The following is a 72,089-nucleotide window of genomic DNA, read 5'->3' on the forward strand; positions in this document are numbered from 1 at the left end:
GCTCCATATTAATTCATAGTAGTGATCAACTGGTAGTACCTCTAGGGTATCAACTGTACTACAAAAGTAGATGATAAATCAGTCCCAGTTGACACTGAGAATAAACCAAACCCTAGTAGTTATTCACAATCTTATTTCTTTAATATGCTTATCAAAACAGACAAAAACAATCTTTTAACCTGGTGACTCATCTGGCCATTAGTCACACAAGAAAACATATCTACATAGAGAGCAGATTTGGAGTTTTAAATATCAAGACTCACAAACAGTATATTAACTTGTTTGGATAGTGTCTAGCCTTTTGAAAAGTTTTAGCTGAGTCCCAAATGAATAAAGTATTGTATTAATAAGCAGTATGTGGTAATCTAATTTATGAGTTCCAAAAGTACAATCTCTCCAAGGCAGTGCAAGTCTGTTAACAAAAAAGTGGATACAATACTTGGTGCCTCCTAATGGAACGTGTGGCTGCAGCAATCATTCATTTTAATTTCTGTTGTGAAACATTATCTTTTAGACTGACAACATCATAACAACATTGACCTTTCAAACTCACATTCATCCAAAATAAACTTGAGTAGAAATAGCTTTACTTCATGCACATGAGAACTACCTGTTTATTTTCAACAGTCTGGAGATGGTTCTGAAGCACCTGGCAGCTAAAAGACTGAGGACTGTATGTCACAAATACCCAGAGATTTCCCAAAGAACTGCAAAGCTTGACCACTGGGGAAACAGCTTTCATTTCATAAGTTATAAAACCTAAAAATTGAGGGGGGGGGAAATTCAAATTGTCTGCTAGCTTCAGCTGGAGAATGAGATGGCTCATTCCCAGCAGTTTTAGACCATCACTAATAATTTTCAAAATGCTTGTAAATAATTTCCTATCATATAAATAAGTGGCATTTAAGAGTAGCTATTGTGTTTCAAAGCTTGAAAAAATAACCACCCTTTTTTCTAGTCTAGGCCAGGGCTAGAAGCTCTTACACAAGTAATACTATCACAGATAACAAATGTAAAGAATTTCCCAAAACGAAGAAATCAGTAATTGGAATGCAACACTGTAGACTGCTGTACATATTTTTAAAAATAATAGTTGTATATGATTGTGGAAAAACTAAGCAGACTCAGCTTAAACATCCTAATTGTGCCTAGCTGTGTTCAACTCCTGTTTCTGTAGTATATAGTTGAAAATTTTGGCAGCTGCAAAAAATTCCCCCTCCCCAAGTAGCCCTCTGTAATTTAAAATAATACACTGCAGTTCATTCTGAGTCAGTGCTAGGATATGAAGTTAGAGAATCAATTAGAAACGATAGATCTACAAACAGAATACTGGTTTTCTTGCTACTGTATGTAAATCTTTACATGACAATTTATTACTGCCTCTGTACAGTACATTACTGTACAACGTTAGTACAAATCATAAGATGAACTACAACTAACGAGCATTGTCTCTCTGCAGTTTTCTGGCACAAAAATCCTGGATGTGCCTTTTACTAGTAAGATAATCTGGTAGGCATCAAAGCAATTTCAGGCACCGCTAGTAATTCCTACAACATACTACGGAGTGCAGACAGCACTACTGGCATTATCAAACAGTAAAACGCAGAGTATAAAGTGTCAGTTTTTTCTGCATTCCTAATGGCCTTGATTTTGTGTCTAGTCAGCTTGTTTCCAAGGCCATAACACGGGTCTGTCTGTCCATGTCTTAAATATCTAAGGAGATAACTCTGTCTGTATAATAAAATATCGAGTCCATGCAATAAAAGCCAATCAACCAAAAAAAAAAAAAAAACCCACCCAAAAAAACAACCAAAAAGCACAGCACAACAACTAATCCTCAAAACCCTTTCTGTAAAAGGCAGTGAAGTGGCAGGGGGAAGCCGCGGCCCCGGCAGCTCCCTGGGGGGCGGAGGGGCCGCAGCCCGGGCAGAGCCATCGGTTCCCGGGCAGAGCCAGCGGTTCCCGGGCAGAGCCATGGGTTCCCGGGCAGCTCCCGCCCAGGTGTCTCCTCGCTGGGGGGGTTCCCGTCTCCCACCCGCCCCCTCAGCGTTGCATCAGCCGCGGCCGCTCCGTTACGTGGTGACCGCGGCGGCCCCGCTCCTCGGCCCCGCTCCTCGGCCCCGCACGGCCCCGCCCGGGGCGCCGCCGGACCCCCTGCCCTGCCGCCGGACCCCCTTCCCGGGGGCTCACCTGGAGCGCCCGCACCGCCCCGAGTCCTCCTCGCTGCAGCTGGGGCACAGCGCTCCGCCGCCCCTCTCCTCCTCCTCGTCCTCGTCCTCTTCCTCCTCCGCGGCTGCCTGGACGGCCACTCGGATCTGCACGGGGCCGCTCCCCGCCGCCAGCTCCGGGCCGGCGGCCGCAGCCCCGAGCTCAGCCGGCTCCTGCTGGGCCATGGCCGGGCTCAGCCCGCCGGGGCTGCGACAGCCGCCCTCCGTCCCCTGCTGTCCCCTCCCGTCCCCTCCCGCTGGGGCGGCGCTCCCGGCTCCACTCCCCCGGCGGAGTCGGACCCTCCTCCAGCGGTGCTGTCCCCAGGCCAGCCGGGCGGCTGGAGTGGCCTTCTCGTTGACGACTCCAACGGGATTGCTTTTATTTCATCAGAAGACAACTCGTTCCTCGCCGGAGAGCAACGTCTCAGCTTCTCGTCGCCTGGTACAGCCCTGGGGCTGAGTCGCTGCGCCCCGACCGGAGCGTTGCGTTTTAAGAGATTCAGAAAGGTTTCGCTGGGGTAAGTGTGGTTTTAAATGCCGAGGATGAGATTTGGAAATAAGAAACACGAGTGAACAAGGACATGATTGGATACGTGTTGTTTTTGTAGAGCAGTCTGCTCTATAATTCTGTATGGTACTTACACAGAATAAAAACATTCCCCCTTAAGAACTAATTAAAATAGAGGCCCTTTTTCTGAAACACTTATATACAGTGGTTATTTTGAACTTAAGAATATCGCACTTTCTTTCAGTGGACTGTTTCAGCTACTAAAGTAAAGTTAACATTCATGTTCTGAAGATTAGAATCAAAAACTTTTCAATTTTCCATGTAAATATTCATTCTTCAGTCAGGGAAGATTTTTTTTCAGTAGTGTCTAGACCTAAACTGTCAAATATAGCTTGGATCTTGAAGTCACGACTTCATTTGTGGTATCTTTGTCTGTATTACTTCAGTGTTTTCTTAAAAATTTGGATGGACGAAAAGTGAGGCTGCACTTGGGGCCAGTTTCTCTCACCCTGTTACAAACAGTCCTCATGAGTCAGGTTTGTTGGCACGGACACGTCCTGAGACTGCTCTGCCTCAGTGGGTTTGGATTATTTTTCAACGTGCCTTAAGCAATGAAATATTTTGTTTATGAAATATACTGACGTGCATCACTAAGCAAATCTCTAGTTCTCTGCTAATGGGACATTCTGTAATGTGTCTTGGGTAGGGCATCGCTTTGCTATTGATGTCAGTGGGAGCAGAAATACAAACACAAAGGGCACATTTTAAGACAGTACAGACAGGGACTGTGGGTCTGATTTTGTATGAGTTCGTGGGAGTTGTTTGCCTCCCTGGGCAGGCACAAGGTCAGGACCAGTATGAGCAAAGAACTGTTCTGTGCTGCAGCTGACCTCAGGGATTTACATATTTTGTGACCAGTCTGTGCTCACAAGGCAATTCCCTGAGGCAGAACCTCAGGGAATGTACATCCAGCTTCTCGTCCTGTCAGAGGTTTTCACAAACAGCCACTCGGATGTAGAATTCAGAAAAAATACAATTGTAATTCAGTAAAAGAGAGACATGGGACTCCTGGAGTGTATCTGGTGGAGGGCAATGAGGATGATTGGGGAACTAGAGCATATCTCTTATGAGGAAAGGCTGCGGGAGCTGGGCCTGTTCAGCCCTGAGGAAAGACCTCATCGAGGGTTATAAATATCTAAAGGGAGGCATCAGAGGATGGACCAGACTCTGATCGGTGGTGCTGAGCAATAGGACAAGAGGCAACAGGCAGAAACTGAAGTTCCACTTGAACATGAGCAAGAACTTTACTGTGCAGGTGACCGAACACTGGCACAGATTGCCCAGAGAGGCTGTGGAGTCTCCCTCACTGGAGATACTCCAGACCCATCTGGACACAATCCTGTGCCACGTGCTCTGGGATGACCCAGCCTCTGAGCAGGGAGGTTGGACCAGGTGACCCACTGCGGTCCCTTCCGACCTGACCCGCTCTGTCAATCTGTGGCTCTGTAATAGTGTCTTTTCACCACGCGGGGGGAACGCGGTCCGGCACCGGGCACAGCGGGGCGGCCGCACGGCGCCACGTCCCTCCCTCCATCCCTCCGTCCCCTCACGGTTTCCCGCCCCTCGGCGCCGCCCCGGCCGGCGGGCGGGACGGAAGCGGCGGTCGCCGCGGCAACGGCGGGGCCATTTCCGACAGGGCGGCGGCGGCGGCGCGGGGCTGTGCGGGGGCTGTGCGAGGTGTGGGGGCCGTGCGGGGCTGAGGGACAGCGGCACATGGTGCCCAGCAAGGGCCGCACCGGCCGGGGCCCGCGGGCCGCGCCCGCACCGGTAGGTGCTGCGGGGGGTGCGGGCGGGCGGGCGGCGGCTCCCCCGGTGCCGTTTGTGTGTGTGCCCCCTGTGATGCGCTGGGAGGGGGTGTATGAGCCAGTCGGTGAAGGGGTTCTGTTAATCGTTCTGGTTGCTTCGCACGTAGGTGCCACGTTTTGTCATACAAACCCAAAGACCAGCATGTTTTGCCTTTTGAAAAGAGGCGTGTTTAAATGCAAGCGCTTGTTTTCTTCGTGATGAGAATTGCATCCCCATGGAAGTCGTGCTTCCAGTGTATTTTTAAAACTAAACGCAGCGTGATTTTTTTTTTAAAGCTAAAAATTATTTAGTGTTGCTTAGCGCTGTGCTGTGTTCTTCATGATATTTTTGCAAAATAGTTCCTTTCTTGACGCATTTTGCTGTTGAAAATGCCTGTATTGTTACATTTAACTCTTGGTGTTGATATCTGGTTTTGACAAACGTAGCATTTAATTTGTTTTTCTTTCAACTTGCAGGTTAATAATTGTGGTCTTCAGCTGGTTATCCAGACCTCATCAATACCAGATAAGAGCAAACCAGTAATTATTACCTTTTCTTGGATAACTATATGAATGAAAGCAGTTGTATGATACATACAAATTTGTATGCTTTCAGATAGGAATTACCTTTTCAGTAGTCATTTGTTGACTTATAATATCTAATGTATCTGATAATATTTTAGTAATTTATTTCATCCTCTCAGGGACATATAAAGTAAAAACAGGGGAATGTACTCTACCCTGCCACAAACTTTATATATATATGTACATATATATATAAAGGGGTTCTGCCTGAACCCCTCTTTCTCCTGTACTCCTTACAGGGTGGGATTATTTTTCTTTATTTAGTCAACTACATATGCATGTGCTGGTAACTTCCATATTTTCATTTTGGTTTCCAACACTGAAGCTTTTTTCCTAAAAGAATGAGTAAACCTTTTACTGGAGAAGTTATTATTTTTTAAAATAATTAGTAGAATTTCCTGAGAATCGTAGTTACTACTGAGGTTGTGTTTGTCTGTGTAGGTGTTATTTGCATTTGAAAACTTTAACATTTGTCTTAAATGTTGTGTTACAGTTTGAATTCAGGATAAATAAAGAACCATCATCTTTCCACAACAGACTTCTGCAGCATGATCTGGAAAAAAACTATTCAGGAAGACAAGGTGATATTCAGTAGGGTTTGCTTTGTTTGTCTTTTGTGTCTGTGTTTTATTAACCGAACAGTAAAGAGAGATTGTGTCATGATTAGAATATGTAAGAGTGACAGCTTTTCCTTCTTGCCTACAGTAATTCAATGTCATTACTGTTGCATTACATCCTTAACTTGCTGTCCTGGTGCAGTTGTCTTTTCTCATCACATGTTTTCCCCTCATGGAAGAACATTATTTCTTCTACCTGCAAAGCCACAACCTATCAAGTGCCCTGCTGTTCGTTCCCTCAAAAAGCCACACAGTTCTCTCTTGTAACATTTTATGGGACATTTAACATCATAATATATATTTAGACAAAATTAGTTTCTAATTCAGAACCCCAATATGAAAAGATAATTTTCCTGTTGTGCTTGTGTGCTTTTGGCTTTGAAAAGCAAGATATTGGTGATATCACTGCTAACTGTGGTGAGGACTGGAAGAGCTCTGAAACAGCATTTCTTGACGTGCTACTGCTGCTTGCCTGTCATGTAAAAACAGTGATTGGCTAGGATAGAAGATCAATTTAAATGTTATGGCTATTCTTTATTCATTCTGGTAAAAAACAGAGACCAGCAGCCACTCAGAATGGGTTGATTTTTAGGGATATTATGCAACTTATGGAGTGAATGTAAGTCTGCAGCTTGGTTTTGTTCCCTGCGCAGGAGACCAAAGAGTATTAAGTCCTTTGGTGCGTAATAAGCAGCTCTGTCTCCCAGTCCCATCCAGTCTGACAGAACTGTCTGGTTTGGAGTTGAAGCAGAGTACAGGTTCTTTATCAGGATTTGGTGAGACTTCCATTCACACACCTACAAAATCCAGGTCCTGACTAAACAGCCACAGTGTTGGTTCACGTGCTTCAGGTAACACTGAGAAACATCAGTCTCTCTCTCTTTTGCTGGGTGCCTTACCAGAAGTGTTCCTAGTGCTCTCTTTGGATATTAAGAGAGGTTAGTAGGTCATTGTCAGGAAACCACTGGAAATATTTTTCAGAAATGTAAGACAGGCATTTAAACAGAGGCTTTTTATAGATCTTTCTGTAATGAAAGGGACCTTTCACATGTGTCTTTAGGAGGATGACAGTAGAAGGAAAAAGGTCACTTTACTGCCATCCTGTCATGTTTCAGACTGATTTTTAAATCCCTGGTCTTATGTTTATTGGTTTAAACACGTGACACAACTGATTTAAGACTTTTGCAACAATCTTGATTTTTTTTTTTTTTTAGTGTCTCCGATTTTTTTTTTCTTCACAGTTGTTTTGATTTTGAAGGATACATAATGTTGCTAGAGTAGCTAGTGATAAAATGTTAAGAGTAGCACTGAAAAGATTCTAAGTTGAACAACAAATTTTTTTACTCAAATAGTGATATATTTTAGACAATAATGAACTAACTCACTATAGCAGTTGTCTTTGTTGAAGAATTAATGTTTTTTCTGTTAACATTTGATTTATTTGAAGGAAGAGAATAAAAAAGAAAAAAAACAAGCAAAAAAAGGGGCAAACACATAGAAGTTGAGCCTGTATTTTTGTGGTAGTGTACGTGCCCAGTGATTTATTTTTGACCAGTATTTTTCAGTAGATCATGTTCCAAAGAAGCCAAAGCTCACAGAACACATTTGTTGATTAATTTTGCGGGTATTTTTAGACATCTTACCTCTTTGCTTTTATATTAATGAAATGGGTAAAGATGGACACCTTTATAAATATATTTTAAAGGGCTGCCTGTTTCTTTCTTGATAATGGAGTGAAATATAATACCAATCATTATGAGGTATTGCACGTACCTTTAAAAGACTTGGCATTTGTTTGTGGCTCAGTGGGACTTTTTCAATGTGTTAGTGGTTTAGTTTCTAGTTCTATCAATATCCACCTGATCCGTGTCTTTAAATTTATCTTAAGTTAGGAAATACCTTCTTTAAGTTGAGATTCTGAAATTATGAAACAATTACACAGCTTTATGTTAAAGCATCACTGGGTAATTCTAATCAAAATAAAAGCGTCTACAAAATATCTGCTTACAACAAATTGTTGACCAAAAATCTCTCAGAAATAAAACAAATGGATGTACTTTGGAAAGAGGATTTAGGGGGATATAGTCGAAAACAAAAAATAGCAGGAAAGAAAACTGATAAATCATAGCACTGAATGGAGGCAAAAAGCATGTTGTATACTATGTAATGCTTTATTCTTAATAAGCAAGAAAATTTTGCATTTAACACCTGTAGTTAATGACATGCACTTGCAAAAAAGTAATTCATATGTTCTCTGTATGATTTTTCTAATAGATAATACAAATTTTGGGAGCAGTTCATCAATAACATTTCCTGTATTGCAACGCACTGCTGAGGAAAAAATCCTGAACTCTGATAGACTTACCCTGGAAAGGTGAGAAGGTGACAGTGCACATGCCACAGCACACTAATGTATTTATATTTCAAATGTCAAGTTCTATAAACCAAAGAGAAATTTCATAGACATGGAACACTGAATTCTGGTATCAGCTGTCTGTTTATACAGTATCTGATGAAAAACTTAAAAAATTGTGAGGCCGCATCTGGTGAAATTTGAGTGTAGTCACAACATAAAACTTCCATATAGTTTCCATGTAACAAGCAAATCTCTGACTAAGAGGAGAGGAATTCAGAAAATTTTGGAAACACTTCTGCTATGTTTTCATGCTGATTTTTTAATAGGTAGGAGGAGTTACTTTATTTACAGACTTTAGTTAGCAAACCTAATTACCTTCACGTTACCTTAACTAAGATAATGTACTTCCCTCTGGTCAGTCAGAGTGGGTGAGTTGAAGGTGGGTTACCAATTTGTTACTTACATGGGTGGTTTGGTGTTTTTGTTTCTTTTATTCTTCCAGGCAAAAACTGACAGTGTGCCCAGTTATCGATGGGGAAGATCATCTTCGTCTGTTGAATTTCCAACATAACTTTATAACTCGGATCCAAAATATTTCTAATCTTCACCACCTTGTTTTCTTAGATTTATATGATAATCAGATCGAGGAAATAAGTGGGGTTTCAACTTTGAGATCCCTGAGAGTCCTTTTGTTGGGAAAGAACAGGTAAAAATAATAAAACTAACTTAAAACACCCTGCTTCTTTATGGTGTAACAACTGTGATCTGTCATTGTTTCTGTTACTTACAGTTCTCAGTTTGTGATGTTGCTTTGAGACCATCCCTAACACTTGCTAAGGGATCCTGCTGAGGAAGGACACAGCTTTTGTGCATCATGTTCTTCAGAAACTTTCTTTTTTACATATATTTTAGCAATAATTCTGAAGTACTTTACATGTATCCATCTAATCTTCTATTCTGATCAGCTGTTAAATATGTGTTCTTAGATTGGTATGACAGGTGGAATCTCTTTTCACATCAATTGGAGCATTCATTGATTATTTATAACCTACAGGAAGTATTTCTGTCTGATGTATTTAGCTGGGAAAAACACCAGACAGAGGAGTCATGAATTTGATGCTTACTTATTGATTCTAATCTTTAAGCCTCCAATACTGATAATTTAATAGAAGTATCTGTGGAATTGCTCACACACCTAAGGGCTGTGCTCTCATCTTGTTAACTTTCCTTATTTTCTTTATATTCAGCATAGTGAGAAGTGGTGAACAAATTTCAATTATGTGTAGATTATAAAGAATGTACCTCCCAATTCATCCTGTATTCAAACCTGACAACTTTCAGTAGTGCAGTGTATTACTGGAGCTAATAGCTTTGGTATTAAAAATCTCACTTGTAGATATCAGTTTTGTTTAGAGTAAAATCCTGGGGCATGGGAACTGTAAATTTAAGGTGAGGAATTACTTTTCATATCATAACCAGTGCAGTTTAGCCTGTTTGCCTAGAAGTATGTTTTGGGGATAGTTAGGACCAGACATACTCAGGAGTGATTGATTGCAGGTCAGACACAGTTGAAAGCAACTTGTTTTCAGCTTGATCTCTGTGTGATCTTTGGTTACTCTTGAAGCAAATGCTTAACACACATGTGTGTAATATCATCAGCCAGTAGATGATGCTGTTGAGAATATAATAGCCTAGGTTTGGAATCTGAGAAAATAGGACAGGACAGAGAAGTTTTCAGAAAATGAATTTGTTCAGGTAAGAAGACGTACTGCCAAACTTAGAGATCTCTGTTGTCTAGAAAGGGCTTTCAGGGTTTTTTTTAGTTCTGTGTTCTTTTAACAAACTCTCAAAAGCCTGTGTCACTATAGTTTTTCATTAAAATGGTTTGAAATTAGCTGTTTGCCAGTAAGATTCTTTTTTTAATTACTATTATTTAGGTATCTGGATAGGTTGGTTGTCGACTTTGTTTTCTAGGGGAGCAAGGATTCCTTCCTTTTTCTCTCTCTAGAAGAGCCACATACATACTGCTGCTATTGCATTATTGACAGTCAGGAAGGTAATAGTCTAAGGCATACTCATTTATTAATTTTTTTTTCGTGGTTCAGAACTTTGTTATTTTTCTGTTACTCCTGGCAGTCAGGAAAAAATGGCTAATGAAAAATACTTTTAATCTAATATTAAAAATAATCTATGTCATAATTGAAATCTTTCAGAATAAAGATGATCTCAAATCTGGAGAACCTAAAAAACCTTGATGTTTTAGATCTCCATGGAAATCAGGTATAGTACAATAACTTGATTACTTATTTTTCTTGTGTAGACATCATGTGTGTGCTGTGTCTTTTACTAAAACTGTTGTTTCTTGAAAGGGAACTGGTGGCAAATTTTTCAACTTTTGAGGTCACAGAAATAAGTAAATTAATAAAAGGGGACATGGTGTTTATTTTGAATCTTTGTATTAAGTCTCTTGTAATTCCAGCCTTGTACTTCAGGAGAGTTTCAGCAGTTAAAATTGAGTCCACTGGGTGTAGTAACACTCACACCTACACAGTAGTCACCTACCACAAGTATTTGTGGTGCAGTTAAAGTAACACAGTCTTGGAAGTCATATAAAATTTTAAGATCCCATTGATTGTTGTGTTGTTTCTACTGTTGGTGGTCTTACAAAACCAGATCCCTTACATATATGTGGAAGACTTAAATTTGTGCAGGAAAAAGCAGAGTGGGTCTGAGCTCTTCGTTGATTCGTGCTTGTGAAGGGACTTAGGTCACTTAACATCTGTTCAGGTTCTTCAGTTTGATACTAAACAATCATTTGTGCTTCAAGGGGTGCATGGAGTTTTAGCTGTAGTACATGTAAGAAGATTTTTTGTTTAATGGGTATGTCAGAAGCAGCATGGAGTGTCAGGGGCAAGCTGGATATAGTATTCTTTGTCAAATAAATTCAAACCACATGTAATACAAAATGTCCCATAATTCAGATGTTTAAAACAACATGTGGTTATTGTGACTGTATAGGACCAACGTGTGAATTCTCTGCATTCCTCTTTTGAGGGTTTTAATGTCTTACTGATTTCTCTGTGTGTGTTTATTCTACAATTGCTTGACAGTGAAGAGTGGAAATGCTTTAAAAAAAAAAAAAAAGACAAAGACAAGCCAGCACTATAGGGAGTTATTGTTAAAAGTGCTGCAGTAAGTTTGGGGCTGCATTGAGTAACACCAGGCAAACAGTGTGTGTGTTATGCAGTGCCAGAGGCAGTCTAGGACCAGATGATGGCAATGCCCTTGGAGTCTTGGCCATCTCCAAACGTGTTCATTCTAAGGTTTTGTGTGGTTATCATCCTTTTCTTACTGCTGTTGGAAATCGAAGGGGAGTTATGTTTTTGATAAAAATACTTGCAGATAAAGCTGTGCCAGTCAGCACACTTTCACAGCACAAAAGAAGGAGTCACTGATGGAAATGAAACACATCATGCACAGCTCTTACAAGTGATTGTGATTTAGACTGGACTTGATTTTCCCCCCTTCTTTTTTTTTTTTCCCTTCAAGTATCTGTACAACTCTCTTTATATTAATTTACTACTTTACTAGGAGTTGTGGGCATAGTGCCCAGCTGGCTGTTGCTAGATCAGCTTCATAATGATAGTCCTACTTTGATCCAGAGAACATCACAAATTACCCTATGTAAGGAACTAATACCGTGGAATATAGTAAGTTATTTTGGTTTTCAGAATGTTTGAATCATAAACGTATATGTGAAGGGCACAAATGTTAAAAAATGGAATTGGGGTTTTTTGCATTTTTTTTTATAGGTTTATTGTATTTTTTTCATGGAAAGACCTAATAAAGACTACGAACTTCGTTTCTATTAATAAATTACCTTTTCGTTCCTTTCCAGTTTAAAGATATGCAAGTTATCCCTTTTAGATTCTTTTTCCCTGTCTTTGAGAAATTCAAAATTTGAAACACCAATCTGCTGTACACAGTATTAGTTCTTTTTGAAGGCATAATGAAGGGAAGAAATGCTGATGTATCTGCTTAGTGTATTAGTGCCCTGTTTGAAGGCTGTTCTTTGTTGTTGTTGTTTGCTTATGTAACAGTGAATAAGGGGCTCTTTTAACTCTATTTAAATTTGTGGTATTTTTATTTAGGGCAGCCTTCTAGTCTATCTTAAGAGATATTTCTTCTACACTGTAAATTTTTGAAGAACAGATTTAAACAGCAGAATTGGCTTTGAGAACTTCAAAAAATACGGTTTCCAGTGTTCCAGAATGTAACAATTTAAAAAACAGATCAGTAAAATTAGAGCCAGCCTTATGTCAGCGGTGTTCTGCAGAAGGACAACAATCATTGAGCATTGTTAATTATGCTCAGAATCATTTCTATGTTCCCAGTGATCCCAGATGATCATTGAACAATGACCTTGTGTCCAAGTTATAGTAAAGTATTGGAAATACATTAGGCTATCAAAAAATGTTAGCTGTTTTCATTATACACAGTAGTTCTATGTAAGATGAGAGATCTCAGTGGCATCTGAGTAGATTGTTGTGGTTTAACCCCATCCAGCACCTAAATACCACCAACCCCTGGCTCACCAACACCACCCTTCCCTGCAGTTGGACAGGGAGGAGAATCAGAAAAACAGGTGAAACCTGTGTGTTGAGGTAAGAACAGTTTAACTGAATCAAATTAAAATCCAATTCTAAAGATAATAACAGTAATCGTAATGAAAAGGAGAAAGAGAGATGAGTGAAACCCGGGAGAAAGAAGAGGTGAGCAGTGCAACTGCTCTCCACATCCTGACCAACGCCCAGCCTGTCCACAACAGGCAGCTGGCAGTTCCTGGCCAGCTCCCCTCAGTTTATACACCAAGTGTTTCATGGCATGGAACGTCCCTTCGGCCAGTTCAGCTCAGCTCTCCTGGCTGTGCCCTCACGACTCGTGCCCCTGCTCATTGGCAGAGCATGAGGCACTGGAAGTCCTTAACTTAGGGAAAGCACTGCTTAGAATAACTGAAACATCAGCATGTTGCCAGCATAATTCTTGCACTAAATTTAAACCAGCTCTGTAACAGCTATTAAGAAGAAAACTAACTCTATTCCAGCTGATGCAGAATATCAATACTCAAATAGGATGCGTCCAGAATATGAATATTACTAATTTTATTTATCAAAAATAGTTCCAGAGCCTAGCTAGAACTTATTTATTCTTGTTAGTGTTCATGAAGTAGTAGCAGTTCAGAGGAAAGCTGGATTCATGTTTTAGTCTTAGTCCCTCCCTTCCTCTCTCTGGGAGTGTAAATCAGTCCTGCAGATGGAATGCAGATTGGGAAACTTCTGAAGAGGTAATGTTTCCAAAAGGTTGGAGGTGAGGAAAAAGAGAAGGAGAAAAATTTCATTTTTGTTGACTTTTGGGAAAGTATTCTGGTTTATTTGCATGCTGGGTTCTTTGGATGATATGATTTGCTCAGAACTTTGAGACTTCTCCTGCCAAGTGAGAAATATACTGGGAACCAGATGTACTTTAAAACATTGAGGTATAGTATTCCACGATGCTAAATGATAAACCTTGTATGATTTTTTTTTTCTCTTTTCTTTTTCAAATCAAGTTTTTAAATGCATTATACTTGAAAAAATCTCTTCATGTAATAAGTGGTCAAAAGAAAGTTAAAACCCCTCCAGTGTTACGTCTAATAAAATACTACACTTAATGCATATGCCTTACAAAAATGACAAAATATGAATTCTTTTGTCATACAACTACTCTTTACCTGTGTTTCTACTCTTTACCTGTGTTTCTACATGATTTATTAAGGCTCTTGATACTAATACTGCCCAGTAAAAGTTTGTAAGAATACAGCATTTTAGTACCACTGATTGAATTTTCACATAGAGACTCTCTTTCTATGATTAACACACTAATATGGACACAGGATACTGCATCATTCAGGGACCCTACACAGGAATTTTATTCTAGAATGCTTGAAGTATAAAAAGTCATTGGAGTAATTTCTTGTGTTCTGTTTAGTTCTGTGAGTTACTTTTCTTGCCAAAAGTTCAAGATATAAGTAAAAGGACAAATAATGAAACCTGATTTTTTTTACAGACGTGAACTTCTTTTCAGTAATCTCAGAAATGTTTTTTAAAAGATGCAACTTTTGTGCATTTAATTATTTGTGCAATTTAATTATTAATGAGTGATTATTAGGGGCAAAAAAAACCTTCTTCTGAGCTCTGTTTCATAGCGAAGTATTCAAAGGTACAAGCAAACAAGAAAATAGAATAGTGGTTTTGTTCAGTGTTTACAAGTAGTCTTTGACTTGTGTACTTCAAAAGGCAAATAGAAATGGTTAACAATCTTATTTATAATTAATAGAAAATAGTCATAGATAAAATTTCTTTACGGTATTATCAAAGTGTTACTTGAATCACCCAAAAAAAGGTGATAATAACTTGTCTTATTCCATATCTAATAGTGTATATGAGAAGCTGGTGTCCCTTCATGTGGGCATGAATAATTGAAACAGGAAATCCAGTAGAGTTAATCTGGAAATTTAGCAAAGTGTGAGAGTATCTCTATACATTGCTGATGAAATCATTATCTTTGCAGTAGCAGTAAAATGCCAGGATTAATATTCCACCCTGTGGCATGCAGAAATTCTGGCTAAGCAGATATCTGCAGAGGTCTGTGCTCTTCGTGCCAGCCATCTGCTCTCAGTGTTGCTTTTACAAGTTTTTTTTTGTCTGAATATATTCTTCTAAATAGTGGCATTTTCTGTTCCTCTTGCTGTAATATTTTTGTATCCTGATAATTTTTTTCTCTGCATAAAAAAAAAAGTAAGTGGATAGTTTAATTAGCACTTGAATCAAAAGCAGGCTTAGGATGTTATTTAATTTTGGTCTTGGTATCTACTTTGGTGTGTTTTTTAATAGAAAAATTGCTGAAGTGCTGTTTATAGCAGCATATTCCAGTCATATGCCACAGACTCATATATGGGTACATACATGAAAATTACCAACTCAAACTGTTAAATAATAGCTGCCTTGCCTCTTCTATTCCAGGAAGTGTCAGGGACTTGCTGTAAACTGGCACAGCCAGGGTTGTGCTGGTCTAAAGGCCCAGGAAGTTCTCTGTCCCTGGGAAGGTGACACCAGGGAAGGTGTCCCCGAGGACTGGGCGTTGGAGGGGGCTTGCAGTGGCCCAGCAGATGATCATTCTCATTGAAAGGGACAATGTTAGGACATTGTCAGTAGCTCTGTGCCCTGTATCCTTGGATGCACTGCCCCACAGGGTGGCTGGCTGGAGTCTTTGCCACAGGAAGACCTGCTGCCTTTTTGCCACACAGCACAGGTTTCACCAAGAGTATGACAGGCACATTCCCCATGCAGTGGCTGTGCTTCTCCTCCATGTATGCAAGTCATGCATAAGTGTCTGCAGGGGTGCTGGGGGACAGACCACTGTGAGAAATAAATATCTGCATAGACAACCTTGTGTGGATCACTGAGGAATGCTAACAGCAGGAAGGGAACCCATGTTGTGTCACCACAGCAGTAATCAATGCCTTTGTAAAACACAATTGTTTTTCCAGAAGTTAAACATAAAATTAAGGGTCATTAGCTATTTTTACTCTTTTTATTACTTTTTTTTTTTCATTGTCACCTGAATCTTTAAAATAGGGTATAAAGTATAAAAACAAACCTCTGGCAGCTGCCTGTTTACTGTAGCTCAGACTCTTTGTTTGATCCCTGCATTTTCTAATCACGGGAAGCCATGAGTTGCTGAAGTGCTGAGGACTGTCAAGCAGATGTGCTGTGTATCCCAACTAAGGATGCTGCTGCTTCTTTCCTAACCTTTGAATATGTCTTTCTGATCCCAGCAATTACCTGCTCATAAAACTTCCTTTCAAGCTGCAATTTCAAATAGTTTTCTTCTTCAGAGGCTGTGGGTGCTACTGGCCCCTGCCTCACAGCAGGTTCCTGTCCTCATGACCAGCTGCAAAATCTGTCTGTGGAGCCCCTGTAGATAGAGCTGTGAGTGCTGCTGCTGACTTAAAGAGTCATGAAGGGAAATTGGTGCAGAGTTCTGTGATGGTAGGAAGGTAAGATGCTGCTTATTCTTGCAGCATAGGCACCAGGAGATTTGTTTGAGTGTGTTTGCAGACAAATTAAGGATGAACCATGCACAGAATTTCCTCATTTTGGCATACCTTGGTATCATCAGCGTTGTCTTGGTTTTATGGTGTCTTTGAGGTTGCTGCTGCAGAGCAGCACAGCTGAAGTAACCTGATTTCTGATGGCAGGAAGGAAATGTTGACTGAGGTTTACTGCAGCGTGGCCAGAAGGGTATTAGTGAATATTCATTCTGAGTTTCTGGCAGACTGTAACTTTTTTTCAACTGTTGGATATGAGTGTCATGGTTTATAAAAATCCACAAGCACACTATTGCATTAACTCAATTGTTCATGTTTACTTTTTTTGCAAAAAGTATGTGCAATGTGTATCTATTTTATATCCATTTAAACCACAGTGAGCATCTTTATCATACTCTTTCACAGATTACTAAAATAGAGAACATCAGTCATTTGAGTGAGCTGAGGGTGTTAAACCTTGCCAGAAACCTACTGACCATTGTAGAAAATCTGAATGGACTGGATTCCCTCACAGAGCTCAACCTTCGTCATAATCAAGTCTCTGCTATAGTAAGGAGCAAAACTCTTTCATTTTTCCTTTTTTCCCCTTTTCTTTGATTTTGACAAAATGCACTATAACTTCTTTAAACCATATCAGCATTTCAGAAATCTTGTGTTTTCCTTGTGTTGTTTCATGTTTTTCTCCTGCAATACTTCAGTTCACAACATAAAGGTGAAAAAAAGAGAAATTAATTTTTGGTGTTATTGTCTTCAAATGTGATCGGGGAGGCTGGACTTAGGTGGCCTTTAAAGATCCCTTCCAACCCAAACATTGCTATGATTCTATGATGACTTGTAGTGCTTCAGATTTTGAAAGCTCATGATGTTCCTCTATCAGGGGGGTAAAAAGAGTTTCTGGAGCAGATTTGTGGTCTGCATACAAATTTAGATACTTTTCTTCCACACAATTTTGTTTTCTAGAAATATTCCCAATTTCTGTAGTTTAGGTAAGCAGTCAAATCATCTTAAATTTCATGATCTTAAGAATTTTCTCTGCATTTGTGCCAGAAACAGAGGTATGGATCATAAAAGCAGAATTTCCCAGTTCAAGTTTCAGCCTAGCACTGTAAGTCTTCATGTTCTAAAAATAAAGTTTTTCACTCCGCAATTTGAGTTGTAGTTCAGATATGGCAAGTATATTCTCTGAACAAGAACCTTTTAAAATAAAACAGTATTTATTTATAAACTTGTATGGCATTAAAAGCATGAATCTATACATACCAGGAACTATGAAATAACTGTTTATTTTCCTGTTGTGAATTAGGGGCACTGTTTCTTTGAAAGACTGATCTGCTTGTTTGCTTTGAGGTATTAAAAGTTTAGAATTTTGGATTTTTTCACCTGCAGCTTGATCTTAGACTTGAAGGAGAACTGCTCAAGGTGTTCACCATCTTTTCACAAAAGAGCTCCTGCCCTCTATGTCCACTGCCCTATAAGACTTTGTATAAAAACTGAAGGAGCTGGAGGCTTTTTTATTTAATAATCCTACCTAGTGTTTGCTGTCACACCTGTGAGACTTCCAACATATTTTAAAGGGCAGTAACATATCACTTTAGTTATGGGAATTTGTCTTCTCCAGTGATTAGTTGAAATCATTGCTGCTAAAGAATTATTATGTGTGACCCTGTAATGCCTGTCTTCATGTGTGTGTCCACTGATTTCATGTGTGCCCACCCCTTTAGGCATCAGCACTTAGGGGCAGAGGGGATGTCCAGATGTAATTCTCTTGTGAACTCCAGCTTTCCATGGTCTGACCTGGGAGGATTCAGAGCAGCTCTAACCAGGAGTTTTGCAGCTGCAGACTTGACCACGTAAGCCCTGCTCACTGTACCCAGCAGGGACTCTCAGCAGCCCCTGGTAGCTCACATTTGGGGTTTCAGTAATAGCAGCTCCGTGGTTGGTTTAGAGCTGCCTTTGTTCACCTGTTTGGTTGGAATGAACTGGTTCTGGAATGCTCTGTAAACGTGTTACAAATCTTATGGAGAGAGGAAGAGCTCTAGATTTGATTGTGTGGCCAAAATCAAGGCAGGGAGCTCTGATGCTCCTTTCCATTTCTGAGCTTTGTGTCCACTGGCTTCAAGCAGGGTAAGGAGATGCAGGCTTGGAACAGAGGAGTTAGGTGTGCAGGCTGAATGGTTTGTGAGTCACTGCACGCTGTGATACCTGTCTGTTATGGGTTTATATTTCACAAATGAAGTTATTTGATATGTTAAATAATCTTGATACGTTTCATCTTACTAATAGTTGAGCTATTTGCTGTTTAGAGGTTTTCTGCAAAGGTCTTTAGTGACATATATTAAATTTACAGTTGCTTATTCTGGAAGCTCGTTCCTTTTTGAAAATGTTAATTGTAGAGGTTGTAAAGGTGACAGAGTCCTTCAGATCATTCTCTGACAGAAGAGTCACTGCTGTTTGGTGGTGCTACTTGCACTGCTGTATTGCACTTCAAAAACCTTATTTCAGCAAACCTTTTTCTTTTTTTTTCTTCCCCCCTTTTTTTTTTTTTTAGCGTGTTTATCCTGCAGCTTAAGTGCTGAGACAGCACCTTGGCTTGTTTCCCAAAAGCCTGTTCAAAAAGCAGCAGCAGCCCTATCTTCTTTTTCTTTAACATCATTTGCTTTGCAAGTGATGCAGCGTGTTCTGCAGAGTAGGGATCTGCACTGAAACACTCCCTTGCAGTCTGCACTGGGGAGAGATGGAGCTGCACCTTCAACAGAAATCAGTGTTGCAGCAAGGTTATGGCATCCAGAAATGAAAGTGTCTCATCAGGCCAGGTAGAGAGGTTCAAAAGCTACTTCAGCTACTGAATTTGTGCCTCTATCTCTTCCTTCTAGAAAGATGTGGATACTTTGCCCTGTCTCCAGCGTCTCTTCCTCAGCTTCAACAATATATCTAGGTAAGGGAAATAGTAGTTTGCTTCCTATCAGTAATTTGAAATATCCTATTGGAGCTGTATTTCATTACAGTTAAAATTCAAACACTGTGAGTAAAGATACTTTTCTTCTCCCCCCTAATATATCAGATAACATAACCAAGCCATTGTGTATTTTCTAATTTAAACATGAAAATTCTTTAAACCCTTTGCATTTAAATGTTAGTTGTACTATGAGTATTCTACCAAGAAACATGTATTTTTAATTTAAAAATGATCATACTGTTTATAGGGGTCAAAATTAGACGTGGTTTTGTGAATCTGTTGGTTTACTGTTAACCTAGATGTCTGTTAGAGCAACATTATGCAAGGTACAAATTATGCCTAAAATACCATCCCTGTATTTATGGAGTTACACAAACTGCTGAGTCAGATTCTGCTTACAATGGGGAGATTATTTCATGCTTGTATTTTACTTGTCCATATATTAATAAAGTCTGAAAGGTATATTCATGGTTCCCTTTCAGACCAGATGCAGAAGCAGAATAGCTCAGCTCACAAAGCAGGTCTTCTATAGTTTCAAGTAACTAAGAGCATTTTGTTATAAATAGAACTGTTTGTCTTCTGTGCCTTTTCATATTAATGCATTTTTCGAGTCTGCCTTCATACTCGTGCCAGTATTTAAACAAAAAAAAGTGCCTGCATTATCTTCACTTTGGTATGTCCTTTTTTTTTAATCCCTTGATCACCAGCAGCTTTCTTTGTTTAGAATCAAATAATTGAATGTGGGGTAGGGGAGAGAGGCTTCATGTTCTAATTACTGGAAATGCCGTGCTGTTCTTGTGCTATCTGCTTTCCCTGTAAAATGTACTTAGTGTGGGCTTTTATTGTAACAGCTACTCAAACATTTTATGCTGACCTGCATTGTGTTTTTTGCAGACAGCTCCAACCTACTTGTCTGTGTTCCTTAGGCTCTTAAAGTACAAATGCAGTACATCATCTTAAATACTCATGGCTATTAAGCATTTTAAAAAAAAATTCAAAGATGAACTGCAGGGATCTTTAATATGCTCTTCCCTTCGTTAATTAGCTAGCCTTTTTATCTTATGTTTTCAGCTGGCATAATGAAGAGGAGTTTAGCGTTTTGCTGCTCTTGAATAATTTCCAGAATTGAGACTTGCCTTTTGTTTCTGGTTTTCTAAAAAAAGGTCTCAGGTTGGCAGGAACAAGGAGGGGACTGCAGTAACTGCCTCCCTTGCTGTCGGGGAGCATCACTGCAGTCAGTGCAATTTCCATCTCTTTTTATATACTTGGTATATTTTGTGTCTCTTTCTGACGCCTTTCTCAAATTGTTTTATGCAAATTCCTGGTATTTTCACAGTGTTCAAAGAAGGGAAAATGTTCTGTTTTTTCTGTGAGGTTTTGAAATAAATTTCTCAAAGTTCATGTGATCAGTAGCTTGCTTCTTGGTCTTATATCATAATTTTTGTTATTTATTTATTGGGGCTTCAGTTGAACTATTAATAAATCAACTCAGTTTTCATGTAAGCTAGAAATATTTATTTAGAACATGTGTGCAAATACATAATTTAGTTTTAATTTTCAGTTGGAATAGGTATAAAAACCCCTTAAGGTTAAACAAAAGACTTTGCTCTTCTATAAATTTTGTGCACATATGTGGGTAGATAGGTGGATGGATAAGTTTAACTCTTGATTTACTAGTCATTATTTTAAAACAAATTAAAAATTCCTTTTGAACACATTTAGCTTGGATTTTTTAAATAGCAAACTTTTATTACATATTGCAGTTCTGAAGGCTAAAACCCCCATTAATTCCTGATTTTGAGTTACGTAGTAGATCTGTCTTCAAGCAGGAAAATGATTAAATATACAAGATCTTCTTGACTGTCTGTTTTTGATGCTTGGCTTGATACTGTTTGAACTGACTGAAGAAGTTCTATGTAGCCATAATACTTGTGAATTGCTGTGCTCCATCTGAACGTTCTTACACCCCTTTTAAATGATTTTGTGTGCTTTTGAGTTTAATGTGTGCCATGTGGTAAAATGAAGAATTATTTTCCCTGGAAACAGCCACATCTATATAACTGAATTTTCTCTGACAAGCAAATTGGTGCACAAATACCCTCATTCATTTATCTGTAGGTGCATAGAAAAAACCTGCAAATGGAAACAAACAAAAAAATTGCCAAAACTTGAGTATGTTTGTTACAGTTTCATGAAAATATTTTATTAATGCTCCTTTTTAAAAAATAGCATTTTTCAGGCAATTCTTCCGTGGAAAGTTTTTCTCGTTCCTGTTTTTCTGTGTCAGCAAAAATCCCTGAGTCTTACATTGACACACACTGACATATTGAATTAATATTTCAGCAGAAGACTCGGGAATGCCATTTAAAATTGTCACTATTTAAAGCATGAGAATCTATCATGGGTTGAATCACTATTTTTGTTTTTTTACCTCACGCCTCAGAGGAGGGCTCAGAATCCTGCTGCTTCTCTGCAGAGCAGTCAAGTAAAAAAGGATGCATTGGCAAGATAATGGAAGTGAAAACCAAATGCTGTAGGAGTTGATGCTGCTCTGAAACAAAGAAGTCCTGGGTTTGGCTTCAGCCCAAAAATACTTAGCAGTTACAAACTGAAAGTGTTCATAGCTGATGGCTGAAGGTAATACATATATATACCCAGAACTATGTCCCCCTTATAAAGAAGGGGGAGACATCCCATTTTGAATTTGTCTTGTGGTACAGGGAAAAGGTTGCAGAAACTTCTTCAGGAAAGATATGCCACTGGGATTCAGAAAGAGGGTTAGTGCTCATATTTTCAGATGTGACACTGGGAAAGACCATTCTTTAGTCTTGAAAACAAAATACAGATTGTCACTGTTACGTTGCTGTCCGGGTCAGCACTATGTTGGCTTTTTCATTTAGCAAGCATCTTGTCTGGCCATAGGGGAAGAGATGAATACAAGCTCATGTAATAGGTTTTCTTCGTTTGGTTGCTGACTTGGAAACCCGAGAGAAGGAATGTTCTTAGCCTGATAAGAACAGGACCATACCTTTTTTTCTCAGCAGAATATAAATTTATAAATAGGTTGTTAAATGCTTGAACAAAAGCAGTGCAAGGGGAATGAAAGGTTGGCTGTGGTAACACCTGTTTTCATCGGTAGTTTGGTGGTTAGAAATATGAAAAAAATCCAAGTTTTCCTCTTTGACTGAATGTTTTTTGAACATACAGTTCCCTCTCAGGTGTTTTATGAGACTGTAGTGAGTATGCTGCCTTCCTTCTCTATTTCAGAACTTTTCTCCTTTATGGAACATGCTTTTAGAAAGCAGAGGATAAGTGTTCCTGTGTCTTGTGTGTAAATGTGTATCACTGGTGGAGGTTGAGCTTACAACACTCCAGGATGCTCTGCTGTTTTGTAATTGCCACGTTCTCATATGAGGCAGGAGAAGTGGGTTTGCATCCCCTCTGGCAGGGGGAGAATTGGATGCAGGACTCTGAGCATGAACACAAGATGTAAAACTGGTCTATTCTGAAAAGATTTCCAGGAAACACTTTTTTTAGAATTTAGCCCAAATTCACACTTTGTTTCTGTGTTGCTGAAACTACCGTTGTAGCAAAAACATTTTATCTAAGAGGAAAGAAGGACAGGAAGGAGAGATGGTTGCCATAGTTTGGTGGGACTCCTGCAGGAGAAGGTCTTTTGGAAAGGGAAATCAGACATTTCACTCGAGAAGACTGAGTCAGTCTGAAGCAGCATCATCCACAGCTGCTTTGTATTTCAGCAGCAGGTTAAAGACTCCTTTGTGGTGAACAGAGGCTGCAGAGAGCACTGAGATGTGGCCTCTGATTCCCTCGGGGTGGTCACCACGTGGCCATGTCACAGCAGTCTGTGTGCTGGGAACAGACAGCAGCTTGGGTGTAAAGTGTGGAATCTGTTTGGTGAGTGCATCACACAAAGGCTTTACTTGGTTTAGGGTTGGGATACCACTGTGACAAGTACAGCATATTAAGTTTTCTACATGGAGTTTCTAAAGCTCTGGTTTTTTATATGTGTACACAAAGATGTGAAAACGGTTATTTTGCACTACTGCTTCTTTCTAAAACTGAGCTGCCTATAGGGCAGCTGAAAGTAGGATAAAACAAACACATCTGTTTTAGCTCCAGAATGAATGTTCTGGTGTGTTGAAGCAGTGAGAATTTCAAAGCACAGCAGTATGTGTGAGTGGAAGGTCTTGAAAACGCTAGCAAGCTTTCAACTTTCCTGTCACTTCCTGAAGAAATTGTTTTTATTTAAAATCTGTAAGTCATATGTAATGGCAGAAGTACAGTTTGGTTAAATGTTTAGTGGGAAGTACTTGGAATAAATATATTTAATGCTTTTAAATATATTTAAATTTTTAAATAGTTTTGAAGACCAGAAATTTTCACGTTTGTCAGGCAAAATCTCTCCTTGTTCAATGGAAATTCGTTTGTTTTATTCTAACATGTTTAGAAGTTTGCTAAATTCTGTGTTATTTGGGAAGAATATCTTTCATCTTCAGGACGTGTTGAGTATGTATTTTAAGTAATATGTCAGCCTAATCTTCCAAAAATGTGGTTCCAGGAGTTGTTTTCTGGAGAGGAAACAGGGTCCCAAAAAGAAGCAGAAAATGATAATCAAACTTGTCACTTTAACCACATGTACAGAACACCCAATTCTTCAGATGTTCTCAGCACCCTCACTGCCTTCAGCACAGTCTGGACATAGTTAATTTTCTGTTGGTTTTTAGGTTATTCTCATACCCTGAGCACAAAGGCAGAGTATCTTCCTCTTTATTCTGTCATTTTTTTTGCTGTGTTCATTGGGGGCATCATGCAGAAACTCCTTGCCTGCTGATAACTGCATGATAAAAGCAATTGCCCCTTTATTCAGTGACAGTCTGCAGTGTGAACCTCTTCACTGTGGATGATTTCGGATCCCCGAGTTCAGGGCATCCCTAAGGTTTGACTTGGCTTAAGGCAGACTTGACTTTTGAAGGCCAAAGTGCACAAGGCTGGGTGCACAGTTGTACATTCATACATTGAAATCAACTTCTTAAAAGGTGTTGGAGAGTCTTATTTATTGCCACAACTGTGCAGCCTTTTTTAAATCCAGTTAAACAGTTCTCTGTCGTTTGAAAATACTGTTTCTCTGAGCTGCTTTCTTTTCACATTCCATCATCAGTGAAAGGACCATGACACAGGCTATACATTTCTAAATGTAAAATTTCTAAATTTTACACAGGCCAGATTTGTACTGGCAGGTAATAAAGCCCATTGTTGTCTAAGAAGCCAAGTTGGTGTTGTTTGTAGACTGAACTCAGAACAATGTCCTGATCTGTTTTGAAGATAATATACTTTTGTAGTTGTTTTGCTTCCAGTATTAATCATGTTGCAAACACCAAGGATCATTCTGTGATGTTTGTGGTTGGCTTTTCTCCTTGTATTTTCCATATTTTTCATGCTGCCTTGGATGGCAAATACACCTTGTATTATTTTTTTTGGAATATGAGTTGATATGTATCGTATTTTAGAGGGGGGTTTGATGAAACTGTGCTTCCATAGTTAACAAGTTCTCCTTATTCTGCATCTCTTTATTTATATATGAAGAGATAAACAAGTTTAACAGCAGCAGCTGTTGGTATTTCAGAATACTTATAATTGGATCTATCATACACAGTATTGATGGGTGGGGGTTTTTCAGTACCAGTAAATATTTGTTCTATCCTTAAGAAATAAAATCTTCCATCTCAAAATTCTTCTTACTCTATGTCATTAAAACTTTAAACTTTTTTGGTTACAGTTTTGAGGATATTCTGTGCCTTGCTGATTCCTCATCTTTGTCAGATATCACCCTTGATGGCAATCCAATAGCTCAGGAGACATGGTACAAACACACTGTTCTCCATCATATGATGCAGCTCCGACAGCTAGATATGAAGAGAATCACAGTAAGAAATTTCTGTTTTCATCAAACTTAATAGATCCTTAAATTCGGAAGTAAAATTTAGGGTTTTCTGTGAATATATGTATATTGAGAATACTTTTTTTTTTTCTTAATTTAGCATGGAATTGAATGGTGCATAGGCATTACAGTATTTAAAACTTTAACCTTTTTTCTTTAGTTCAGTATAACATAAGGGTGTGGGTTTTTTACTTCAACTTAACGTGTATTTTGAAGTGCTAAAACTTCTCAGCAGTAAATACTGTGTGTTCAGTTGCCATGTGACACCAGGGAGTCTGCAAAGTTTTTGGTTAGAACTTTCCTAACAGTCTTTACTGGTTTATTGTATAGGTGAGAAGGAGCAGCATATTCCTTCCCAAGGAATGGTCTGTTTGCCCTAAAATTGGTGTAACTGGTTTCTTCTTTCATTTAAGAGTTTCATTGGCTTTTTAAATCTGCCCCCCTGAGGAAACCTGGTGAATCACACACTTTGTGTGTCTGTATTTCTCCTTTTCTTACCTGTCTTGCTCTCCCAGCTCATTTGTGTTTCTGCTGCTAAAGTCCAAATAACCTTGATAAGGGAGAGAGGACTTGCAGACAACTAAGTCTCCTACACTCTGAAGGGCAATCACCTAGGGTCTTAAAATCACCTATTTTCCCTTTTAATAAAGGAATAGCCTTGCTAATTCTTCTGTATCTACTCAAAAGTGGTGTGTAAGCATGGCCTTACAAGAGAAATCTATCCAGCAGTAACCAAGTGTTGCAGTATTATCTTTTTTGACCACATACTTTATTTTAAATGCTCATTTGCTTTGTACAAAGGCTGTACTGCATTACAGCAGCTCTTGCTTTGCCATGTATCCTGTTGACCTGCAGCCAATCCACCACTAGTATAAAACAGAGCCAGTTAGAATGTAAAATAGAACATGTATGTGGAAAACATTAATTTTAAAAATTAAGTGCTTGGGACATGAGAGGTTTTGCTCCCAGCATTGAAAATACTTGTTTGCTCACAGATATTCTGTGTGTTGGGATTTTTTATATTTTGTGAATTTATACTGACTTAATGGAATACTTGGTAATTAGTTTGCTTTTAAAGACATTATTTTATCAGTATTATTTGAGGAACTTGATCACATAATGAAAATCTCTCTCCATCTTGCCCCCCTGCTCCGCCCTTCTCAAGAGGGGATGATCGTGGTAGAAATCTCAGTGATGGGAAAAACTGTAGAAAGTGCTCAAACTCCTTTTTAGACTCTATGGGATCTGAATTGGGAAAAAGTTTTTAGAAAGGCACAGCCATGGGAAGAACTTAATCTGGGTTTGCACCTTGTTAAACATCAGAGAATGAACCACAAAGACAAAAAGCCATAGAAAAACCAGGCTTCACCACTTCTGCTGCTCATAAACTTAGTTGTAAAAATAATGTGCTTTGCATTCTTTATTTGCCTTCTGGTTTTGAGCCTTTTAACATTTTCCTCATATAGAGGGTGCTGTATATTTTCTCCAGTAAAAACTGTGTTACTCAGATAATCATATGACTTAAGACACTGGGATTTAAGGAAAAATAACAAGTATCCTGAGATGTGTGATAAAATTTGAGAGTTGACAATCTCAAATCCAGCTGTTCTGCCTCATAATGCAACATCCTGTGGCCACCACCTGTAAGGGTAGGTCTTACTTGGAGGGGGAATGAAAATACAGTACTGAGTATGTGCTTTTTCTCACTCAATTAGTGAACCTAAACTCTAATTATATTTGGATCTTTTAAGATTAACCTGAAAAGTGCCCAGATCATTTTGAACTTAAGTGTTGCTTTGTCTTGTAACAACCTGAGAGTTGAATGGTGATGGTTTTTTTCTGACTAGGAATTCTTTGTTAACCTTTTCAGAAGATTTTCTGCTCAAGAGCTGAGTTTTATGCAATTTTTACTTCTGCTTTTAACTTTTACCTGCTGACTTCACTGGGACAGGAAAATTATTTCAAGAAAAAAATAAAATCTTATGGATATTTTCAAAACTTTATAAGAGATCTGGAAGCTTTATTCACATTGGGTTTCAAGAAGACACAGGCTTTTTGGTACCAGGCCTTTTCCATAGGATTCCCTGGAAAAAGGGTACCTTGGTGGTGCAAAAGTCTGCTGCTAACTGTCTCTGCCTTAGGGAACTGTTCAGAAACATAGAGCAGCTATGAGAATCAAATACACTGCACTTGGGATAAAACATTTTTGCATTGTAATTGTTCTAATACTGCTTAAGTCAGGGCAGATTTGCCTTTATTCAAGGGATTGTGTGGTATTATGGCAACTCTTAAACCCTGACCCGTGAGGAAGCCGATGTTTTCTTGGGACATCTCATTCCTAAGCCATTTCTGAATGTGAGATTGAAGCTCTCAAACCACTGAGGCAGGAACCCAGTGGTGGTGGCATCGGTGGAGGTCACACACCTACACTGAGTTTCACTGTGAGCCCATAAAAACTTGTTCCTTGTCCACGCAAGAAGATGGTTTTCAGCTGAAAAACCTGTCCACTTTTTCCATGGAAATATTTTGCTTTCTTGAGCTTTGGTGGATCAGTCCTAGAGACTTAGAGACTGGGGAGGAGGCTGAATTACCGTGGCTGGACTGATTCCACAGTGTCACCTGTGTGTCTCTCAGCTGCACCTTCACCTCACCTTTGTTGCAGGGTAATGGGACTGGATGAACGTTTTCAGGGAATGGGCTTGTGAGGTTGAAGTGCCTTACAGTCAGGGCTGCATTTGTAATTATTTACTTTGGTTAAAGCACTCTAATGGTTGTTTTTCTGGGCACTGAAGCTTTTTCAATGTGTTTTGCAGTTTGAACTCTTCCAAAAGGGGGCCTACCCAGTGGTGCTTTTAGTTTAGCTGTGACCAATCTGTTTTCCTCCACTCTTTGGTAAGAGTAAGCAAATATTGTCTGCAGACATGTAATAAAAATATCAAAGTATGAATGAACTGAGTACATAGTCCTTACTGAGGAGTTATTTAACAAGGAACAGTTGCTATTCATCACTTCAGATAGACTTCCTCAAAAGAATTTGATAAGTGTATATATATATTTCTACATGTGTGTGTAAATATGATACACAGTGCATATTTCTTTAAAATGTGCTGCGGTTGCCAAATTGAAAGACAAGCTGTGTCTCTTTAAAAGTAAAACTTTGCTTCTTTTCATTGAGGTTTTATAGGTTTTGGATGTCTAAAGTAAGAGAGCTGTGTTTGGTTTTGATTATTTGCTTAGACATTTCATTGCTGATCAGGGAGTAGGTTCTACTGCTTTATCCAGAGTAGAATTTGTAACTGTATTCCATCACCACCATAAAGTGTTCTGGGTTTTTTAGGGAAGGTTCCCTTTTCTTTTTCTTCTTTCCACTGGAAAATAAGATACTTCAGGAACTTCTACAATCATTATTCTGGATCATAATTCTTTCTCTTTAATCAGGTCTTGTGAAAATGTACCAAATTAATGCTGAAAGTAAAAACAGGAGATGTAGCTCATTGTCAAATCATTCTTAAACTGATAGTTGACAAAATGTTTTACCAATAATTTTCCATGGCTATATTTCTACTGGAACTATTCTTACTTCATTCCTGTTTAAAATCAGCCTCTGTGGTGTACAAAACAAAGAGCAGTTTGCCTTCTGCAAGTGGGAGCTGAATGTTGGGTGTTTTAAGTGTACTGCGTTGGGTCTCTCCACGCCTTGAAAGTGCAAATTATGTTCCAGGCCATTCTTCACATTCTCCATGTGGTTTTGATTACCTAAAATAGTTTATATCAAGTAGACTATAGCTGTTTCTAATCTACAGTACAATTATGTGAATAATTACAAGGTACTGTGGTGATCAAATGCTGCATTGCCTGTGTGCTGACCCAGCACCTTCTTCTCCTGTGACTTGTGTCCTTTGTTGAAAAAGAACTTGTTTGCAGAGTGTTAAAGCAGCAGTGAGGACGAACACGTGCATTCCACTGCGGTCCCTTTAGGATTCTCCCCAAATGTTCTGGATGAGCAGCTGTTGGATGTTTCCTCCTGGAACAGCGGCACTGATCGGGGTGTTGCGGTAGCGCCCCGGTGGCGGCAGAGGGCACTGTCGGCTCATGGAATTCGTGTGAGCTCGGGAATAATCACCTGGAAAGGCATCCCCGCCTTGTCCAGCAAGGTTTGGTTTAGAGACAGAACAGCGATGGAGCGTAGCAGCAGAATAGTGGGGGGAAACAAGGAAAAAGGGAGAGGGCTTCAGCTCTTCTGAAATGCTTTCGAAAAGAGAAGTGATGATAGTAAAAACTAATTGTGGCAAGATTATCTAGGGGTTCGTTTCCTGACTTTTTCAGTATTCTGGGGGATTTTTGTGGTTTTGAGGGGGATGTGTTTTTTTAAGGTTGCTTGTGTGCGTTGTGTAAGATTAATTAGGAAATGTATATGGATGTGAATTCCATAAAAAGTAGATTTGACCCAGTTTACAACTTCCTCAGGAGGGGAAGAGGAAGGGCAGGCACTGATCTCTTCTCTGTGGGGATCAGTGACAGGACCCAAGGGAGTGTCCTGAAGTTGTGTCAGGGCAGGTTTAAGTTGGATCTCAGGAAAAAGTTCTTCCCCCAGAGGGTGGTCGGGCACTGAACAGGCTCCCCAGGGCAGTGGGCACAGCACCAAGGCTGCCAGAGCTCCAGGAGCATTGGGATGATCCTCTGGGGCACAGGGTGTGACTCTTGGGGATGGGCCTGTGCAGGACTGAGGGTGGACTCAATGATCCTTGTGAGTCCCTTCCAACTCTGGGATTCTGTGACCCTTGATCTTTATTCAGATTTTCTCTATCCTTGTGCCTTAATGAATAAAGAGTTAAACTAGGGTGTATTTTATTTTTTGGCTGAGCTAAATTCTATTAAAAATAGTGGGTTTTAAATGTCTGTAGTTTCTTGATCAAGGAAAAAAGTCTTATTCAGCTAATACTCATTAGATTGTAATTTGCATTAGTTCATGTCAATCTTTGTATGAGGGTACTGAGCTGACTTCATGAGGGCAGTAGACCCTTGTGTATGGAAGACAGAGTCCTAAAGTACACATTTGGACTGGATTAAGGGAAAGCTTTGAGAAGGAAGATAGAGTGGGAAGAGCTTTGTGGAAGCTGAGAGAACTGATTTAGGGAACTTTGTGGATGGTTACCCTTAAAGCTTGGGAAAAAACCACAACAGGTTGTTTTGAAAGGAATAAAATTAATGAAGGCTAATTTACCACAGGTGACTGTAATTGTGTTCTCTAGTTTTCACCTACTCCAGCGAGAAACACAACACTACCTCAGTTAGTTTGGAGTCAGGTGAATGACCAGATGTTTTCTGCCAAACAGAATGGATAATTTCTGCTTCCTCTTCCTTGGTGGGAAAATTAGCTGACATTTCTCTTCATTCCACATATCGATTTTATATAATCAAACTTGTAGGGAACAAAAGACACCAACCCTTAATTTAAGACTTCTAAACACACTTTAACTCGTTTGATATATTCAGTGTATTGAAAAGCCATTAGAGAAAATGAAGACACTGAAATTGTAAAAGCTTGTTTCTTTAGGAAGCCCAGTTAAAAGCATAAATGCCAGGTCAAATTGAGAGATTTAATTAAAAAATTAAAAATTCCTGATACAAATCTGTCTTTCTAGAGAAAGATATCACTAATGTAGTTTGGTAGTGTCCATCCTTTATTTTAAGACTTTGGGGTTTTTTACTTAAAAGCAGACTCTGCATTGGAGTACATAATTGGAATGAACAGCTATCATGAGAACAATGTTTGCAGTTCTTGTAGTTTTGAATTCTTGAGGAAGAGAGTATTTTGCATTATTACTGATTATTCATATTATATGCAATATATATGATATATTATTATACATAATGTTGTGGTTTCTTATGCAATATTAATAATTATTCATATTTGTGCCATGTTACCTGCATGGGGTTTGTGTCATGATTTTCACAGCTTGCCCCTGAACCTTCCCATTCAGGTGTTGAGTTTCATTATGTGGTATTTTGTTACATTGCCATCTAGAAGGCCTTTTGTACCACTGTGTGCTTTCATTTTATTATTTAGTTACTGGTGATCCTCCTTTAACGTGCACTAGTGACCTATTGATCCTTCTAACCTGGATTAATCTGTAATTCTGTGACACTACCTGCTTGGAAATACCCTGTTCAGGAATAACTGAAAATCCCAGTAGGCAGGGAGGCTGCCAACAGAACTTCACCATTAAGAGGGCTGCAAGTTGCTTTCAGAATAAGAAAAAAAAAGTTAAATTAAAAAAAATTAAAAATTAGGCTTTCCAATTAATGTTCCAGGGAAATTCTTGCATACATTTGGGTTAGAGAAGCTTACTCTGGCCAAAGCCTCATGCCTTAATCTGCATTGAGCTACTCCTCTTGTTTAATACATGATATTAGGATAAAAAGTCATGGAGGAATGATTTGGAAATCTGTTGTTTAACCACTTTTCAGAGTGATGCTGAAATCTGTGGTATGTCAGTGGGTTTCAGGGGGACTGTACACAGATCAGGGTAGGTCTGTCACATGAACCAAACTTCTTGTGCTTGGAAATTGTTTTATGCTGAGTGTGAAGTTCCTGTTTTGTTTTCCCTTCCAGTAAGCACTCACCCATGTGCTTAGGGGTTCTTACAATCCTCTAAACATAGCATGTATTATTTATGTAGAAATTTTGACATATCAATTTGTCTTCGTGGTTGATGATGCTTTCAGTTCATTTTTTGTTTGTTAATTTTGTTAACACATAACTTTTCCAGAAAATGCAAAGGTTAGGACAGGAGCTTTCTATTTTGAGGGAAATGAAAACACTTTTCATATGTTCTGGGAAGACACTTTAATAGAAATGCCCAAATGGCATGTGAAGTAAATCAAAATAAGTTAAAGTATGCTTCCCAAATATTTGTGTTGGAAGGAATCTACACTTTTTACTTCATAGTGAACATTTCTTTTGTTACTTGGAAATTATATGTTCTAAAAATACTGTGCTGTGAGAATGTTTAAACTTCTGTAAACAACAGGCATCCAACCTAATATGGGGGTATTGCAGTATCAAATTGCTGTACCAGGAAAATTAAGCAACTTCAAGTTCATTGTTTAGGAATCAATGGCTTTCTTCTTGAGACTTCTGCTTGATTAGGTAATAATATTGAGAAATAATGCTAATTATTTGTTCCTTTTCTTCTCAAGTTGCCTTGATGATTGAGAGAAGGCAACCCCTGGAAATAGTTTATAATGATGCAAATTAGTCTTGGATTATGATTAAGCATAAATAGAACCCAGTTTTTTTGCTGCATGCCTTTTCTTGCAAAAAAAGTCCTCCCAATTGCAAAATGTGCTACAAAGATCCAAAGATCCAAAGATGTATTGCACTGTTATATTTAAAAATGTTCTTTTTCACTGTCATACTCGCCATTTGCTTTCTACTTTTTCAAAGGCCTTTACAAATATTACTTTTAACTTGGAGTAGTTATCTGTTTATTCTGCATACCTTTATAGTTAATAATTTTATTGGTTTACTAATACTTAGAAACATTAAAACGACAAAAATTCTAAAACGGTATCGAAGTGAAAATTTACGTTTCAAATACCACCACAAAACCGTATTAATGATTCATCAGTAATACTTTTCAGAACCTGATTAGTTCCTGCTTTTAGGAATTTGGTTTTTTTGTTTTGACTTCCAGGAAGAAGAAAGACGTATGGCCTCTGTTGCAGCGAGGAAAGAGGAAGAAAGGAAGCGTGAAAGCCATAGACAGACCTTGCTTAAGGTATTTCCTCTGGATGTTCTACAGATTACAGCAGTAATTTGTCTTCTGATATTTTGTTGCTGAAGATCTTACGTATCCCAATATGCCTCTGGTGTTTTTAAACTCTCTTTTTAGAGCTTGAACAGTGCACTCCACGACTGAAACTCTCTTCAGTCAAATAGGCAGGTCATGCTTTAGCAAAAAACCCCAGTTGAATACATGAGTGTGACACATGTAAATGGGGGGCAAACTTCATTTTCCTAAATGCAGAGTAAAGAACTTTTCCAGTGATTTCAAATTCCTTGAGCTTGGTCTCCCAGTATCAGGTGAGAGCTCTGGCTGCAGCCACGCAGGGTGTTCTGAAGGAGTTTTTCCTTCGTTCTTTCCTGTCGAAGTTGTTCCTTTCTGCAGAAGGAGTGAAGCTGCCATGAGAGCACAGCCAGCCTCCAGCTGTTGTCTTTGTCAGGAGAACACTTCTCTTTATCTCCCAGCACAGCTGGCCTGGTTAGTGCTGACACATGAGATGGAATATCCCGAGCAGGAGAGACCGAGGTGCACTCCAGAATACTCTTTCTGGGGCTGCTGAATAATGAGCTGTGTTCCTAATAGGAGACCAAAGTTCAAGGATCTGAGAGCATCCACATTCCATTTGCTGCATGAATATCACCATTTGTCTCCAAATCATTCTCCTCTGGAGAAGAAAAAAGTGCCTGAATTTTTTTGTCATCCGGTAATGGCTGTACTGAAAACTCTTTCAGTTTGGCAGTCAAACAAGCAAACAAAAATGTTCATGTATGCATATTAAGTTTCCTAGGTAAAATAATATTTCTGGAAGGGGATTAGGCTGAAAGTAGTTGCAGGAGGCTGTAAGAAGTTTAGCAAGTGTATATAACTCTGAAAAATAAAAAGACACAAACAGAATGTATATTAAAAAATTATATAAGCATATTAAAAGTATTTTTAAATTATTTTTTAAATATAATAATAATATAAAGTATATTAAAAACACAAGTCTTAAAAAATCCTCAAGAACCTAAACATATGAATTGGGGAAAAAAAAAAAAAACGCTTCATGTCTAGTACCTAAGAATATATTTTGATTTCCTATATATTTGTATGCATATATATTTTCTATTTAAAAAAAAAAAACAACAATATAATAAAAAAGTCTTAGATACAGTTTTGGTTTTTTGAGGTGTTTTTTTAAGCAGTGTTGTGGTTTGGGAATTTTTGTGGGTTTGGAAATGTTTTTTTTCTGTAAGATAGTGATGTATGTAAAGTCTCTTCAGGTTGGAAGTGTCGGTGCCAGTTCTTAGTAGCACAAAGAAATGGGAAATTAGTAAATAATATTCACATATGGCATTATTTGTGCTGTTGGAAATATAACTGTGTCTCTGACTAGAAAAAAAAAAAGTAGGTGTTTATTTGTAGTTCATTTTCTTAACTGTTGATGTCCCATTTCCTTATAGCAGGGGAATCATTTGCTCTGATGGCGAAGATTTCATGAGGCATTTTGCTAGTGGAAAATTCCCTTAGAAGAAAAAACTATTGTTAATGTGCAATGCCATTATTACTTGATTTCAGCATTAAATTGCAGGTTTTTTTAATTTAATAAAGGTATATTTCTCATCTTCAAATGGTTAAGTGGTGTAAAGGCCAAATACCAATCTTTTTTGTATGATTTGGTGATTTCATATATCTTTCCTTTGTAAATGGATCCTTATGATTCAGGCTTTTTTCCTGTTGCACACATTTGCATTGAAGGAACAAATCTGCTCGTAGATACAATGTCCAGCACAAAAAGTCATGGACTACAAAATTTTCTTCAGAGTTCAATCTGAAGAAAATATCTAGAGAATTGTGTTCTGCAGTTTTTGTTACAGTCACATTTCTCCAAACTTTCTTAAACTATATGAAGTGTAAATGAAATTCTAGGCCCTCATTCAGTAGCAAGCAATCACTGTTTTGCTGTTTGCACTGCATTGAAAACATTAATTTCATCAAAGTCATCCTTTTTTTTTTTTTCCCTCTTGTTGATACTTGTCTGCCCAAACAGCAGGGTTTCTTCATCTCTTTTTCCACACTGTTTTTTTATTGCTTCCAACCCACTCTTCTGGTAAAGTTTGAGATGTACTTTGAAATGTATAGAGAATGTAATTCCTTTCCAACAGAGGTTAAACTTAATACTTACTGGAACAAGAAAAAGTTATTGCTAGCAGGATCTTCACACCTCTAAAATGTACTCTTTGTGAAATGTGTTCTTGGAAGTTTTCAAAGCTCTGTAGGAATCCAGCAGCCCACAGCTGGGGGCACTAACAAAGAGCTGTACAGTAATAAAGGTGAGGAGACCCTCAGCCTCAAGAACAAACAGAATTTTCTAAAGGTGTTTGGAAAAAAAATGCTGCTTATTTCAACTTGCCCCACTTTGTTACGTGGAGCCCAGTCATCCCTGAAGTTGGAAATGTCCTCTAACAGGACAGTGTCAGAACTCTCTGGGCAAATGGAGTGGGAAATAGAGTTGTGAGCTCTTTAAATGGAAAAACTTCCAAAAGTAGTAGTTTCCACGTACTTTCAGTTCAGTTCTAGACAATTATGGATGTGATTTTTTGTCACTGTGTAAGGACTAGAAGCTCCATCATCAGTCATTGAAATGAATTGTGCTGTTTGAGGATTATAGCTGCAGCAGGAGCTTGCTCTTTGGTTAATCTGTTATTTTCTAGTTTTCAATGAAATATTCATTTGTAATGCTTTGCAGTTCATATTTTCCACACTGAGTAGTGTCAGGAACATTCTTGGTGAACTGCATTGCAGAAATGTCCAGAACTCACCCAGTGTGAAAGGAATTATGTAAAAATGTGATGGTAAGAGTCACATGTTACTTTTATGGGTTAAAACCAGGACCATAGTGTGTATAGATCATGCTTAATGTATCAAAAGTGTTAATTTAAAATTGTAAAATCAGAGTTACCCTGGTCCCCTGCCATTCTCCATAGACATATCAAATAAATTATCTCTTTTTTCCCCCTATTTGATAAAAGGGACTATAATTTTGTGGTTAGTGTTGATATTTTTTTTTGTGCATGTAAACTTAGTTTATGCTAAGCTCCTGTATAATATTTTCCTCTCAAAAATTCAAAGTCACTATCCAAGTTTGACTGAGATGAATACATCAGTGAGATCACTGACTCTGAGAATTACATCTAGTTCAGAAAAAACAAATCAAGCTTTCATTTGTGAGAGTTCAACTGCCAGTCCATGAGTTCTTACAAAGCACCTTGTTCTTTATCCTTCTAAAGGTTTCTGAGTTGGCTATAATAAATCATTCATATCTATATGATGCAATAGAACACCTCCTATTCTTTATATATAGGTGGTTATTTGACATGATCTGCATGATTACACAAGAACAAATACTTAACAGAGTTTTAAAATACTGGTTTGTTGACAAGAGCAGCCTAGAATACAAAAACTCGCTAAAAAAACTGTTACAGAATATTTGAACTTAGATCTGTTGTAGTCCTGTCCCTGTGTCGATCACGAAGGTAATTTTAATTTTCTGTTTTTATAAAATCGACCTTTTCCATTTTTCAGAAGGTGGTTTTTTTCAGAGTATGTTGCAATTCCTCTGAAACCCTAAAGCAGCTGCATGGCTGTCTCAGCTGAAGTGTTGGGGTCACTCTGGCAGCAGTGGAGGGTGGGACAACAGCGTGCCCTGTTTTGTGGGAGGAGTGTTACAGGCAGCTCCAGACTGTCCAAAATGAGACTTCTGTGATTATCCAAACTAAATATTTTAACGTTATGCTTTCCTAAGTTGTGGATTTATTTTGTTACTTTGCTTGTTTCTATTACTGCAAATCGTGTGAAATTGTTTGCTGTCAGTTACGCAAACTGGCACTGGAATGGCACCTTGGTTTTAATGAATAACCACCAGCCAGTACTGTAATTTCTTCCATTTGAAACATTTAAAATGTTTTCATTAAGCAGCATATTTCTTTCAGAACAAACAGATGTGTTGGTACTGTCCTGTCTTAACTTAATACGACTTCTGTATCTTGTCTCAGGAAAAGAAGCGGTTAACGATTTGTAACATTGCTCGTCAGTGGGAGATCCAGCAGAACAGAACAGCCCTTGAGGCTTCTTTAAACCAGGATAAGGACAATGAGCCCTGTCAGATCAATGGCAGTGCTGCATATGTATTTCCTGAAGAAAGCAGGTATTTTATTGGATAGTATTTCTACTTGTCCGTGTCTTACATTCCAGGTTGCTACTTCTCACTGTATGACATTGTCGAAAGGACTATATCCAAATCAATCCTGAAAAGATGTCTTACTTATTACTACTGGTCAAAGGGTAATATATATTTAAAAAGTAATAAAACAACAAGCTAAATTATTAGGTGATTTTACTAAAAAGTGGACAACTTCATGTTTGCAAGAAATGTTAAATATGAATTCCCGAGCCGCCTTAAGACTGTTCATTTCCTTGACAACTTAGATTGTTGCCTTCAGTTGAAATGAACAAAATGAAGATATATTGGCATTGCAAACATTTGTAACCTCTTTGTGTATCAGGAGGTTTCACAGTTGAATTCATGCTCTTAGTTTGAACAGCAGCATCTTCTGTTGGACTGCTTTCACACCCATGATATTTAACAGTAGCAGTTTTTTGACTTAGGAATAAAACTAAGATAATTTTTGTATTCTTGGTTTAAAATATATTATCTTTTTAGCTTGCTTATTTGCATCTAAAAGGTGGCCATCTGGCATTATATAGTTTAAAACACACTTACTTAAATGCTTGAGTGATTGCTCATGTCATAACTGTTACGTTTCACATGGCAAACACAATGTGAAGGGGACATTGCTTAAATAAATACATTGTTTGAAGTTGTGTTTAGATATCTAAAGCATATCTAAATATGCTAGGTTAGCATTCTGAGTTAACATTTTTAAGCAGTTTTTTAAATATGAATGGATTCTTTATTTAATTTTACGCCTCCACCAACTCAAATACACCCAGAGCCCTTATGCTGAAGAAGTAAAACATTTGCAGTGTTACTTGATTGAAAGAGGATTTTTCCAGCCTTCAGTGGTTTTGAACCAGCACCAGGTGGGGTCCTGAAAATGAATGAATGCTGAGAAATGCCATTGTATTTGACAGCTGGGTTTTGGTGAAAGTAAGGACTGTCATTCGTTGATGTTATTATTTCAAAATAGTGTCATTTATATCACTGTGTTTTTATTTCCTTTGCAGGTCTCTTGATGCAATTCTGAGCAGTGCAGTACAAGGCTTGTCTGTTCTAGAGTCTCATTTAGTGGAAGTGGAAGGGGACACTCTTGGCTTGTATGGTGCAGGAGCACTGGAGTGCCTGGATCGGAACTGGAGTGTTCAAACAGCTGGAATTATTGGCACAGTCTCCTTTATGTTCATAGAATTTGATGAAATTGTTCAAGTGTTGGCAAAACTGAAGATGAAATTCCCTAATTGTGTGGTGAGTGTGCCTCAGGTCTCAGCTCTGTGAACAGCTATGGAAGGTGCATTTCCTAATGGAACCTCCCTTTGGCACAGTCACCCTTGAGTGGCTTCATGTCAGTAGATACAGTTATGAATTTACATCTTTTCTTGGTATTATAATGCCAACTTTAACTTGATACTTTTTAAAAATCAAGACTTCCGTTTAGATTCCTTTTCAGACTGGTTTTTATTTCTTTTAATTCCTTTGACCTAGCTGATTATTTTGAAGTTGAAAAACTGGTGTGTAAGTACAGTCATGCTACTCTATAATACTGTTATGGATCCATGGTATCAGGAGGACCTCATTTGTGTTGTGAGTGCAAAGATTAGATAGTTGATAGGATAAAAAGAAAGAAGTAAAATTGAAGGGAATAGCTAACTCAGTCAGTACAGCTCTTGGAATTACTCAGTTCTTGATGAAGCCAAGCAACATGAATAAGATGTCTCTTTAGTATGTCTCTTTTTCATTTTTCTCCTTGGATGTTTAAATCAGTCATTTTGAAGCAAATAGTAAAATAAAGATGACATACATAAGCAACTTGTAACTCAGGCAGTATGACTCCCTGCTGCTTTTCAAGGTTTTGAGTATAACAAAACTTCATGGTTTAATTGGAATAGATAAATTTGTGGGGAGCTTGAGACAAATTTATCCGTATTAATGAAACAGTAGTTTGGGGAGGGGAGAAGTGGAATTTGTGGGTGATAGCAGAATCTCAAACTAAATTTTTATGTTCCCTGTCAATTTTTCCTCCTTTCCCTCAATAATGCTGCTGTGTAGCCAGATATATGATGCTCATAGGATCATTAGTGTAGGGCATGGTTCAAACACAGCAGGGTATGACTTAGCCAGCGTGTTGTGCCCAAAAAAGTCAGATTTTTGAAAACATTGTATTTTATGTTGTATTTACTTTTATGTGTAGATGTTGCAGCTGCTTTACTTGCAGAATTAAAGTAAACATTGCTCAAGTAGTATCACTGCTTTTTGTAACGCTGAAAATATTGCTGTTAGTAAAGGATTTATAAATTCCTTGGGGGCTGTGAAGTTGACATCTCTTAATATATGTGATATATAAGCAGTTGAAACATTGATGTGTTTTGCTACAAAGTCCTCGAGCGGAAAAGAGCTCAGTCGCTTCCCCAGCCCCACGGCTGTTTATCTGAGTTTCAGAAATGGAGGGGCACAAAATAGTGGGTTCACTCTTTGCTGTTTATTCATGGAGTTTGCTGTGGCTTGACCTTTCTCAGCACCTGAAGTTCAAGGAGACAAACCTCGTGGCGCTGCAGCAGTTCAACGCCCTGGCCGAGGTGCATCGCATGGAGCAGCTGACGGTCGATCCTCAGGGAAACCCGGTTGTGAACTTCACCCTGTGGAAATCCTATGTTCTGTTCAGGCTGAACCATTTCAATCTGCAGAAGATAAATGGGGTGAAGGTAGGACAGTGTCGCTTCTTTCTTATGATTGGTCTCACAGGGTCAGTTAGCGTTGGTTTTTTAAAAGAGCAGATGAATTGGTAATAAAATGAGCACAGCCCTGTCGGGGTCTTTTCAGTACTAGGGGGAAAAAATGTAAGTAGACTTCACCATGTAATTTGTTGTGAAATAGATATTAAAATTAACACAATTTAATAATATTGAATATGTGCAATTAATATTAAATAACTCCATGATTTTGATTGATTTTAAGAGGCACTTGTTTATTGTGTTTGAGAAGATCGCAGTGCTGACATTGAATACTTATGCAAAAGTGTGTGTTTGACAGACTCCTTAGTGATTTACAGCATAGGGTTATTTAAAATTTAAAATTCCCAGTGTTACAAAATATCATAGAATCATGTTTTCTTCTTTAAGGCTATCACAGGAAGAAGTAACACAACTACTTAAGTAGACTTTTTGTTACAATCTCAAGGTCAGGAAATTCAGTCTCTGGAGGAAAACTTGGAATTTAGTATTTCTTGGGGAGAACTGAGTAAATGGAGCACACGTAGCACAGCACGATTTTCTGTAGGACATATATCACATCTTAAATATGTATGACAAGAACATTTTTGTCCTCAACAAACTTTTTCAGCCAGACCACACTATATGAAGATGTGCACACAACTTTTTTCCTGGTGTCATTAATCATTTGAAAAGTGTCATAGCCAAGCTGAGGAAAGAGATGAGCTCTGATTGCTGTTTTTCATTATCCTGCAGCAGAAATCATGGCATCCAGCTTTGCAGATGTATATCACCTTTTGGATTAACATCAGTAATGGAAAATACTGCTTCAGTGTGAAGAACACAACCCCTGAAGTGTGTTCTCAGACCTTAGATCAGCCGTAGAGAATCGTTTAGATGACAGAAAGGGAAATGTGTGGATTCTGCTGTTCTGATCACCGTTTGTGTGCAGTGTTTGTGGAGACTCTGATGTTGCCAACTCTGAGGTTCACAGAGCTGTGAAGTAAAAGCAGTATATACTAACTGAATTAACTAAATAAATTGCGTAACTCTGGCACTTTTAAACTATAAAAAAACCCCTGCATAACAAAGCTTTTATTTTCTCCAGTTCATGTTCCAGGCTAGAAGCTGAGTGTTCATCTCCCCCAGCAATGATTCTATTCCCTTGTCCAATTGTTACATGTACTGTGAAGAAGCAAACTCTCCCAGTTGAGAAACACCATTTGAAGTTTTTCCCAGTGACAGTAATCTCAGATTAATTCCAAATTGTCAAGGTTTGCAGTTACCAAACCCTCCAGAAAGCTGTACAGCCGTGGTGTGGCACACAATGTGACAGATGCACCACATTCCCTGAGCTGGGCCTGTTGGCACAGTTGGTGCCTGTCCCCTGCACTTGGCAGGACCCAGGCATGAAGCCTTACATTTATGTGATACTACCGTTAAATCTTTTTGTGATTAATGGAGCAAACAATGCACTGCAGTAAGAAAGAGAACATGAGTTTTTGTGAACTGGAGAGTGTATTCAGCATTGCTGTCTCTGTTGACCTGGTCCTTATGCTTCTCTTAACATAAATAAATACATTAAAATCACTTTTTTCTCCAGCAGGCATTTCTGCCTGCAGTGGGCTTTGTTTCCCTAGCTGCCTTCTGTGCTCTTTGTTTTAGACCTTTCTTCTGTTACAGGCTGTTCAGCAAGACCATCTACTCCTAGGCTACTAAGTAAGACTTATTTAATTTTAAGTGAAAATGAACAAATCTAAACACTGTGAAAATGGAGTTGACTTTACATTTCTAATTTCCTGGTCTGTGTTTTCTCTGGTGAATTTATCCCTGCATTATGCTGTTGCAGTATAGTTTAGGCAAGAGTAGATTGAATAGTCCATGAACATTAAACAGGAGTATAACAGAAGTCTGTTAATGTGGATCAAAGTTCCATTTTAGTCATACATTTGAATAATATAGAACACAAAGTTTGTCTGGAACTGCTTAGTAAATATTGTGAGTATTGAAGTTTATTTAATAATGGGTTGCTCTCCCAAAATATGTTACAGGATGAACGGAAATTAAATTTGATCCAGAAGTTAAGAAGTCAGTGAGTAAGTTTCATCATCCAGTGTTATCCAGGTCAGATTTAGATGCTCATAAAGATTGCTTCTGCTCTCAGTGGAAAGCCAGGAGTCCAGAAACTGTGCCAACAAACTTTTGGCAGTTGAAGGCAGTTCACAGTCTGGCCATCCACAGGCCATGGTCTCCAGAGGTTATGAGCCAAGACAAACAGAAAACAATAACAACCACCACCAAAAAATGAGCCCCTTCACCTTCTTTACACTTTTCAGTTTTGTATAAAATGAATTCTGAAAACTTTTCAAGCATTGAAAATTAGCTTAAAGAGACATCTGTAACTTAGTGTTGACACAACAGTATGGTTGATATTTAGAGAAGTGTAATGGAGGAACACTTATTTTAGGGAGTTGAAAAATGCAGAGAAAATACTTTTTTTTCCCTTTTAAAGCCTCTCTTTCTGTAAGGTCTTCTCCACGATTCTGCCAAAACAGGAGAGTCTATAACTTACCTTTTCACATGTGCATGCCCAGAATCTTTCTCCAGCATAACTTAATCAGAAATTTTCCAGTAGACCTTCTGCAAGTGCAGGCAATATGGAGCAGAATTGCTATGTCTGGCCTTTAGAAAATCAATGTAAGAAACTGTTATGAAATTCCTCGTTTCACAAAGACTGTCATGACGCCCAGTACATAGATTGGAATTTCCAGGATTACAGGAAGTCAAACAAGCACCACTACCCCATTTGGTTTCTTCTAAAGTACATTTGAAGTGCCAGTAAAAGCAAATCTGTTTTGAAGATGTGCCTGGAACAGATCTGTTTGCAGTGCCCTGTGTAACAAGTCTGAGTTAATTCTCCATGTACGTGTGTAATGAAATATGAATGTGCTAATTTTAAAATGTAACTTTTTTCCTTTTTGTTGCCTTCCCACTCTCTCACAGGTCACTGAAGATGATGTTGTAAAGGCAGAAAGGCTCTTTGGCATCCTGGCATACGTAGCATCTTCTGAGCTGCCACATTATCGTGTACTTTCATTATTTGGAGAATCCAGGTAAAACACAATGAACAGAACTGGGATTTGTCCAGAACGTGTTGTTTAATTCTTTTGCACACTGTTGTGGTAAATTCTTTTTGGGTAAAAAGATAATTCCACAAAAACTGTCTTACGGATGATAAGCCCTCTGCATATTGCATAAGTGTAACCATCTCCTGGTCTTTGTAGCCAGAGGTTTTCACACAATTTGTATGAAGTCTGCTGAGTAAAGTGAAAAGGCACATGCACACAAATGTACTGCTTGTTCAGTTCTCCATTGTATTGGTATTGGTGAAGACTTGTGGACTTTCACAGTGAAAACTGGCTATTTTTCGTGGGTGTTTTATAGTGGGTGACTGTAACAGTTAACAGATTTAGAAGTTGTACTGTAAAAAAAGGGTGCTTAAACTCCTCTATTTTTAGTCTTCTATAAATGAGTACTTAATACAAGTTTAAGCTGCAAGACTTCCTATTTAGGAGATGCTATGTGATATATGTCAAGGTCAGTTGTATAGAGGCAAATTAATGAAGGAATATCTAGAACTATATGTATTTCCAATAACTTGAGGATGCAATATACTTGAAAGCTCAAAAATATATGTTCAAAAGGAGAAAAAAAAAACACCTCACAATCACAAGAAACATCTGCACTTGAAAAAAAATTCCAGTAATTAGGACTGTAAACCTCTTATCTTTTCACAGGAGGAAGCAATTCCATTATCTGCTAGAGGGAAAGGGCAAGAAATCTGGGGTTGGGAGTGAGGAAAGTAGTGATAACAGAAGAATTGGAGGGGAAAGCACAACTCGAGCAACATTGAATTACATGACAAAGGACTTCCATATGGAAAAGCTTGAGGTAAGTGTATCATTAAAAAATACTTTCATTCTCTATTAGGTAACCTTAGGCTACTACCCATGGAATTTGTCTAGATATCAAGTTTCAGTTGTGCTGTTGAGAATGATGGTTTTAAAATATCACTGCTTAACATATTTACATACCTGATCAAACACTTCATCTGACTGATCTTTGGCAGAGTATTGGAAAATGCTCAGTTTCTCTCTTTATTGAAGTAGTTGCTGAACAGTGTCACTGTCTCAGAAATACATTCTCACCTACGAGCCTTATGTTCATGACAAAATGTACCTCAATTATTAAAATATAAGAAGTGAGCAGAGTTTTTTACAAAGAAAAATGTATATTGCACGTGTTAGATTTTCCCAAAATGAATTGGTGAAGAAACACCTTGAGACAACACTTTAGAGAGTGTAAGCTGTAGTAATAAAGAGCTCTTTCCTAGCTTTTAAATGAGCTACAGGCAAGTAAATATATATGAAATGTGTTAGGTTTAATTATTAATAAAAGTGCAAGCTGGCTTGTTTCAGACAAGTGCATCAGTCACGGTTGTTTTAGTTTGTGTTTCTGATCTGCTCACTCTTTTGCTTGGGCAGAGGGAAATTGTTCCCAGAGGGAACATGATTCTTTCAGCCACAGTCTCCTTTCTGAGCAATCATCATGAGTTCTAGCTGTATACACCATAATTGCCACATTCGTCATATTATTTGCTTTTTACTTGTGTAGAAATAGATGAATCCTCTAGTGCAAGAAATTTAACCAAGTTCAGTAATCACTGAATTCAGTTATTGCACTGTGGCTTTGTTATCTCAGATCCACAGCATAGAGCAGAGACAGTGACTGCATGTGTGGAGGGATTAAATTAAGAAAACATTTTGGTTTCAAAAGCTGTGATTGTAGCTCTTAAAACTTTGAATAGCATGGAGTAAGGCAGTGAGGTATTCCTCTTGTCCTTTACCATGGAACAAGCACTATAATATAATAAAACAAAATAAGCTTGGTATTTGTGCAGTCCATTAAATAGATGTGTTGTTTTCTCTTCCCAGTGCAGCAATTCCCACCTTGTCCTTGGCTATAGCACTATGTTTGCAGCAGATATTGCAGGATGTAAGATAGGCAAAACCAGCTGCTTCCAGTTCCCCATCAGCAGTAAACTGACATGATAAATGCACCTCAATAACCACGTTGGTAAAGATGACAGTCTTGAGTCACTGTTTAATAATTTGGGTTTTTAGCTGAAACCACTGGAAAGTATTTTCTCTTCTTCATCTCTCATTGAAGAAAACTTCTGTTTCGGTGGCCTGAAGCATGATCTAGCATTTTAAACAATGCCATAAATCAAACTAGTTAGACATTTAGCACCAATGTAACTTATTGTTCAAAGCTTATGATGGCATTTTATAGAAACTTTGCAGAAACAGAGATTAATACTGTTGGAGTTACTGAAATGCAGTAGCTGCACAAGGCACCGTATCTTTTTATTAATTTTTAAAGGTTCAGCTTGCTTCAGTATCTAATGTAATACTCATTAGGAACCATGCACTTGCCAGAGTGCATGTGAAAAGGATGTGTACTGGCATGTTTTTCTATGGCAATATGCTTGTTAGGGCAGGTAGGTAAACATGTACTTTTCAACTGTTGTACTGTGATGATGAAGTGCTGGAAAGGGAGAGAAGGAAGAAAAGTGGTTTAGTGCTTTATAGTTTCTGTAAATTTTCACTGTGATGCCAGAAGGCAACAAAAATAGTTAATGCTGTTAAAAAAGTTATTTATGACCACTTAAAAGTTGATTTCAGATAATTAATGAATTAATATAGAATGGATATTATGAATACACTAAGATTCTGTGGCTCAACACAGACCCTGGGCCATGAGACTTAAAACTAAGAGAAGAAAGTGCACAATAACCTCTTTGCCTGTTAATTGCTACGTCCCTTAATTCATGAAATTTCTGTGTTTGTTTTTTTTTTTTTATTTACTCTTGTTTAACCATTTTTTCCCCCTCTTCCTTACACAACCTGTAATGGTTCTCTCATGCAGGAAATCAAGGAAAGGAAAACATTTTGCCGGACGTACGTGGAGAACTTGGTGAAAGAGGCGGCTGACATCAACCTGAAGAACGAGTCGCTGCAGAAGCTCTGGCCTCAGATGTTCATCGAGCTCGTCAGAGATGCAGTGATAGAAATCCGCAATAAAAATTCCTACATGAAGCTCTGCTTGCAGAGGATCACTGAGCAAAAACAGTAGAGCCAAGGAGTGTTGCCTTGCAAGCTTTTGGGATCAGTGTTCCATCCTGTTTTACAAACTTCATCCAGTAGAATATAAAATTACCATCACTATGGCACACTTCACCTCCCCACCCAGAGGGGATGCCTTGAAATCTTAATCAACTGTCAGTAATTTTGAAATACAAGTTTACTTTCATACTGCTTCAGCAACGCTTCCTTGGCCAACTAAAGCAGTGAGATAGCATTGGTGAGGTAACTCGGTGATTGTCGTGTTTTACTAAGTTATTGTTTATTTTTTCCTGCTACCCTTGATTCTGTAGTGCTACAGCATTGATTTTTGAGGATCAAATTTACAGTGCTTGCCTTATTTTTTTATTGAACACTTTTCAGTTGTCACCTTTTTCACTGCTGCTGTTTAGGGAAAAAAAAAAAAAATCAAAAATAGTAGCTGATTTTTTTATGACCAAAAGCTAATAAATTATTTTTACACCCTAAGCTCGATGAAGATTTATTATTGTTGCTTAACCTGTGAGATTATAGAACACTTTTTCACATCAGTGTCATGAGTGCTCAGCATATTGACATTTAATGAACCTGATTCTCAACTGAACAAATTGCCCAAACTTGATTTCAAATGTTTTTCATTAATTTCACTAATAAGTTTGTGTGAATTATTATAGGTAAAATATGAACTCAAGGTAGCTCACTTAAGCTTTATTTTTGTTGTGTTAAAAAATATGTTAATATAATTTATTTTGTTTCTTGATTACTAAGTTATTTACTTCTGAAGTTTGCCAAGATCAAACGAGCTGAAGTGCATGCATTACATTTGGTAAGGAGACTGATGACTACTGTTGAGTTGTAATTCATTTCTGTGTGACTGTGTGAAAATTTCATATTATCAATAAAAATAAATTCTTCAATTTTACCCTTCACAGATACTGTAAAGAAGTACTGTGTGCAAAGAAAAGACTTAATGCTGCATGAAGAGATGAGACACAACTTGCCCCTAAAATCAACTGTGAATGGGTAGAAAAAAACCCACATTCCATAGTACAATAACTTCCACTGTAAACATCTTGCCAGCTTCTGTCCAGAAATTCAACTTAAGAACTGGTAGCAGGTCCAGCTGATTCCCATGGCTGGCATTCATGCCCAGGTAGAAAGTTGTACCATTTAAACTTAATTTTTTAGTTCCATTGTATTTTAACTAAAAGAATCCAGAATCTTAGTGTATTGTTTTACTTTGTTCAAATTGTTCTTATTTTACTTAAGCTCATTTATAAAAAACAAACCAAAGAAAACTTCCTGCAAGGGTTTCTATGGCTCAGGACTGAATTTATTTTTAAACTTTATCTGGAAAAGACTCTCTGGCAAAGCAGAGATGCAGATACAGTTTAGTAGGCTTTTATGCCTTGAAAATCGTGGAATCATAGGAAGGTTTGGGTTGTTCTTGAACACTTCCAGGGATGGGGCAGCCACAGCTTTCCTGGACAACCTGTGCCAGGGCCTCACTACCCTCACAAGGAAGAATTTCTTCCTTATATCTAATCTAAATCTGCCCTATTTCAATTTAAAGCCATTCCTTCTTGTCCTATCACCACATACCCTTGTCCAAAGTCCCTCTCCAGCTCTCTTGGAGCCCCTTTAGGGTACTGGAAGGAGTTTGAGGTCTCCCTGGACCCTTCTCCAGGCTAATCAGACCAAACTCTCTCAGCCTTGAATGAGTAGCAGGAGTCAGATGGTTCTGGGTGTTTTGGGGTCTGCTTGCATTCTGGTCCAGGTGGTACATCTAATTTGTCAGAGAGAATTCATTTTCAGAGCATTCAGAGCAGGTTAACAGTGACATCCATCATGTTAATGCAGTTTTCCATTTGGTTTATGTTACATGTGATGTTCTAGACCATACTTGCAGGTGGTTGGTTTTCAGCCTTTATAGAATGTAGTGGAGGTTAAGTCACTTAAATTCTAAGGAAATGTTAGAATTCCTGAAGAAGCTGCTCCAGCACTTGAGAGAATTTAATAGAAACAGTTGCCCATCTGGGCTTTTTGAACTGCTTCATGGAATTTATAGGAAGATTAGTGTATTTGATAGGATTTTTTCCCTTTGCACTGGAAAATTGCACTCTCGTTTTATGGTGCATTTTATTAAGGGAACAAACGAAGACCCTGCAAAATGTGAGCAAAGGAGAGTTTACATTAGAGAAATAACCAGTGTAGAAATGCTCATGGAAAAGTGTTTTGGATCCATCGGTTACTTCACATCATTTCTGTGAAGGGGGTGGGTGGAGCAGTTCCAGCTTCTGCTGGGGGACAGGAACCTTGGCAGCCCTGGAAGTGCAGAACTCTCCTGATGATGTAGCTGGAGCAGATGGGCCCCTTTTGAATCAGATTCAGCAGCAATGAAAGACTGGGGAAAAAAAAGTGGTTTAAGAAGGGTGTATTGGTTTAGAGGAACAGGAAGTTCTCCTTGGGAAAATCCAGAGAAAAGCCAGACTTTCTGATATTGAGGCTTTAGAAGCATAATCCTGATTGGAGGCTTTAAGGTAGGGCCTAGAAAAACCTAAGATAAGTAAATCAGAGGGTACTGGCAGTGAGTTATAGAACCATCTCCTTAAAATGCTCTGTATTCCCAGTGGTCTGTGAAAGCTGCCAGTTTTCTTTCACTAATAGCAGCTGTTTCATAACAGGATTGCTAAATGGCTGAAGTGAGGGGTAGCTGGGCAGCTATAATAAATAAAAGATTAATGTTGGGCTGCTTATGTTCTTTTCACATAAAATCAGTAGGAAAATTGTTACTAATTCTTTTTAGGAAACAAGTGAATGATGGATTAAAGGGATGTTAGACCTAAGAGTACATAGAAGTTTCAGTAGCCAGGGGATCTTAAAATTGTTTGCCTGCTATATGTCATTACTGTGTTTACCCAAATAATTTGTAACTTAATTTGTAACTTCATGTAGACTCACAAGATATATTCCTGTAGTTCCTTATTGAGGAGTTTTCAAGTACCTAAAAATTTGAAGGTCATATAAGAAGTAAATTCTTAGATTTTCTGAATTTTTTTATGGTTACAGGTATAATTTGAGGAGTTAAAGTAACCTTTAAATGCTGCATAAAACCAAATTTTGATATTGTTATTATTTCATTGATATCCCATCCAGAATGGACTGCTGTGATCCCCTAATGTAGCCTGACTTTCTGCACAAGACAGGAACTATTACTATAAAATATTTGTATTTACTCTGACTAGAAGTCATCTTAAGGGTTAAAAAGATACTGTGTTAACTTTTAAGTCTTTTGAAAGCTTTTTTCCCCGTTGATTTTTGGATTATTTGTACAGTTTCATTATTTTCTGAGAGAAATTTCTCCTGTATCCAGACAAGGGAAGATAATGATGTTATTTTTTTTTTCAGTTTCAGTTTAGCTGCATCACACGTGAAGGCCTCATTATGTGATGCAGAGTCACTGTTATGCAAGTGAAATTTGATCTTCAGTAAGGAGACTGGTGAAGGGCTGCATTTCCTTTTGATCTGAGAAAGTCATAGAGCTGCAAATGTGCTGCCACAGTGGAGCAAAGGGAGAACAGATTCCCTTGGTGCAAACCAAAAGCTGGTGCCGTCAGTTACGAGGGAAAAAAGGTACTGGGAAGAGGTTTAAACTGAGCACAGAACTAAATAAAACTGCCTCACTGCCTGGGACCAAGTGATAGATCTGAATCTGGAAATAGCTGAAAGTTTTTGAAAGTGAATTATTCATACTTTAGTCAAGTCAACTACTTAAAATAACGACAATAATAAAAAGGTTAACTTATTAAAACACTGGCCATCTACAGATTAAGTTAGGCTATTGTAGAACCAGTAGTAAGTCCACAATCTGTGTATACATTCTGTAAATTCAGGACAAGCAGCTGATTTTTTTTTTTTTAAGGGAGCTATAGGGCTGCAAAAGTGACAAACAACAATACTTTCAGTTGCTACTTTTAATCATAGTGACACATCAGCATGAACTGCTTTTTGTTAGCTAGTTTATTTAAAGAAGTTAAGCTAAATACTTGCTATTTCATATTATTAAGCAATATCCATAAAGATGTGATTTAGATTGGGAGGTCTGTGTGCATATTCAAAATCACAATAGTAGCTATTTGCTTTGATTGGGAAAACAGACTCCTTGGATGTGTTTCTGTTTCCACATCATCCAAACTCTGCTACATCTTGAAACCCAGTTTCAGTGAAATTATTTTTCTTTTTAGGTTGGAAGCATCATATTTTTGGGGTATTTTAAGACTTGGTGTTTTGTTGCACATGTGTAGAACAAGGATAGGAAAGAGGAGACTGAGTTTGCTCTGTTGTCTGATAAGGTGGCTTTTGCTCCAAAGTGAATATAAACTGTTTGGTTTTTTTTTTCATATGAAAAAGTAGACAGTGTAGGCTACACAGACATTAGACAATCTTAGAAAAAGCTGATAGGTATCTGCTTACACACATCACCTCAGAGCTGGATTTTCTTGAGCATAAGCTCAAAGAAATCGAATCTATGGGACTGTTTATACAACCCAAGTATTAATTTTGTTGGCTAGACTTGCTAGGCTTCCTCTCTCAGAGGAAGAAGGAAAAACTCATCTGGAGGAACTCCTGTCTCTGCTGTGGTGAAAACAGCATTTCTTTACAAGCTGTGTACTGGGCCTTACATGCCATGCTTGTGTACAGATGGAGTGCACAGATGCTTCTGCTTCTTGTATCAAATGTCAGGAAATCCTGGTGAAGGATCAAGAAGTCTTAATGGGGGAAAAGGTGACTCTTCTCGAATTCTACATTGTATGGTTTTGGTGTTTGGGTTTTTTTTTTTTCAGTTATAGATAGATGTATTTCAAGCAGAAATATACTTGACTGATAAAAGCACACTGAGTGTATAAAAAAGCAGAAAACTGTAGGTTAGAATATTTGTATCAAATCCAGCATTAGAAGTGTCCAGCATCCCCAAGAAACAGGTTGGTACAAGGCAACCCTATATTCCTTACTACTGATCCATTGACTTGAGGATGCCCTTATGGGTACCTGTTTTATCCAGCTTTCTGGAAAACCCTGAAGGCTTCCTGATTGCTGTGGACTTGGATTGATTGGTACAGTGCAAAATAATGTATCAAGACAGCAGGTTTGGATTCCTCAGTCATGGGTTCCATTGGTTCATGCTTATTCCCACCTTTTGCTGCAATCTTCCCAGTTAGGTAGGTACTTGCATATTCAGGAAAATGTTGTGTGCAGCCTTCATTCTTATATAGTGCATGGCATCTGGTGTATTGCTACATCCATAACTGGGACTTTCCAGTTCCAGACCAACTGTTCCTTTCACTTCTGTTTGACTAACATGTGTATCCCAGGGCTTAAATGCTGCAATTATCCATTTTACACCTAACAAAACTGGAACTTCTATGGAATACTGAGCAGGTCATAAACAAGTTCATTCTTTCTGGAATACTAGACATGGATAACATCAACAGCACTAACCTTTTAAAACAGTGAAAATGATACCTGTCTAGAGTAAAGGTAAGGAAAAGCCTTTCTGTGTGTAGTGTGGAGCACTTAACATTTTAGCACAGGAGAAGATAGTCTGAAATGATAATGGTTTCCATCTATTTATAACATATCATTAGACGAGAGGTTGAAAAGTTAATTCAGATTACAGTGGTGAAGAAATTGTGCCTGTGAATGTGATGTTTGTCCTACAATGCCAGTGTAGTCTAGACTTCTTACTTAGTCATGCAAGTAACAGTGGTATTAATGTAATTTACACTCAAATGAAAGAAATCATAGTGATATGTAGAGAAGCTGTGACTTTACAGAGCTAAAAAATGCTGAGTTCATTGATTAGCTATTATATGACACTTAGAAATTATATAGTGACACAATATGTGCCGTAGTTTGTGTTCTATATGGATGTGTAGCACATTTGCTGCCTGTTTGCATTAGGCTACAATGATCTGTGCTTTCTAATAAAGTGAGGAAATACTTCTGAGGGATGATGAAAGAAGCACAGAGTGCAGATTTTTCAGTTTCTAACTCAGCACTGATAATAGAGTATATTGAGCTTCATACAACTACTGTATCCTGAGTAAAGTGCACATGTTGGAGCTTCCAGAGTCATTTGACTATGAAACTGTTGTGAAAGTCTTCTCTGCAGATGTACTAATGCAAGATTTAAATGCAAATCAGCATGCTGCTGAAGATTCTAAAAGGTATTTTTATTGATTTATGCTCTTTATTAGGATGCATAATCAAAACAGGAAGATCTAAAACAGGTAACCTATGTGAGCTAAAACCTTGATGCTGTTGAAGTTGTTGCAAGTGACAATTTATATTTATGGTGATGACATCTATGTCTCAATCATCTCTGCTGGCTAGAGGAAAATAGACACTTCTACAGTGTGAAAAATCTGACTTGTTTTAGATGTCCATCTTTTCAATGAAGTACAGTTGCCTATTCTTTTTTTTCTTCCCCTGTTAAGGTAGTCCAGGCAGTCATCCAGATGTTGATGTCTGCAAAAGTTTGGATTTGTACAGACAAGTTCCATCCTTCCCACCTGTTGTCTACTTCCCTCTCATGTGATTAAATCCAGTGTTTTCTGCCATGCCAGTCAGAGCCCACAGAAGTAGCCCTTTGTATGATGAACAGGCATGTGCTCTGCTTGGCTTTGGGGTAAAATCTGAGTGTCCTAGATTTCCAAAAGGAGTCATGCTAGTCTTCAGTGAAGCCTTGTCACACTTGAAAAGGCCTTGAGGTCTGGCACACAGACTCAAGGTTCTCAGAACACAGGTTCTCTCCTTTGCTCTTTTGAATGCATATATTGCTGAAGGGGGGAGAGAGACTGAATTTGAGTAGACATTGTTAGACAGCAGATAACTGCTTTTTCACTCAGGTCGTTGCAAAAGCATATGCCTGTGAGTAGTAAAGAGTGTTGCAAAATATGTTAAATGTGCTTGGTGACAAGCCAGAAATACATGTGTTAAACATGTCAAACTAAGCAGCATCTCTCCATTGTCAGGCACAGCCCTTTCTCTGGTGGGGAGCTGACTGGTTGCAAGGCAGCTGCTGTCTCTTGTAAGGGATTATTGTGCTGGGCAACTGCAAAGAAAGTAGGTCATTTGCAGATAGTATGGGTGTTCAAGTTGTTGAACAGATTCTTCATATATTCTGCAGGGTATCATTCTCAGAATTTTCAGATTTATTTAAAGGAAAAATTGCTTCAGAGATGTGAGGGACCCTTTAGCTTGGCTGTTAAGAATTTTTTTTTAAACTGCACAAATCTGTGTCTCGTTGCTGCTTGTAGAAGAAACCAAAAAGGAACCACTGAGAAAGTTGTATTATTTGTTCTTCCTTCTTTGTTGGTACTGAACTTTTGCCCTTGCTTGATGATGCTGTAGCTCACTCACCCTCAGGGATTAACTAGAGGCTGTGTCAGGAAACTATTTTAATAGAACTAGGTGTGCTCAGGGCAGTCTCCAAATTCCATCAGCATATGGTGCCATCTAAGATTAGTCATTTATTTTCACACCTTCCATCAACACCTCACTTGGACAAGCTTTGCCACCTCGCAGGGACAAACTACCATTTTGATAACGTGCTCCTCAACATGTGACCTGTGAATGTGTTTGAGGTCTTTCAGTGGAACAGATGAGTGTCAACTGTAAAAATTCTCCTATTAGAATATTTAGTGTAAGGTGTCTGTGCAGCCTTACTGCTGACTGGCTCTCAGTTTTTATTCTGTTACTGTCATAAAATACACTTGTCAAACACCTCCAAAATGGTATTCAGAGGAGACTGTAGGATAAAAAGCTGTGCCTTGGTGAGGGTCATCCCCTCATGGCCTACATTTTAACAGCAGCAAAAGTGAAAGAAAAACACTTATTTGCATTACTTATCTGGCAATGGGCTGACAAAGGTGTTAAGGTAGCCAGGTGCTGTTTATCTCATCTGTGCTGTATATTAAGTGTGGGGCAGCTACAGAGAATGAGGCAGCCTTGTGTATTTTTAGAGGTGTGAGAACTGTTGTGGGGAGCCAAATCTTTCCAAATTTCCCCTCCCCTGCTCTGCTGAGGAGGCTCTGGCTTTCCCCACCCTTTGTTTCCAAGCTGCAGTTTATTCTGTTGTTATTTAAGGAAAATACTGTCAGCACTGCTTGTGTGTTTGTTTGTTTTGCCCATTCCACCCATAGCATGTGTGGAATCTGTGATAAATAAAACACACTGAAAGCGGGTATTTTTGTGTGAGCTTATGTGCTAAGCATTTAATATCACTTTGAAATATTTGTTGATTTAGAGGAGTCTTTTACTCTTGATTCTTTCATACATGTGTGTTTCAGAATGCTGTCAATTCAGTGATTCCTAGTCCAAAGCGTTTGGAAATCTAGAACAGGATTGCCAAGTCGTCTTGCTTTTTTATTAGTATTTGTGTAGTAGGGGTTTTTTTAATGACAATTGGTGATACAGCTAAAAATCTTGTAAAACTTTAAGTAGGTTCTTGGAAATTGTCTTTAGAAGATCAAATAAAAATTATTTCAAAGTTTTGGCTGAAATTTTTTCACCTATTTTAGACAAAGCTTTCAGAGGCTTATTTCCTCAACTGTTCAAAAGACAGTTTTGTGATGTGCTTCAGACTACTTCTTTCATGAAATCTGTTTTTTCAGAGTGATTTACAGAATCTTCTAGAGATTAACTTGGTGAGTATAATTGTTTATCTTGTTCTCATTCTGGACTAAAGTGATATGATGCTGTTTGACTTTCTTCTCTCTAGCATTGTGTGATGACATCAGTCTTCACATCCGAGAAAATTAGAGCTTGAAGCTACAACATATTCTTGGCAGGAGTTATGATACTGGAATCAGGATTTTGACTAGGGCAGACTCCAGGGTGATCTCCTGGAAATGAAGAACAAGTTACTTGTACATTGAAACCAAGCAGTTACATGCAGCTTGTTTACTGAGGGCCAATAAAGGTTTTTGTTCTTTAATTATTTTTTATTTTGTTATTGGGATTCTTGGAAAACTTGCATCTACTTTCAGATCTGAGAAAAAATTGCTTGCATTGGTAGCAAATTATATCATTCCATTCCTAGGAGGATCTTGGAAGGGATTCTTGCAGCTGCATCTAGAAGTTTAGGGTCTCTTCTTATCATATAGAGGTGAAGAAAGTGGTTATTTTTGTGACTGGAATGGAGGTAAGGAGCAAACCAGGTCAAAATTTGTAATTTTGGTCTTCTTATTTTTACCTCTCTGAGACTATTGAGAAGGGGAGGAAGAGTTGGAGGGGTGGCAGGAGTGTGGGCTGTGAGATAGGAAGAGGGACTAGAATGGTGATCTGAAATTGGGAAATAGGCCTGTTTGAAGGGCTCCTTCAGGAACATGGGCTGGCAAACCTGGCTCTGGTGCAGAGTGCTGTGGAGGAGAGGAAGGCCTGCAGGACTGCAGTGGAGCAGAGAGCTAGACACGGGGAAGGGGGAGCTGGGAGCCAGGATTGCAACTTTGATTTCAAGCCTGTAGAGTTTGGCAGGTCTCTGCAATTTTGAGTGAGAAATATGTGCACCCCAACCTCAGTGAACATTTGTCTTTTTCTCATAACATTCTTTAACTGTTCTCTTTGGTTGCTCTCCCAGCTCGCTCCAGAAGGCAGCTTTCTGCAGGCTCTGTTAAAGCAGGATGCCTCTGGCCTGTGTCAGGTCAGGATTTTACATCACTGTGGAGTGTTTGCTACTACTTTATTTACTTTGGGAATGCCTGGTGATCACTTTATAAAATGACAGAGAATAGCTCTATCATACAAATACCTGCCTTGGGTTAGAAAGGGTAGGCCCTTTACAAGCAGTATTGATAATCCTTGCTGCGTGATGTCTCTCTCCTGGCACTCCACCAGAGACATTCCCAGGCACCTTATGAAAACCAGGAACTGTGCAAACTTTTCCTGCAAGTCTGTGGCACCCATCATCTTTGTGTTTTCTGCAGGGAGCAGTTACCTGCTCACTGCTGTTAAAGGCTTAATTCATTTCTCGGAAAGCATTTTCGCAGTTCTGTGTTAGAGCAGATAAACTTAAGAGAAATTCAAGCTAAATGAATTGTTCTGTTGGGGCAGCAGCTTGTTCCCATCTGCTGCCTTCGCCAAAAAGTTGGCAGATCTTTTCAGCAGGGATAAAAGATGGCATCGAGGATAAAGTGCCCCCAGTGCTAATTTGAAAAGCAGTGCAAGTGGGTGAGAAGTGGTGGGTGACTGCAGCTATGGATGGACACCTTTCCTTGGTGCTGCACAGATCTGAGCAGAAAACGTTCTACTGGCAAATGTCATGCACATGTGTTAAAGGTTTGAAAAGAGGTGTTGGAATTTTTTCCCAATATCAATCACCCCCACACACATCCTTTTTTTTCCAGGCTGGGGGGAGGCGGGAAGGGGGGAGGAGCCACTTGCTGTTTATTTGGTTTTGTTAAAAAAGAGCTGTTATTTTCCCTCTCTACACCTTTCACCTTAACCCTCTTAATTTCAAAGTTGTAAAGCAGCGTGAAGGGAGAAGGTTGGCTTTTCTTTTCTGCCCCCCCCAACGGACATTTGTGTCTTGCTGAACTAAGACAACATGAAAATTTGCTGTACTGTTCCCTTTCCAGGTATGTAGCAGGGGAGGGTCCAGCCCAGACACATATTCCCCTTTGGTGGGAAGAAGTTTATGGTTTGAGCTGGCTTGGATTAGTGTCTAAGGACAGAATAGGACCATTCAACTTTTAATGCTGTCTAGGAAATCACTTCCTAATCTGCCAGCAGTCCAGTGCTCAGGGTCTTCCTCATACATGGGATTTAAGAGGATGGTCTGTTATTTCAGGATTCACTGACATTGCTGTGGTGCTGACCTTGAGCAAAACGTGTTTGCAAAACCTGTGCAAATCAAAGGCCTCAGGTCTGAAAATACTCCTGAATGGTGTGGTGGCTTGGAAAATCAGAGACAAACATGAAAAGAATCTTCAAACTGGTCCAAAATGTTTCTTAAACAGAACAGTTATGTTACAGAAAATGTTGCTGTTACTCCATTATGCCTCTCCCAAATATTTAAAAAAGAAATAAAAAGGTATTTTCTCTGGCAGGACTTGAGCTTTAGGCTATAGATCAAACAGGTTCATACATTTTTCTGGCCTCTTCTTTTAAATTTTGTTTTTTGATTGATTTCTTTATATTCCCATCAACATCTACTCATATTTCAGAGTGGTCTGGCCAACAGTCTTGATACAGAGACAAAAATCTTTAGTCTTATTTAACCAAGCTGGTAAGAGATCTATATTTTCATCCTGAAGCCTGGGGCTGTCCTTGCAATATGTTACAGGAGTTCTATCTCAAGATTTTCAGAAGTTTCTGACCATAAATAAGTATTTAAATGCTATTAAATGCTACTTCATTGGCATTGAGCTCTGTTTGAGCTCTTCTTTTCTGGAGCTGCAACTAAAATCAGTGACTAAAATCAATGTAACAATATTAATTCTCATTCTTCTAATGTGCCTGGATGCCACAGGGAATTGGACTGGGGTCCCATGCAGCTACTTAAAGCATATTGCAGCTGGTTTTGCTGCTCCCAAACTTTGTCCACACAACTGTATGGTTGGAGAATGCAGCTGCTTTTTGCATTGCTGAAATTTGGCTGACTCTGCAGCAACATCCAGGCCTTTTTGGATGCCTTATAGTAAAAGTCCAACACTGCTAGTGCTCTGCTTTTATTATTAGTGAAGGTGCAAGTGCTAAAAATATGTCTTGCTTTCACAAGAATTTAAGCACAGACAATGCTGCAGAGAGCTCCTTTCTGTCTGGGTCTCGTTTGCGTGATCTGCATCTGGAATTGAAAAGGGCCAGGAGGTTTCCACATAAATAAATCTTGGGGATCTTTGAGATTTCCATGATGTCCTGCTCCCCCTCCCCCGCCCAGTCTCAGCTTTGATATTCTTTCTTTAAAGAAATTTAGGCCTTAGCTGGTTTAGTATCAAAGAAAACCTCAAATATGTGAAGTTGGATGTAGGGGATGCAGACAGAAGTTTGCACAGAGCTTGTGACGGTAGTGGGAGGTGTGAACTACTGCCTTTGCCTCTATTGAATGTTAGCTCAGATATTTAGCAGAGGTGTCTAATTGTGTATATTAAGTATTTAATTCCTTAAAGAAAGTGAAAATACTAGAGACAGCAGAGTTTATTGATGTGTGGTGGGAGGCATGTCAGTTTGATGGCTCAAGCCAGTGCCATTTGGGAGTTGCTTCTGGTTGTTGGTGTTATAAAGGAGAAGTCCAACACTAAACTTGGTTGGGATAGGAACTAAAGAGTGGGGATTTTAGATTTCTAGCATGTCTGAGGAGTAGTTTGTCCTGTGGGCAGAAAACCTGTCACCCTTCATCCACATTCCTACTCTCACTATTATTAAACAAGAAAGCATTAAAACACTTCCAAGTCTGAAATGAGACACTTCCTGGAGTCCTGAATGCTGGACTGGTTGGTTGGGTTGGGGTTTTTTCACCCTGGTTGCCTGTCCTGTCAGTCCTTTTTTCTTTAGTAAGCTCTGTTTTGAACCTGATCAAACAGGACTGTTGATACATATCAATCTGTGGATATGAAAGGTGAGGAAGAAGAAAATAAGCTTTTTTTATGAAGAAAAAAATTACATCCACTTCACCTTGTTTGGCTCCTGTGCTCTAGTTGATTCTTTAACTTAATTGGTTAATGACTCACTGGATGACTCAATGCAATTATTCTTTTTTTTTACAATATGCAGTTTTTCTATGTTGAAAAGGTTCTTTCCTCTATTGTTCCTTTAAAAAAAAAGGCATTTAGCAGGTTTGGGCATTGCTACGGTCTATGCACACCTCAGGTACATGCTTTCAGAATAAAACTGCTTATCCAAAGCAGAGTTTGAAGGTCAGCATAGAGACTTTTAACTGTAGAATGGATGTTAAGTACTTTCTTAAAATTCAAAACCAGTCCTACGTTCAGACTTGTCTTTGTAAGAATGAGAACAAACAAAATAAATGCAAATGCAGACCTACTTTTTGATATACAGGATAGACATAGGTGATACAGATTCCTTCTACTCTTTTTCAAATTTGAGACCACAAGAGTGAGAACATTCTCTGATGGTGTTGGAGAGCAGTTCATTCCCTTAAATTTGCTGACAGCGCTTGAGAAAAGTTTGTTTTGTTTTGTTTAGAACCCAGGGCCAAGCAGTTCCAGAGTTTAATAACCCAAGACAGGGTTATTAAATGGACATATAGACCATTAAGAACACTGGAACAAACTCAGAAAACCTGGTGAAAGGAAGAGGAAAACTATTTTAGCCACGGGACACAAGACCACACAATAGGAGAAGGACTGTGATGCCATTTGGAAGCCATTGCACTTTTCTTTCAGGAAGTACAAGGACTCTAATGGTGTAGACTTCCACTATTCTATGGTTCTCTCTTTTACTGGATTATAAACAATTCTGTTTACCATCCTTTTTTACCTCAATGGGATTTATAAACCTCTTTTTTTTTTTAATTGATAACCAAATTTGAAGCAACTGTCTTCAGTGAAAGAAGTGATAAGGACAGACAAAACAACTTAAGTGTTTACACCTAAATGCTGCAGTTGTCAGTTAACAGTTGTTTGAGCAACTGGGTGGAATAGGCAGGACTTGCACTTATTGTCTTGAGGATGATTTGCTTAGCAGGGTTTCCCTCAGTTTACTGGTGATTTTCAAGTGTTTCCAAATTCTTCATTCCAGAGTTTCCACCTGAAAAATTCCACCAAGTAAAGTTTCAAGAACTGTTAAATATGTGTATAGAGTTTTCTAGGAGCCTTCAAGAAATGAATGAGATCGATTTATTGTCTCATTTGGAAAACTGGTAAGTGAGTGAATTGTACCAGTTCCAGGAGTTCAGGAAAAGGTAAAGTAGCATCACAGTAACTTAAAAACCTTTATCTACATGTGTATGTAGGTTCATAAGGGCCCTGTCCCAAAAGTAAAAGACCAAGTTTTTCTTTGCAAAGACTGTAAGATTGGGTATTGAAAGTGAGAAGGAAAAAAACAAAAGGCAAAGCTGGTCTTGAAATTGTGAGGTCAGTCCTATAGATTTTAAAATAAATCTCTTCTGTTGGTTTTCTTTTTCTCTGCAATAGAAGGTTTTGGGTTGCATTTAGAATAGAATAGAAGGTTTTTGTTGCATTTCGTCCCCTTACAGGACATGAAATTCACTACATATTATTTATAGTAGATAAACCTATTTATTTGATTATTCCTTCCCTTTCAAAAATTGCTCACGTGATTGCTGTCACAAAGAACAAAGATTCACCTCCTCTTATCTTGCAGGATTTCAGAAAAAAAGTGTGTTCTATTTGCTTACTTTGTGCCTCAGGGAACTTTCAGAAAGTTCTTTGGAATTTGGGGTTGTTGGTTGGGTTTTCCTGTTTGGTTGTTTTGGTTGGGAGGGTGGTGGTGTTTTTTTTGTTTGGTGGGTGGTGTTTGTTTCGGGGGGGTTGTTTTTTGTTCTGTTTTAGGGATTTTTTTATGAAGTCAAAAAAGAAGAGAAGGTGTGAAAGAAGAAAAGTGGGGTACAAAGGAATCTTGTAAGGAATGGGATTTGAAGGATAGATTTGATTCTTTCGAAGAAGTTAGAAATGTTTTCCCCTTGACTCTTCAAGTATTCTTTTAGCTTTTCTCTTTAAAAGCATAAATATGTGTGCACAGACACTGTGGTGTGTTTAATACTGTAAAAGTAATGTCTTTTCCATGTCTTTCCATAAGTTCTGCTATCTTATAAAACTTAGATATTTTACAGGGTGGAGGGAGTAAGAAACTGAATAAAAAGCATGCTAGATAATAGCTTTTTTGGAACTCTTGGAACGTTTTGTCCAAGATCAGGCACGTCTGTGTGATTTCACTGACTCTCTGCCTGGGCAATGGCAGGTTCTCCAAGAATCTTGATTCTGTTCAGGAGGAAGCTGTCCAAGAGCACTGAGAGCAGAGCTAAAGGCAGCCCACGAGCACAGCACGTAGGACCAAAACATCAGAAGGCTTTTGGAACTCTCCCTTGGAAGGGCTTGCCTGCTCCAAGTGCTTGACTTGGGATGAAATATGGCTCAGAGCACTGATCTTGGTAAGAATCAAGGAAATGGAAAGTAAGTGATGTGGGAGACTAATGTGTAATTAGAATTGTAGTGGTAATTTTTCTTTTTTTCAACAAAACGTTGTTCTTCTCAGGGCCAAGCAATGATTCAGGTAACTGCTAAAGTTTTGCAGAGCATTTTTCTTGGCACTGGGTAGTAGGTTTATTATTCTCAAACATAGTGACACTTGTTCATAACACCAAGAGTCCTGTTACAACTACTGCTTTTGTTGATTGAGACAGGGTGAGATTGGATAAGCATTGGAGAAGAAAGGGACAGAGACAAAAAGAATTATTTCATTCTGTCTGGCATTCCTCTAAAGTGATACACAAGAAGGTAAAGAATTTTTTTCTTCCATTTCAAGTATCCTAGAGATACAGTCATACATAATGGTGGGATTTGTTCTTTAAATATCTGCAATACTTCTGATAGTCTCCTAAAAGTTTTAAAGGAATAACCATGAAGTGAACATGTGGAGAGTGTAAGTCAGGAACATTACCAACATTCTGGAAAGTTGCAGGTGTTGGTAGAAGCCATTCCAGAAGCTGCATTAATGAAGTATTTGTGGCTTGACTGTGAGGCAATATCAGCTGTGTTTCCTTCTCCTACAATGCCAGTTGTTCCACACCTGAAGTTTCACAGTATTTAGGTTTCCAGTTGCAAAGTCAGTGAATTATTCTCAAGTAGTCGAATATCTTGTTTAAGATCACACACTAATTACATGGCCATGGTTGGAGGAGAGGCAAGTATTTTGGCTCCTTAATCCACATTCTAGTCTTTACACTGTACCTGCCACTTCTATTAATAATTACCAAATCTACATCTTTATCAAAGCAGGCTGTTCCTCAAGTAGAATTGTACTTGGTGATCTTTTATAGAGATACCAATATTTGGTACTGCTGGATGTGATTCCCAAGGATGTGATGATACTTTGTTGAAAGAAGATAATAATTTTAGATTAATATCTGAAAAACAATTTCCTCATGTTTCTAATCTGGATCAGCTACATAATGACAGTTTTTCCATTCAGTGGAAGAAGTAGTTCATGTGTGATAGCAAAACTGGAAAGAACTTCCTTGAACTCAGCTCACTCTCAGGACTCACTTGAATGAATGTGTTTTTACTGGTAGGTACTGGTTGTTTTTCTGTTGCTTGGGAACAGGTCTCTAAACAACCTGGCCCAGAGTCAGTCAGCTGTGCTTTGAGCAAATGTTGCTCCAGATGAAGTTCTGAGAGTTCTGTTATTCTCTATTGTTAATAGGAGCAGAATTAGATTTCCAGTTGTATTGTCCTGTCTTAGAGTCCCTCTTCAACAAAAAATTACTTTCAGTATTTAAACTGATGCTAAAAACATGTTTAAGCAATTCTAAGGTGGTTTTTAACTTGAAACAGTCATTCTTTTTGTCTGTGTTCCCCTGAAATAGCATTTACTTATCTATTACTAATGGATTTTGAAAATGTATGAGTAATCATTAACTCAATTTCATTAATTTCACCATGACCTTTTATGATTGTTATTTGCAGTTGAAAATAGCCAAGCAGCTGTGACAAATTTGGGTAAGAAAATTAATTTGACATTCCTTCATTCTCCATGTGTGTTGTAACTGTGTGTTGATTTTTTTTTTTTATTTATTTCTTTTTTGATCTTACATTGTTAATACAATGCTGTGCACTGAAGAAAGAAAGATTTATGATAACTTCCAGATCAAGTTCAAAGCTGGACAGGCTTCAGGTTTTCTGCCTACTACCTACAGGCCTTCCACTGGTAACTTAGGATTGTTTGTGGGCTGCAGATTGGTGCAAAGCAATGATTTCTTGCCAAGTGCCAGTCAGTGTTGGCAGACCTTTCACCAGCCCTGTTGCCCTTCTCTGGCCTTGCTCCAGCCTCTCAATGTCCTTCCTGAACTGAGGGGCCCAGAACTGGGCACAGCACTTGAGGTGTGGCCTCACCAGTGCCAAGAACGGAGGGAAAAACACTTCCTTAGTAGGGAATCAGTGAATGGGTGTCTAGGGAAGGACCTGGAAGGCACATGCTAAGATGGGTTTGGAGCCAGTTAGTAGGATTATTGCCTTCTCAGGTTATTATGCAGGGTATTGTTTGTGAAACATTACCTAAATGCTGCAGTGGGGGCTGCAGTTTCAGCTTAGACTGCAGCAGGGGAAAGGAAGGGCTTGGCTGTACTGCTTTACCTACTGGGCAGGAGTAGGTTGTCCTGGAACACAGGAAAAAGAAAGTCAGAGAATAGTTTCTGCTGTTTAGTTTAGTGAAAACTGCAAGAAGGATGGTGTTTAGTTATATGGTGCTAATTTAGGGCACCCGAGCTTGCTTCCCAGAGAGCTGGGCAGGCTCTTCAGTCTCTCTGTTTCCCTCACCTTAAAGTGAGTAAGAATATTCTGCCTGGGGTTTGTCTAACTCTTGCTAGGCTGTCAGCTTTTAGGGATGGTGGTTTGCACTTGACATTTGTAGTTGTCTGGCATTATGGGTCTTGATCTTTCTCAGGGCTCTTAGAAGCTACTGTTACACTAGTGCTGCTTCTAATTTTTAGAAGGTCTCCTTAAACCTGAACTAGTGTAGAAAATACAATTGTGTAGCTTTTTCTGATTCCTTACTGCTCAGTAGCACTTGAAGAAAACGTTTGGTAATTGCAATCCAGGTGTTAGGGGACAGATGTCTCTCTCTCTCTTGCAAAGTCTGTGTCTGTAAGTGGACTCTTTCCCTGGCAGTCTCCTCAGCTAAGTGAGACATAAGCATCCTCTTCCTGGTTACATACTTGAGGAAAAATTGCATTTGATTTCTGACTAGCAGAGCAAAATTTTGAAAAGGGACAGAAATCAGTATACCTTCTAAAGATTACCAGAACAGACACGTCCTCTGTTCTAGGAATGCAGCTGTGCTTTCTGGACATCTACTCTTCCTGAAACCAGAAAGATGCATGAGAGTAAGTATAAGTGGCTCTTGAAGGGATTTTGACTGCTGCTTTTGCCAGATGACAGCCAGAGACTCTGGCTTGCTGATCACAGTATGTGGGGTGCACCCAACAGCTAGCAGAGTTCAATTTAGGAGAGTCTGGTTATTTCATTGCCATTCAATATTTGTTGTAATCAATAGTTTTTGTATGATTTTAGGATTAAGATGAACATAGCATACTACATTAATAAAAGGGAAGGAGAAATGTGAATTTAAAATATGCTCCATGCTCTTGTATGGGCCTTCTTGGCACCATCAACAGAAATGCCCAGATTTAAACCATTGAGAAATCTGGCCTTTTATTTCATTGACTTTTTTTCAACCCTTTAAACAATGAGAGACAAAATGAGTTCCAGTCAAAATTATTCCCATGGGTTCTGTGGCAAAGTGGCTTTGCCTAATGTTATGAATGACACAAGTTTAATATCTGGCAAGAAGAAAGCCATGTTTATGCTAGGAAAATTATCTCTTGCTGATATTAAGTGTCAGCAGTATTGCAGCAGAATCACAGATGAATGTGGGTTTGCTGCCAGGATACACAAGGACAAAGTGTTCAGAACCATTTGGGGAACTGGCATTAATCTGGCACATTCTGCACTTAACTTGCAGTTGCATCCATCAGAACCAGCAATAAGTGATTTCTGTAATGTAAACAAGGATAAAGAGAAGAAAATAATCTGAAATTATGGGAGTAAAGCAGAACTGTTGATGCAGGGTCCAGTTGCAGAACAGCAAAAACCAGGGAAGCAGCTGCTGGGAGTGATTGCCCTCACAGCAACTTTCTGAAAGTCTGCAGACACCATTACACATTCTGAAGAAAAGAAGCTCTGTGAATAAAAGATCACTAAATGTGTTTTTCTAAGCTGTTAAATGGTCATATTGGAACTTCATTTAAATTTTGAAGTTCTCAGGAATGGTCATAAATTTTGACAATTTGAATGCAAACCTTAGCACAATGTATTATATTTTACATAAATGCTGCATAGTAGAAGAGACAGAGTGAAGATCCTCTGGGGTGCAGGATGCAGACAGCTGGCAGTGAATTGAATAACTGGGTTTAGAGGACTTGCTCAATATTAAGCAACAATCAGAGATGCAAGTGAGCTGTGTAAATGTTTAAAGAAAAGGATGGAAAGTAACACTGAGCTTATAATGTTTTAAGAGTGACGTTTGCTGTGGCTGTACTGCCCTGTTATGAGGAAATGGGAGGGGAACAAAGGGACCTCAAGCCCCAGAAGGACACAAGTGAGAGGAAAGTAGAACTGTGTGGGTTGAAGAGAAGAGAGAAGGCCTGACTGGTGTGTTTGTACTGGTGGGTGCTCTGAATAAGTCCACCTGTATTTCTTTTCACCTTTGCTCTAACACATGGCCAAGAACATTCAAACAGGTTGGAAAGCAGTGTTTTTACAGTGGCTTTTTCCCTTCTTTTTGTGTGTGAGCAATAGGCAAGGAAAATGAAACTTGTCACCATCAGATGTCAGTGAGGCCAAAAGAACTGCTGAATTCTTGTGCTTTTCTCCAAAGCAGTATCATTAGTCACAGTAGGGGGAAAAACAATAGGAGATCTGGCTGGACTAATAGCCTGGTTTACAATGGCAGTTCCTGTATTTCAGTGGTATTTCCATTAGTGTTACATACAAATCTTAACTCTTGGTCAAACTTCCCTAAATTTAGTGCACATATCAAACATTTATTTGGGGTATTTCAAAGCCCATGCAACATTCTGCCAGTCCTTAGTGAAGGACCTTAATATCGAAATGTTTGTCTTTAAAAAGAAGGTGTCTTCCTTTAAACACTCCTCTTTTAAACTCTACAAAACAATTATTCTTTCCAACTCCAGATCACTGTTATTAACAGAGTAAAGCTTCACAGTGTGTTAGGGCAGGTAGTTATAGGTGCTCAGCTTTTAAAAGATTATAAATAAGGATTGCAACCTGGCTCTGCAGCTGAGAAAATGTCACTAATTTCAGGGCACCACAATTTGAGCCACTGGTGCTATCTTTATTGGAAAATGTGGGTGTTTTGTTGCAGTTTATCAAGATTCAATTGGTTTTTAGTTCTTGTAAGGGTTCTGTGAGAACAACAATACACTTATTCTTGCTAGAGTGAAATGGAAGCCAGTGACTATTTTTTTGAGTCTTACAGAATATGGTCTCTGACTTGTTTCAACACTGGACAGAGTTTGAGAACAGTTTTTGTGCCTGTTTGCTGTAGAGATTCACAGATACAGTGAGAGTGTTTTATTGTCAGAAAGCTGTCATCTGCTGGGTTGAATTGAAAACAGTCAGGGTCATGATTCTTTGTTGTTTGGGTTCTTGAAAGGCTTGACATCATTAACATTCCTAGAATGACATGGATTATAAATCACAGCATAGGAAAATTAGGAGGATTCACTCAGGTACATGAAATTTCAGTTGCAAGGTGTGAGAAGACAATGATGTTCTTATGCTCTCCCCAGATAGTTGTTTTTTGTGCTCTGATTGCCAGCACAAAGTTCTCTGATATCCATGATTTCTCTGTCCCGCTCCTTATATTGGCCAGAATGAAAAAGGATAGGAGTTAAAAGGAAAAAGACATAGTTGCAGCTCATAGATGTTCCAGCTGCTCCCCAGAGACCCTGTAGTGTCATCACACAATGTGCTTTTCTGACCTGTGCCCAAGGTCCAGGGAAACAGTCCCTCTCTCTGCACCCTTTGCGGCGAATGAATTCAAGCGGGACAGACTTTGGTCCAGGCAGAACTCTCTTGTAACTTTATTACTCCATACCTATATCCAGACTCTCTACTGACCCTGGGCCCAGGCTACCCAGCCAGGCAGATGTTTCTTTATCTCCCCACATACCACACAGCCATGTGACTGCTTCCAGCCACAGAGAACAGCCATGCTCCAAGCGGCTTTCCAGCTTAACCTTCTGATTCTTTTCTCACACACACTAATCTTAGCTCTGGCTTGCTCAGGACCACAGTATTTTTGCTTTAGTATTTTCTTCTTTTCTCATCCAGGTGGCTGGTGTTGTCTATCCAGCTGCTCCTACAGTCCAGGACACAAGTAAGCCACTAGTGTTACTTGTTACCCACAAGTAACACTACGAGTTATTCATTTCGAAGCTGCATAGAAGAAGAAGGGCCAGTGAGTCACTTTGGAAATTCTGGCGTGGTCAAGGCTGATTGCATCATTTGTACTTGGTCACTACACAATACTTGGTGTAGAAACAGCTGTGTCAAATATGTTCCGAAATAAACCAGTATTTTGGAGCTCCCAGAAGGTCTAAATATGTTTCTTTCATCTTCCAGCAGGGACAGTGCTTTCTCAGAAAGCTCAGTTCTCCGACCAAGAGAACAAAATTTCCCTCCTTAATATCTAAAAAACTACTGCAAAGTAGAAAGGATAACGTGTTTTCAAGTTTTTATAGGAAAACATATGAAGGACTTGAATGGCAATAAGATAAATTCTGCTTAGTGTTGGTTAATGCTTATTTAGGGGTAATGTACTATTTCTTTGGAAGATTGTAAAATCTCTATCACTTGGGCTTTTAAAAACAGCTCCAACAGGCAATGCCAGGTAGCTCTGATCCTGCTGTGGGACAGGAGTCCCTGGAGTCCCTGGCATCATGAGCATTTTCTGTGACTCTGTGACTGCAGGATTCATAGCCTCTGGGGGTTTGGTTACTCTTTGAAGCAGAATTATTGGGCAACTTAATAACACGGACACAAATGAAGACATTAGAGAGACAAGTAGTCCTACATATCAAGAAAATTACAGCTATTTTGATTTAATATAGGAAATGCAGTGAGATTGCAAGGACAGTATAGAAATAGTTTAGTCTGCATTTGGGTGCCAGAATGTCTGCACATCAGCTTTTGGGAATTACTTCTTTTTGCTGTCCATAGCTGATGCTTACTGACTCCAGCTGTGACAAAATTCTCTCCTTAGATTAATGACATCTAGACCAATTCCAGGAAGGAGGATAATTTGGACGTGAAAGCAAGGAAAAGAGTTAGTCAGCTTAGAATGTAGGGTAGTTTTACAGGCAAAATTAAACTGTTGCTCCTGTTCCTTGAGACTTAAAAACTAAAATGGATTTCCAATATGTAGTATAGGAACAGTGGTACTGAGGGCCTGACTTGATAACTTAAGATTCTATAATGTATTGTTCTTCAGGGATATTGCAAAATCTACATCAAATTTTTCAAGCCACATTTCAGGGTATGGTTTGTTATATGATATCTTCAACTGATATATAGGATTATTTTTGCACTGCAGAGCTTGAGAAATAACTTCTGGCTTGAACATTAAATCCATGTTATTTTTGATCAGCTTTATCTTCACACATCATAACTTTGATAAGAAGTCAGGGGACAGGAAAAATGGGTAAGATGGTACTTGGCCAGTGCTGAGCAGAGGTTTGGTTTTGGAAGCCTTATTGGAATGGTGTGACTGGACAACAAGCTCCACATCTCCTCTGGCCTGGCAGTGGTGAGGAGGGGATAAGTGATGCTGTTTCCCCCTTGATTGCTGAACATCTCTGTGACCCTTCCTTAGGGGGAATGAGCACATTACTGACTGGTAAAGCAGTGTACTGGCATCAAACCAGTGTGTGGGAGTTGGAAACAAACCTGCTGAAATGGGTGTCCCCAGTGAGGTTCTTTCTTTTTCTGTTTGAAAACAGAACAAAAAATCAACAACAAGGCTGTACAAGAACAAAAATTAGAACCCCAAGAGTCTACGTGCTTATGGTGCTGTGCCAGTGAGTACCCACAGCCATGGGAGAACAGGGAGTGTAAAGGAATGACTGCTGGAGTAAATACTGAGCAGGGAGCGTGACTGAGCCAGAGCTGATCCTCACACCCTCCTCCTGGGCCAGCACTGGCAATGGGCCAGAGTAGGTGAAACTGTTGCATCAATTTATCATAGAAACAACAAATCAGGCCAGATTTATCTAATCAGCTTTTTGTGATTAAAATATGTCTAGGCTCCTTTTTCCAAAACTGCAAGGGTTGCAGCAACAGCAAGATTAGGGATAGACTCCCTGTCTGTGTATGTATATGTATGCATGCATCTATTTCATTTTTATTTGAGCATTTGCCCTTTTGAGAGAATAGATGGTAAAAAAGGGATAAAGCAACACAGGAGTAAGTAATGGGGAATAGTTAACAACAATTGGCACTTCATCTTGGCACCCTGGAAAGCTTTCAACTGCTAGGACATTTTATTTTTATTTTTCTATTTCGAGCAGGGTGGTGGCTGTTCAAGCTAAGCTGACAGAAGCTTTCTAGACAGCATCAGATCTTGGATTAAAATGGGTGTAATGTCCTTTGGAAATGAAGCAGGGAGGAAGCTGATATAAATTTCTTCTGTCACTTACTTTTGATTGACTTAGTGTTTAACTCATCCTTCAGCACTTGGGGGACTGCAGTCCTCTTCTGCTTCTTGGTGCTCTGGCTTCTCTCTCTCAGTGCATGATTATCAGTGATCCATGTCTGGGTCATGACTCACCTTGCTGTGTTAAAGCTGGCCTTTGGAAGTGCTCTGCTTTCCCAGGACACGCTGCTTTATGCCAAGAGCCAAGCCAAGTGGTGTAGCAGGTGTGAATGTCTGTATAGAACGGACACTTCTGAAGCCTTCTATGTTTTAAAGGGAATAGATCAATCTTTTCCATGTTATTTAGTCCAGGGAAGGCTTTTCCCTTCTCACTCCATCTCCTGTCACTTTTGGCCCTTCTATCCTCCTCAGCAGATTGAGTGTTTTTCCAAGCCTTGGGATCCTGACATCAAGAGAAGAGTGAGAATGCCAAGATTCTCACAATCCTGTGCATTGCCGTAAGGATTTAAAGTTGGATGTTGTTTGGTTTTAAGTGTTACTGATTGTGTCTTAAATGTAACAGGTCTTAGTGCTACTCTTCAGGAGTCCGTGGAAATGTTCTTGCTTTCATTTGAGTTACCAAGCCTTTCATAATGATTCTGATGGCTCTACAGGCCAGGCCTCTGGGAGAAGCAAAACAGATAAAAGAATATCTAGAATGCTTTTGGATTCCCTGGAGGGAAGTATTTCCAAGGGAGAGTTAAAAAAAAAAAAAAAAAAAAAGATAAAAATCTGAATAAGTAAATCTGATTAAGTGATGTGATGAGTCTGTTTTGTGTTCATTTTGTGACATGGGCCATGAGGTCCTTCAGTCTCACAGGAGCCCTGAAGGTGCAGAATTCTGGGAGCCATGGATGATTCATATCTCGTTTCCTACAGACCATTCCTAACTGAGCCATCCTTGGACAGCCCAGCTGGGCAAGTTTTGGGATCACTTTAAGACAGAGCTCCAGGAAGAGACAGTTCTTCCACCTTGTCAAAAAAAATCCACTGATGTTGAGATTCTTTGGTTTCTGTGGTGCTCACAGAGGTGTTCAAAGGTGCAGTACACATTTGGGTGTTCTGTGTTTCCCTATCTCCTGCAGTGAAATGGTATAATTTCCTGAAGCACGCCTAAGAATCTTAGGGCTTTGTTCTTTTTTATAGGTTCTTCCTATCAGTTCTTCTTATCAAAGTTTATTATTTTTTTTTTATGATAAATATCCTTGGAAAACTAAGCCATTGTACTTCCTGGCTAGAAGGTGCTCTCAAGAGAACACTCATGGCTGATATAAAGGATTTAATTTAATTTGAACCAATTCTGAACAAAGGACACTGATGTGTTTGCAACCTAACACACCTTTTATTCCCATATTAGAGTAGCCCTCGATTTTATGTCTTGATCTTTCAACAGTAGAGGAAGTGGTATAGAACTTCATTTGTCACCAGGTAAAAAAGATCTTGGCTTAGCATATGAGGAAGAATTGTATCTGTCCACTGAAACACCTAATTTTACGAGACACCAGGAAATTTTGTATTGGAAAATATTGAACCCTTTTAGCAATTGAAGTTCAGTATTCTCACTTTTCAACAGTAGTGATTTTAGCACTTCTTACAATTGAGCTTTCTTTTGATGTTACAAGCCCAAAGTAACATGAATCAAAATTAATCTGACTAAAAGAACATAAAAGCAGTAGTTCCTACTATGAAACTGCCTGCATCTGACTTCATTTATTTGCCCTACTTTTTATTTCCCATTTATTTTTTACACAAGTGACCATACAAGTGTTCTCTCCCTGCAAAAAAACCCGCAAATAAACAACAACAAAAAAACCCCAAAACCCCAATGTATTTTAAAAAAAATTGTCAGAAATTCTGTTTCCTTTGTTTCAAGATTTTTTAAATTCTTAACATTGTCCTTCCATTGCTTTTTTATTGCTTGAAGTTCTAATCCCTTATGATATAGTATTTTCTGCATCAGTCTACTGTGACTCTAATAAAGCAGAAATATTTCTAAATCATGTGTATTTAGGTTTTGTTTGGGTTTAGTTTTTCCATCTTTTTTTTTTTCCCCCAGGTATTTCCATCTGGTGTCAGCAGAGTTCAAAAGGCCTGATTATTTTTTGGGTTATCAAAAGAAGCTCTTTTAAGAGCTTGGTCTTACCTTGTACTAACAGTAATCTTGGAATCCCAAAAACTCTGTAATTATTTGCATTTCACTACTATGATGGATTATACTTTACAGTTTGAATCTTTACACTCTTCTGGGTTATGTTTGAGTTATCTCAGCAATTAGAAAAAGGGTGGTTTTGCACCTATGTAGTTTCTTAATAATATTCTATTAAGCCACAGGTTTTATTTGATACATGAAAACTAGTTGGGGGGAAGATCACTTTCATTCTCTCTTCCTTCCCCAACCTCCTTTCCTCCCAACTCCTTTCTTTCTAAAAGAAATTGTAGTACAAAAGTGAGAAAAACAGAAAAGTATAGGAAAAATAACAAACAGGAAACTTATGATTTTTTCAGTGTAACTTTTAACTTCTTTGGAAAACCCATTATCTCAA

The 72,089-nt window shown here is 38.7% G+C and overlaps 2 protein-coding genes across 3 annotated transcripts in view; one reads left to right on the plus strand and one right to left on the minus strand.

Moving 5' to 3' along the window:
- The window catches only part of LARP6 (La ribonucleoprotein domain family member 6), a 7,854-nt gene extending 5,446 nt beyond the window's left edge, over positions 1–2,408 (minus strand). The window contains exon 1 of the mRNA XM_017827526.1: positions 2,191–2,408. Coding sequence (XP_017683015.1) covers positions 2,191–2,393 — 203 coding nt within the window. The 5' untranslated portion in view covers positions 2,394–2,408. The remainder of the gene's footprint in view (positions 1–2,190) is intronic.
- A 2,050-nt stretch (positions 2,409–4,458) lies between these two features.
- LRRC49 (leucine rich repeat containing 49) lies at positions 4,459–47,006 on the plus strand. 2 transcript variants are annotated; one of them, XM_017827524.1, is made up of 16 exons: positions 4,459–4,542; positions 5,037–5,099; positions 5,638–5,725; positions 8,036–8,135; positions 8,620–8,823; positions 10,331–10,397; positions 16,672–16,815; positions 19,140–19,201; positions 25,020–25,167; positions 32,882–32,965; positions 37,006–37,157; positions 38,198–38,435; positions 39,704–39,889; positions 42,899–43,008; positions 43,693–43,846; positions 45,884–47,006. In XM_017827524.1, exons 1-16 carry the CDS (start codon positions 4,489–4,491, stop codon positions 46,088–46,090), a joined length of 2,061 nt encoding a protein of 686 aa, XP_017683013.1. In that variant the 5' UTR covers positions 4,459–4,488; the 3' UTR covers positions 46,091–47,006. The 2 variants fall into 2 exon arrangements, with proteins under 2 accessions (XP_017683013.1, XP_017683014.1); XM_017827525.1 differs by lacking the exon at positions 16,672–16,815.
- Positions 47,007–72,089: the final 25,083 nt, after the last annotated feature.

This window comes from Lepidothrix coronata, unplaced genomic scaffold (assembly GCF_001604755.1).
Source record: "Lepidothrix coronata isolate B3197 unplaced genomic scaffold, Lepidothrix_coronata-1.0 Scaffold140, whole genome shotgun sequence".
Lineage (NCBI taxonomy): Eukaryota > Metazoa > Chordata > Aves > Passeriformes > Pipridae > Lepidothrix > Lepidothrix coronata.

What these genes read in the sequence shown, in the direction of transcription:
- LRRC49 (XM_017827524.1), top strand. Translation starts at nt 4,489, where the DNA reads ATGGTGCCCAGCAAGGGCCGCACCGGCCGGGGCCCGCGGGCCGCGCCC. An exon ending in TACCAGATAAGAGCAAACCA is followed by an intron (nt 5,100 to 5,637) that starts GTAATTATTACC and finishes GTTGTGTTACAG; the next exon opens with TTTGAATTCAGGATAAATAA. An exon ending in AGAAGATAAATGGGGTGAAG is followed by an intron (nt 39,890 to 42,898) that starts GTAGGACAGTGT and finishes ACTCTCTCACAG; the next exon opens with GTCACTGAAGATGATGTTGT.